The following is a 72,089-nucleotide window of genomic DNA, read 5'->3' as shown; positions in this document are numbered from 1 at the left end:
ACTGGTCTTTAAGATTCCGAATTGAAGATTGTTGTGTGTTTTTGTGGTAGCAGGTATAGACAGCTGTGTATCAGTTCAACGGCTTCTGAAAACAAAGATTCTTGTAATATTTTTTTCAGGTGCTCACCTGGACCTGAAGATTTTCTTTCCTGTATAAATCTTAAAAGTGATCATCAGCTATTTCAGATAGTGTTGATAGCTGATTTAATGTAGCTTGGTCCTGATAAGAATATTATACCTATCAAGGAACCTTTCCTCCAACATATATGGTGTGATAAAATCTAATTTCCCTAACTTTTCATGGGCACCCCACCTTGAATTTGAGTGCAGAATCTATAAATCCAGTTCACTTGAGGCATATTATCAAAGTAATCTCAACACTTTAGTGACACAGGCTGCCATAAGGTCTGTGGGATTGTTTCTCTCTCATTTCTCAGGGATACCCGTGATAATCAGTTCTATTCTCTAGATAAATGTTTTCCAAATTATTGCTGTTCCTGCATAGTGGTGCCAACATTGATAACTTGTCATTACTGTATGACACTAAATGTTCAGGTAGTAGCACGGTTTCCAGAGCCTACACCAAATTTCAAACTAAATGGCTGTGATTATTTTCACGTGTTCTGCTTCCGTTTTTATTTCCAGATCACTTCAATATTTATTGCTGGGGTACTTGTTAGTATTCCTTTACAGCCTACTCTTATTTCTTCAGCTTCTTCTACTGGGCTCATATCTTTTATATTATTTAGGCTGGACATTGTTTTTTTTATTCATGTGTAATTTGCAATTAGACCACATATTGTGTATTTGTTTCTAAACATATTAAGCAAATGTAAAAACTCCATCCATCCATCCATCCATTATCCAGTCCGCTATATCCTAACTACATGGTCACGGGGGTCTGCTGGAGCCAATCCCTGCCAACACAGCGAACAATGCAGGAACCAATCCTGGGCAGGGAGCCAACCCACCACAGGACACACACAAACACACCCACACACCAAGCACACGCCAGGGCCAATTTAGAATCGCCAATCCACCTAACCGGCATGTCTTTGGACTGTGGGAGGAAACCGGAGCGCCCGGAGGAAACCCAGGCAGACACGGGGAGAACATGCAAACTCCACGCAGGGAGGACCCGGGAAGTGAACCGGGTCTCCTAGCTACCACTGCGCCACCGTGCCGCCCATGTAATAACTCCCTAAACTGTAATGTAGTACATTATAGCCAACCTCCTTTACTCTAAGTCTGAATGGCATTTAAATCAAAGTGTCTTATTAATTCCTTTGGTACAAAAAATACTTTTGAAGAAAAAAAACAGAAGTTTTTGGGGTGTATTACCAAACTGTAAACACAAGATACTACAAAAATACAGTATGCTGTTAGGTAAAAAGACCTTACTAAAGGTGTCTTCTGAAATTAATAACACTTACAAAGCATCAGTAAATTGCTTATTTGTTTCTGTGTAATGTAGCATATTAAGAGCTTGTGATCCACTGGCAAAATTACTTGTGAATGTTAAAGATTCACAGGGTGTATACTGAATTATGTATTAGAAGAAAAAAAGTCTGTCTCACTTTAACCACTTCTGGCTGTTCCAAGGTGGCTATTTTAATATGCCACCTTGTGTAGTAGAACTTACTTAACTGTATGGCTTGCTAGTGTTTAACTTCTGCTTTATCAAGTCATTCTTCTATTGTATATTTTTTCTTTCCACGTATATCAACCAAATGATTTTGTGTCCTAGAGCAGACTAGTATTTCTTCTGTTTCACTTTTTACCTTCCATTCCTTTCCAGATACGTAATTAAAACAGGGTGGTCTGTGATGAACGTGCAGAGGTGTAAATGAGACAGTGTTAGATGGTGAACTGCTGTTTTCATTTGCAGCTAGTTAGGAAAATGAAGAGGACTTAAATATGTGCTGGACTAAAAGACGCTAGTAAGGGTTAAGCCAATGGAGGAGATGTCAGACTTGATGACTGCAGTTGGCCAATTTTGTTACCTGAGAATGTCGGACTACATGAGTAGAAATCACTGGGGATGCCTTATTGGAATTCTATGAGGAGGCAACCAAAGGATACGATCAAAGTGGAGCTTATGATATTATTTATCTGGACTTTCAGAAAGCATTTGATAAGGTGCCACATGAGAGGTTGGGCATCAAATTAAAAGAAGTGGGAGTTCAGGGTGATGTTTTTAGATGGGTGTAGAATTGGCTCATACACAGGAAGCAGAGGGTGATGGTGCGAGGAACCTCATCAGAACTGGCCGATGTTAAGAGTGGTGCTCCACAGGGGGCAGTGCTAGGGCTGCTTCTAGTTTTAATATATATAAATAATTTAGATAGGAATATAAGTAACAAGCTGGTTAAGTTTGCAGATGATACCAAGATAGGTGGATTAGCAGATAATTTTGATTCCATTATATCATTACAGAAGGAGTTGGATAGCATACAGGCTTGGGCAGATTTGTAGCAGATGAAATTTAATGTCAGTAAATGTAAAGTATTACACATAGGAAGTAAAAATATTAGGTTTGAATACACAATGGGCGGTCGAAAAATCGAGAGTACACCTTATGAGAAGGATTTAGGAGTCATAGTGGACTCTAAGCTATCGACTTCCCAACAGTGTTCAGAAGACATTAAGAAGGCTAACAGAATGTTAGGTTATATAGCACGATCTGTGGAGTACAAGTCCAAGGAGGTTATGCTCAACCTTTATAATGCACTGGTGAGGCCTCATCTTGAGTACTGTGTGCAGTTTTGGTCTCCAGGCTACAAAAAGAACATAGCAGTGGTAGAAAAGGTCCAGAGAAGAGCGACTAGGCTGATTCAGGGTTAGAGGGGATTTGTTATAAGGAAAGATTAAAAGAGCTGAGCCTTTACAGTTTAAGCAAAAGAAGGTTAAGAGGTGACATGATTGAAGTGTTTAAAAATGAAGGGAATTAGTACAGTGGATCGAGACTTGTATTTTAAAATGAGTTCATCAAGAACACGGGGACACAGTTGGAAACTTGTTAAGAGTAAATTTCGCACAAACATTAGGAAGTTTTTCTTTACACAAAGAACAATAGACACTTGGAATAAGCTACCAAGTAGTGTGGTAGACAGTAAGACGTTAGGGACTTTCAAAACTCGACTTGGATGTTTTTTTGGAAGAAATAAGCGGATAGAACTGGTGAGCTTTGTTGGGCTGACTGGCCTGTTCTCGTCTAGAGTGTTCTAATGTTTTTATGACATATCTCTGTGATGACTTTTCTGTACAATTTCTCATTTTCAAAGTATTTTTTGTTCTCCCCTTTTTCTGACCGCTAAATTCATACTGTCAGTTGGAACTGATGCCCATGCAAAGGGTTTAGAGTTGTAGTGAGTTCTTTTATTTTATTTTTCCCTTTCTATTGTGATAAATACAAAATGAGACATCAGACAGCCTCTGCTCTGTTTGTGAAGTTCAAAACCTCCCCGTAGCTCATTTGCCATCGCTGCGTTGTACTTCCAGGTAAGCGCTTATTGGTTGTCAACTCATACATACGCAGAGCCCACCACTATGATCTGTTTGATTGTGTTGGGGTGAATTGTTGGGTATGTAAGACTACACAACTGCCTCTGATTTACTAACATTATTAAAATAAAGAATGTATCTGAACATCAAAGGAAAGACAAATCAGATAATGTGACAGGCCTTTAAGAAGTGGACAAAGCAAGTTACCTGAAGTGAAGAAAATGAATCTTACAACAAATGTCATCACTCTATTATAAAATAAAATCTTGGAAGGAGACAAGATGTGATTTTCTCGGACAGACACTTGTACGTGCCGCGAGACAAGTCCATGCCCGGGGCCAGAAATAAAGGACAAAGAGTAGATAACAAAGTAGAATGTCATAAAGAATTCAGAAATGTTGGCGCGGTACACATGCACAGCAGGTTAGAGAAAATGGAAGTACGAAAATTCGAAAGTCTCAAAAAAAGATAGGAAAGATTGCATTAGCGCAACCAAGTGGAAATTAATACTCGGTGAAATAACGTTCAGCGAAAACATATGAAATATATTGTTCGGATTTAAACTTTTAAGTCAGAGACATGTAGATTGTCTAATTTGTGTTGCCAGCGAGAATGAAAAGATTCCAAAAATGTTGGTGCAGTATGAAGTCACGTGAGACAGACTTTTAACATGAGATTCTTTCAAGTCACGCCCTACTTACAACTATTTTCAAACAAAACCACGGTCATCTAACCTCAGTTGTGTAAATGCTTTTGTCAGACACACTTCCTGCGCTCTAAACTCTTATAAATTTTATCAGGACAATAATTTTATACATTCTAAATGACACGTCAACAATGAAGCGAAGAAGAAAGAGCATGGACAAATATTCGTAAAAGTAATTTTATTTATTAGAGAGAAAGAAACGATATTCACTCACAGGCAGTTATACGTTGCGTTATCACAAAGTCCAAACACGGAATGAATATTCAATGCGATCTTGAAGAAAAGTTAATTGCAGATATTGTTTTTACTAAAGTTAAAGTAAAAGTGAGAATAATGCATATGTAACAATTCCCATGAAAAAAACAATCTCTTAAAATTGTATATTCAGTTAACCAAACCTGGGGGGTGGGCGAGCAAAACAAGCAGGGGGCAGAGCCCTCTAGTCTAATTAAGAAATTGAGTCGTGTTGTGGCAAATATCTGCAGGCCTCCAGGACTCAACTTGAGTAACTCCAAATATGTATAAACAGCGTTTCAAAGATGATGTTTGTTCAGCCGTTAACCTCCTTTTTCTTAGAGCACAGACAGATAAAGTGGAACTTCTATTTTACCTTTCTCTGTCACTCCAACCCTATTCCTCCACTATCTTATGTTACTAGAGCTTTTTATGGGGCAGGTATATCACTCTATTAAAAATAAATCAAATAAACCCTTGTAACTAAACAGAAAATTAATTACCTCTATAAGTCAACACTGCATCCTCTGTAATTCATATACTTCATACAAGGTTTAAATTACATGTTCATTATTGAATCTGAAGGTTAGTACCACTGTACCTGATACAGTTCATTCAATGATTATTTTGGGGATGGGAGTTATACATTTTATGATTACTTTTAATTTACCATACTGAACATTAAAGCTGTAAGAGCTGTCCTTTTTTTTTTTTTTGCTTTTCCAACTATGACTCATTCTGCTAACACCCTTATATAAAACACTTTTAAACAAACCCATTATTTTTTTTAATACTAGCTTTTAGGACTTAATAAGATGTCCCACATAAAGACGATTCAGTGAATTGTGGAATGAGGAGCCACTACCTTTTTCATTGATGTGCACTCGATTGCTTTTACTCAAAGGACAGCAAGTGAGCGCCAGTGAGGGCTTTGCTTGCTTTGTGTATTGATAAGGTGGCACGTTTGCCACCGTATGTGCTGATGAGGCATCAAAACACAACCACTAGAATGCCAAAAAGACAGAAACAGTACCAGAACCACTTCAGTTTCTTTCTGCTAATCATACTTCCACCTAAAATTTTGCATTTTATACTGTAATTCTAAATGCAATATAAGTAAAGGAAATGCACCATTAACATAAAGAATACTGTTGAAATGTAAACAGGAAAATATCATGCAACGTATATAAAAATATAATTATACACATAGTGATTTTACATCCTAGGTTAAGTGTATTCTGAAATAAATGCTTCTTTTGTTAGAAAAGGAGTATGTTTTTAGATACAAGTTAAAAATGAAGTCGATTATATGTCTTAGGGCAGGTAAGTGGCACCATGGACATGCAGAAGAGAAGAATGATGGAAATAACCTAATGACATATTCAAAGCAAATGCTGTGATCGTCAATAATTATCTTAAACACCAATAATTAAAACACAGTTCAAGAGAACAATATCACAAAACCTCTGCTAACATAATCAGTCTTCAGCCTTAATTTAAGTCCGGAGACCAGAGGGGCTTTCCTACTATTGGTAAGTAGGTCTTTTGGGAGTTTGGGTGAGAATGTAGTTAACAGTTGTACCTCCTCCTGTAGGCTTACCCTTGAAACCTTAGGCAGATCTCCACCTTGAGATCACAATGTACACTCTGAAATATGAGTACAAATATATCCTGCAGGCTACCTGGAGAAGTAAAATGGATGGCTAGAAGAAGGAGTTGGGGAGGTGCTAAACCATTTATGACCTTATACCTGGGGTGGGCAAAGTCATTCCTGAAGGGCCGCAGTGGCTGCAGGTTTTTGTTCCATCCTTGTTGCTTAATTAGAAAACAATCCTCACCAATAATTTAATTTCATGGCTTGTTAGTACTTTAACTCTGCCATATCAGGTCATTTTCATATCTTAGATTTTTTTTGTCCTTTCTAAGGATATCATCCAAATGATTTGAAGTCTAAAACGGATGAGTAATTCTCAGTCCTTCACTTTTTTTCTCTTCACTTTCCTCCCTAATATTTAGTGAAATCAAATAGTGCACAATATGCACAGGTGTACAAGGAAACAAGCTAAATTGAAAAATGTTGTTTCTTTTGTCATTTGCTTCTTATTGCTAATAAGGAGCAATTAAAAAATGACAATACAGCTGTTTAAGGCTAAAATAAGCAATAAGGGTTCGAAATCTTAACAAGCAAGGCAACTAAAATGAAGTAGAAGTGCTTCTTATTAAGCAATTTTGGGTTGGAACAAAAACTTGCAGCCACCGTGGTCCTCCAGGAACGACTTTGCCCACCCCTGCCTTATACTGTATGTGAGAAGCAGGATTTTAAAATTGCTTTAAACTAAGAAAATACAAAGCAAAAAGTGGCATTCCTAAAACAGTCCTGTGGGAGGCACTTTAGCTTGAGTTGCAAACACCCATTCACCTCCACAATGAGGCATCCAGTTGCTACTGGAAGGCTGGAGTTGCTAATTATTTTCTAGACTGTTTTCATGTGCGTTGGGATTTACTCTTTCCTACACCACATCAGTGTGAACTGCTATTTTTATTTTTAAACATCTGATAGGAAAACGAGCATTGGACTTACACATCCTGAACAGATCTGCTAATGATACCTCTTTGAAACAAATGGTATACTGTATCTGAATTCAGCAACAGTTTTATCCTGTCATCAATTTGCCGTCAATTGTGGTCAACCTGTACCTCTTTCTTGTTCCTCATTGCCCCTGCTAGGATCAGTTGCCATTTTAATGTGTAAAAGTCTTTACCTGCCAGGTCATGCTATGCTTTGTTTTAGGCTCCATAGCATACAGCAAGTGTGCTTCCATTACTTCATGTCCTTGGTCACTGCATTACTCCACATGTTCCAATGACTTTTTCTGATGTCTTTGACTAAATCTATACATTATATTTCCTTTATCAACTCTGGAAGTTGTCTTTCAAGTGGTACAAGTGCAAAATTATCTCTACTGCCCTTCATAGTATAGCTTAAGTCTCTACCAGAACACTTAACCATTGATGCCTACTGATGTAGACTATGCATGTTTTTAATTTAAAATGAGCCATAAATGGAAGTTCAGCTCCTTTCTTTCTAAAAAAATTTGCTATGACTGGACCAGTCTTTAAAAGGAATTTGTTGAAGCAGAGCATCAAAAAACATAAGGTGGGCAACACTGGCAAAAGGACTAGCAAGATAAAAGCAAATGCCATTATGGAGGTGTGCCTAATGCCAGGGAATGGAGGCTTCACAGATCTGATCTGATTGGGTTTAATTTAAGTCCTGCAAGGAGCTGGAGAATGTGTAGCTATGGCCTACACCCTTACAAATATTGGTTCTTTAATGAGTTGTGTGGTTCATCATAGAACCATTAGTTGATGAACCATTTCATTCTGGGAAATGTCCTTTATGCTTTGAAAACGTACCTAATATGATGTCAAAGTAGAAATCTTTAATGTATAGTAAGCTTCCTAGCAGGAACAAACCAAGAAAACATGAACTAAGCCTGTGTTACTGTAGGCCGTGAAAGTTCTTTCAATATCAGGAACCCATTGATATTATACAAATCTGTTATCATCTATTCATGGCTACTTATGGAAACTGTTACAGATCCAGACATACTGTATAATGATTCCTTCTGCAAGCTTCAAATGCATGGCATCACTCTGAAGAACCACTTTGGCACCTTAAGAGTGTTGGATGTCACCTCTTTGAGGATCCTGTATTTTAAAGAGGCCAGAATATGTGAGGATTGGGAATGTAAAACCCTCAGGAGCCACCAGGTAACAGTCATGGGAGTTTTAGGGTCACCAATTGACCCAGAAAAAAGAAAACGAACAGTACAAATGTCAGCATTCTGAGGACGGGACACAGCAGCAACATTTACAGTATCTGCTGGAATGTAGAATGGTCAAGTTGTGAAAATAAATGGCAGTGCGAGAGCTGGTTTGGGAAGGATTGTTATCTACATACCCTTGTATGTTAGCATTCAGTTCAGCAACGTCAAATCAGAATCCTTTTTCTGTGAGAAGCAAAACCCTTAGGTAAAATTCAGTTCTCATATTACTTGACCACCAGACATCGGAAAACCTTTCACTTATTGCAGTTTTCCCTCTGCGGTTTTCTAGCTTGTGCATCTTGCTTCTGCTGTTGCCTCAGTTTACTTGGCAGTGCTTCAAATGGATTCTCGAGGCCTTTATCATCTAAAGTATTTGCCCTCCATCCCAAATTTAAGCTAATAAATGATACTGGTACTTTTTTCGCAGAAGCTCTTAACAGGATACACTTGACCCACCATGCCACATTCTTGAGTCATCAGCTAAAGCTGAATGCTTATGATTGGATGTAAGAGAAAACCACATTACGTGGAGCATGTGCATACTTTACGTAGTGATGGAGCATAATCCCATCTCCCAACAGGTAAACACTTTGATACGCCACTCACTAACTACTGTGGTATAGCGGGTCCACAGCTCATGTCAAAGGCCACTTTTTAAAATAAATAATCACTGCACTCGCGGTTTAGCGAGGGGGCGTGGTGGTGTGTGGCTGAAGCGGTTCCTGGGGAATTTGTGATGCGGGAGTTTCTCAGTGCGCAGGTGAGAAACCGTCCACATCTGGAATTGTTCCTGGGAGCTGCTGATTGTCACAGCTGCCATTTCCCCCCCGTTATAAATAGACGCGCGAGGCGGCTTGTAGAGGGGGATGAAAAAAGAAAAGAGAGAACAGGAAAGAACGGCAGGTTGCAGGAGGAGAAAGCCGGTGTGGGAGATCGACTGAGTGCAGTCTTGCGTGCAGCTGAGCAGGGAGACTGGGTGTTTGGCCCTGAGGTGCAGTCGTAGTGGTCGTTCCCACGGAGTATATTGTGAAGAGTGGGAGTGACCAGAAGAAGGACGGCTCGCCGCATAAGGCCGAGAAGGCAGCGAGAGTCGGGACTTGGGACATGAAAGCCCCAGAGTGAGCGTCCTGGTCACTGGAGAGCCCAAATCACTGTTTGGTGGAGCTTACCAAAGCCAGGGGTCGGTGAGGTGAACTGATCAGCTGAAGCATGGCAGAGCAGGTCAGCTGCAGGTAGGGTGACTCCCCTGTTGCGGGGCCTGTTTGGGAGAAGCAGGGGAGCCGCCAGTAGTAGAAGGAGGATGCACCGGATTTTTAAAAGGACAACTTCCAGCTGTTGTTTTATCCTCATTGTTTTTAAAAGATTTTTTTTTTCTAGTGTGTTTTTTTAACCTCCACCAATCAATTGTTTTTATGGATTATTTATTTGAAGACTTTCGAGATACACTGCACTATTTATTTGGACTCTGTGTTGATTTGTTGATTTTTAAATAACTGCGGTGGGTTGGCACCCTGCCCAGGATTGGTTCCTGCCTTGTGCCCTGTGTTGGCTGGGATTGGCTCCAGCAGACCCCCGCAACCCAGTGTTCGGATTCAGCGGGTTGGAAAATGGATGGATGGATGGATTTTTAAATAAAAGCACTTTGCACTTTTTGCACCATCCCCTTGCTTCATTGTTGTGCCTCACTGCCTAGCTCATCCGTGACATTACCGATGGTGTCGGGTTCGAGGGATCCCAGAAGCAAGACGGCAGCGGGAAGCGAACCCACATCGTCACACTTACCCAAAATGTTTTATTATAAAGTTTACAACAGTGATAATAGGACCAGAAAGTAAGTAAGATGACTGAAAAGTGCAGGATGACCTTCCATGGTCTGTGTTGGAATGTAGCTCCATTTATGCAACTCATTTTGCTCACCTCAGAGCCATGGAGGCAAGAGCTGGTATTATTGAACACATTGTGCCCCTCGCTCAGATGGGGTAAGTTCTAAATGACAAGTTAATCTAACCCACACGTCCTTTGAGATGAAGGATTAAAATCGACACAAGTATGAGGTCAAGCATAAAAACTCCACAGTGCAGGGTGGGACTTGAATTCAATACAATGGAGCTGTGGAGCTGTGACCACTGCACCACCTCTGTCATACAGAGCAACATTTCAAATATTGTTTGTTGTATAAGTGTAAAAGCTGTCATTTGCTGAGCACCATACAAGCACACAGAAGAAGGTGACGGGCCAGTCCTCTAACAGAATGTAGCTGACAATGAAGGAAATAACAAAATCAAACAAATACTAACATTCACTTAATATTTGTATTTCTTCTTTCCTATTTTTTTAAGTGGCCTAATGGGTAAGGTCTTTGAGAGTAACAGCGTTTATTTTTATAGCACAATTTCACATACAGAATGTAGCTCAAAGTGCTTTACTGATCTCAAAGAAAATGTTGCAAGAAAAAAATAGAATATTAATGAATAAATAGCAAACAAATAAACCAATGTGGACTTACATAAAATAGATATAATGAGTTGAAAGGTAGAGTCCTCATATACTGTATAGATTCATTTTCAAGTGTCTAAAGATGAGTCTGATAATAAGATCAGATGGTTGGGAGGACAGAAAAAAAAAGCAGACAAGCTGGAGTGAAAATAAATTCAGGGGCTCCAAAGCCAAAAACTCACCAAGTGCCCACTGGGCATTCTACATAAGATAAATGTACTTGGGTCATTTTGTGGTGTTTTATCGATGCTGTGTGCCTCATGGACACCTGGGGCTGCCACTTCATTCAAACATGACAGGTGACTACTGCCCAGTGCCTCGGTCAGATGGTGCCAGAAAATGAAGCAGTGAAAAGTACAGGTTAGCAAGGATTGTAAATTTATAAAAAATATATGTATATGTGGATATAACCTATTAGAAGCAAAACTAAAATGTAGCTATGAAAACGGCAAACTAAAAAGGTTGAATTTTAGGAGTTAGCTGTTAGCCTGGTACATTTCTGTTGGTAAAGCATTCCAGATTTATGGAGCATAACAGCAAAACGCTGCCTCACCCCTTCTTTTATACTTAGCACTTTGAATAAAAAGCAGCCCACTATTAGAGAATCTAAAGTTACGATTTGAAATGTAATGGGATATGCATTCCAAAATATAAGAAGAAGAACGATTATTTATAGGTTTATATGCCTTCAGTATCATTTTACAGTGTATCATAAAAGGCATGGGTAACCAGTGTAATGACGCCATGACTGGTGAGTGTGCTCAGATTTAATTTTTTTTTTGGTTAATATTCTTGCTGCTGCATTCTGTCTTTCTGAGGTAGTCCTGTTAGGGGTGCCTTACAGTAATCCAGAAACAAAAGCTTGAAATAACTTCTCGACATCCTGCATTGTTACAAGACATATGACTTTTGCAATGTCCCGTAAGATAGAAAAATGATTTAAAGTTTAGGTCAGAGTCCATGATTGCACAATGATTAGAAAAACAAAAGTTCCTGGATTTCGATGTATTTAAGGATGGGTATAAAAAGGAAGAGAAATTTTATTTTCAGGCCATTACATTGGATACATGTAAAATATTTTTCCATGTAAAAACACAAGTGAGTGCATCTCTTTTGGTTAACTGGGCTGTGCTTGAGAGGCCAAGAAACATCCACTGTTCCTACAGTCATGAAATACGGAAAACAAGATGGCACCCTACAGCACATGCAGAAGGCAGACAAAGCCTGGACAGGCCCAAGGTATATGAAGTGCAACTAAACCTCTCTGACTGCTATGAGCTTGAATTGCAATAAGGAGGGATAGTCGGGTCCAGGAAACTTTCGTCATCTTCTATGTTCAGTACTAAATATCATAGCACCCTCTGTCTGGCTTTGGATATTTTTGTGGCTTCTTTTGATGGTATCGATCCACTTGGCGCACTAAGGAACTCATTTTCAACTATCAGCTCGCACCTTTCTGTTTGTGTGTGAGATTTACACAAAAATGGTAGAAACGATTTTCACAAGCTTTTGCATGTAGGTTGCTGCTGGTCCAACTTAAAATACAGACTATATGACCATGATTCATTTGTCAGAGACTGTAATGGGGTGGGGGCAAAAACTGTTCCTTATTCTAAAACATCTGAGTCAACCTCAATGAAAGTTTGCATGTATAATAAGCCTTTCAAAGGCCTTGAAATAGGGTTATAATGGTTGGACGAACAAAACTAAAACCCCTTTATCATGCCAAAATGGTCAGGACTTTAGCATACTGTACAGGTCTGTCCCCACTTGCAGTGAAGGCTGCATTCCACGTCAGTCTTTCAAGAGAAATGACATTGTGGCAGTGCAGGAGTGGTACAATGAGTGACCAACACAAAAATCGTGCATCCCTTGAAAACATTCATGGCAGCTTTCATAAACTTTTGTTTTTACATTATTGTTCATGTAATTTATAAGCTTCATGGAGTTTCAAGAATTTCACTGGCGAGTCGTAATGGGAGGACCAACATTGCAAAAACCACACATTACTCCATGACAGCTGTGTGGATGTTCATATACTGATACAGCGCATTGCCACACCCACCGCATGACAAACAAGCTCAGGATCCAGATTCGGACCCAAGTGCAGCCATGCAACGGGTGACACCTCAGCACCACACTAGTTCAGATGGAGTGGAACAGTGGGAGGTTTTTTATGGTGGCTGGAGTGCCAATCCTGCCACCAACCCCCAGGTTTTTTCCCTGCAGGTTGGAGGGCCTACATGCAGGGATGGATGCAGATTAACGTCATTCCCAGGACGGAGCAATTCATGAAATTAAAAATATATTACAGTAAATTCAGCCTAATATATACTTGTGGAGTTTACGGGGTTTCAAAAGTTTCATCATGAATAAAGGTTCAGCAGAGGGAACAACACAAAAAATGGTAGCTTTTCCCAGGTTATCTTCCTTTGCTAGTGTGTGCTTGGTGTGTGGGTGTGTTTGTGTGTGTCCTGCGGTGGGTTGGCACCCTGCCCAGGACTGGTTCCTGCCTTGTGCCCTGTGTTGGCTGGGATTGGCTCCGGCAGACCCCCGTGACCCTGTGTTCGGATTCAGCGGGTTAGAAAATGGATGGATGGATGTTTCAATTATTCAACTGTCCTTCCAGTTTATTAATGTAGGATCGAACATCTATTTGTGAAACCTGGAAACAGAAAGAAGCAGTGTTCATGGATCCAACCCAGTAAGGAGTTAAGGACAATCAAGGAATCCAATCAAACACAAAAGGCACAAATTCTAGATGTAAATTGATAGAGAGGTAGTGTAGATGACAAATGGACCACAAGCATGTGTGCCAATAATAATAAGGGACAACATTTACAAAACACATATACAGTATTTTGTTTCCTTATTCCTTACCTTAACCCACTGAACATATCTGAGCAACGCTGGGTGCTTTGGTCGATTGACATATACAGTATGCACTGCATATACTGTACTGTATTTTGATCGGCTCACCTGTTTAAGGACACCGCTGGGCCGATTCCTCTCCTCTCTGGCTCTGCAGCTTGCTTGGAGCGGTTCTCATCAGCGGGGGCGAGCAGGTGATGTCGCATGACTTCATCACTTTTTTTTCATTGGATTGTTTAGCGTGGAAAAATCGGTAAGTAGTAACACTTTAAACTGTCAAATAGAAAGTACAAAAATCATTTAACACGTCTATAATTTTCATACATTTAATGGAATTATAGCTTCAAGATGGAGGAATGGGGAAAATGAGAGATAAAAAGAAAACACACTGCAGAAAATGAAATAATTCAGGAGTTCCCCTGCATTTTAGACATCCGTTTATGCAATATCACGGAAGCATCAGGGTCAAGACAAAAATAAACAATGGACTAGGCGCCAGTTCATCGCTCCCACCGGGACAATTTGGAGTCCTCAATTAACCAAACATTTTATGTTCACAACAAGAAAGTGTCAATAAGAGACGGTTAGGCTCGTTTCATTAACATCCGGGGAACGCCACGCACCTCAATGAGAACCACGTGTTTGGGGAGCCAATTCCGGAACCCCATTGCCTCAACATGCCAGTATCACTTCGGTTTTCTGATTTCAGAAAGTCTGCAGAGTTATAGGAGTCAATATCGCAAAACACGGCAAGTGCAATAATCCCTGTTTAGGAAACGTTGCTGAAGGCTGCATGTATTTAATTCTTTGTAAAATAATTACAAAACGATATCTTCTCTCGTCCCATTTTAAATTATTGGGGACAGAGTTTTGTTACTGCAGGCTGTTATATGCAACGTGCTTCGTTTCTCGGCTGCGTCACGGAGCCCTTAAGCCTCACTCCATTCGTAAACAATGCACACAAAAAAAGTCGTTAAATATTTAAAGAGCACCTGTTAATTCAGATGCTGAAAGGGAATTACACCTCTTCAGGGAAGGAGATGGAGACGGGGCTGAAAACAAAACGATGACAGCGCTGTGAGGAATCTTTAAGGTCACAACATAAAGAAAAGCAGCGGAGTACGAATTATTGAACGCTTAATGGTGTGAATGCTAGGATCGCAATTCTTTAATGAACAACAACAATAATAATAATAATAATAATAATAATAATAATAATAATAATAATAATAATAATAATAATGATAATAATGCGATTTGCCAGAAAGGATCATTTATAAAATCATTCCGACTGAAAAGAATTCAATTTACAAATAAAGCAATGACAGAAACAGCAGATTAAATAACATTGTCAGGTTTCGTGGGAGTCGAAGAGTATCCTTGGAACAGGATCGAGAGCAGGTTAGAAACCATGTCTGGACTGGGCGCCGGTCCATTGTAGAACAAATTATTATTGTTACTATTATTGCCAAGTTTAGCCCAAGCGCATCGTTACTATTTGCAGACAGTAGTCTTAACTCCCCATGTGATTTTTTTCGTGCAATGTTACTCCTATAAAAAAAAAATCGAAGAGGGGAAAATTTGAGGATATTGAGGTTGTCCCTTGAAGTTGCCCCGTTGGCCTTTTGCCCTATGATCAGGGGCTGAATCAAATATTATAGATAAAAAGAGCAAAGGCTTAACGATAGTATTCTTATATTCCCGAACATTTCTAAATAAAAGATCAGGGACAAAAACCTCTAATGCACAGGACGCCCCCCAAGAAGACGTCGCTGGTTCAGTATAGCGGATAGCATGGGCCAGTCCCGGAGCAGTAATAGATAGTAGGGGGTGAAGTATACACTGAATAGAACACCAGCTCAGCACACTCCCTCAAAACAGATCAGTTTGTAATTGTTAGCACAATGCTGCCAAACTGAAAAATACTAACTATACTCAGAAAGAAACTGAATGGGATCGAGCCACTGTGAAGTGGCACTACTACTACTTATGATGATGATTACAACAGTGAGGCAGTGATTAAGACTTCCACTTGACTGTTTGCACCCGAGTCTGTGTGTCTTTCCTTCCAAAAGACGAACACTCTTTTACAAATGTTGATTCTTTAATGACAATTTACCTTATTGGGTGGTTCGTCGACGATTTCTTGAGAAAGAACCATTTTATTCCGGTAAGAGCTCTATGCATAAGAAATTGTTTTGGGCGTTGCAAGGTTCCTGATAACAACACAGAAATATCTAATGTATAGGCTACCTGAAAGGTTACAAGAGATAACGAAAAAATGACCTTAGCCGGTGTTACTTTACATAGCAGGAGTCCATTCAAAATCAGGAACCCATTGGTATTTCACAACTCTCTTACCATCTATTAATGGTTATTTGGGGAACCTGTCACCAAATCTAAAAAATATAACGTTTTTTCTGGGACGATCATGTAGTTGGTTCTTTTGTGTATCACAATTGGATCCCTTATAGCATCGCTCTGAAGAATAATTTTAACACCTTGATTTTAAGCGTGGTAGTTGGGGTTATTGGCACCTGTAAATTGGCCCCTGTGTGTGTTTGTCTGTGTGTGTGTGTGTGTGTGTGTGGGCCCAATTATGGGCTGGACTATGCAGGGTTGGTTTTTTGTCTTGAGCCAAGTGTTGGTGGGCTAAACCTCGGCAACCCTGAATTGCTTTAATTTACTTTGAGAAGGTTTTTATGTTAAGTCACAATTCAGACAGCATGTTCGGGTAATTGTCCCCAGATTCATACCCCAGTCACTGTTTCCGTGCGCCGAGATGCATAACGACTTGAGCCAATGCCACCAGGACAAGCTTTGACTGCCTGCAACTTCACGATGAAGGAAGCTTTCTGGGAGAAGGTATGTAGATAACATTTAATCAAGGATATAGTGGGTTGAATAATGGATGGATGGATGGATGGATATTGATACTTCCAATCCCAATCATTTTTAACGACCTCTAATGTGTCAGATTATGAGGGCCCCGTATTTAATTTAAAAACAATCACTAAAAAACATCAGGTCCTGAAGTATCGCGGACTTTGCAAGTTTAGCTGTATCTGTGAATCAAAATAATAAACTGTTTCTGTCACACATTTCTAAAAATGGTCAAAGATTATTTTCATAACATATTACGCCAAATAATTTTTTAATCTTCGCCCACTTTATAAAGCTACGGTAGCTATACTTAATAAAGCTACAACGTTTGGATAAAGCAGATTTTTTTTTAGCTTTTCGACATTAAACCTGTTAGTGATTCGTTGGTCAAAGTTAGCACTGCACACTGTGAAATCTTAATATAAACCAAAATCTAGTTTAATAATTGTCTATGAAAAAGATTAAACGGTCGGATAAAGCGTTTCACAATTTCATTTGTGCTACTACGCAAATATTTTCACTCGCAGAATAGTAGGAAAATTATGATGAGGGTAAATGTGAAAATCGGGTTTAAGCATTTAATATATGCTATTAGAGATTTAGTAAACTTTGGAATTACATTGTTTTCTAACCACTTGTTGGGATTGCTGCTAATAATTGAAGAGCCTGTACATCTGAAAGATCTGTTTTACATTTTATTGTAGACCTGAAGCCAACCGAGCGCTAACTTAATTTTGTATCGTTTAAATCTGCATAATTTTTCTCGTTTCTATTCCACCGTAAAGAAAATAAACTACGAACTAAACAATTTATTTTCTAATACAGTAACCATTATTTGTGTTTTTTTTGTTTTCGATATCGACTTGATATCGACTGTTCAGAGACGAAGAAGCCTGACTTTGTGGTGTTTTCTCGAATGCATTGTAACACCTTCATTAAAATGTGCGTATTTCAGATAGAAGCGAATGACGAACGGGATTTTCATTTCAAGTTATGAGTAAAAAACTAAATCTCGATTTCATGTTTGCAATTAAATATTTTTCAGCGTATTTTTCCTTTCTTTTTCCTTCCTTTCTGGAAGCTTAAATCACAGAATGTAGACAACAAACTGCAAACACATTTACGTCTGTCTGTACGATTCTCAGCAGTACTTAACGAATATAGCGTTAAAATCAGTGTTTTGAATTGTATGGGGACTTATTATGATTTCACTTAGGTTCGATTAGTTTAGCAATACTAGACCCGTCATAATGCACAAATTATTCATTGTACTACAGAATATCATAATTCGATTAAGGTTTTTTTTTTAATTGGGAGAAATTTTAACTTTTTATAGCAAATATTTTTGAAAATGTGACAATTTTCTTTGCCTGATGAAGCGCTCCAATTTCGTTAGGAATGATACATAATTGAAAAAAATAAGAATACATTTTAAAAATTATCAAGGCTTCTCACAAAACAAACAAAATCTATACAGATTCATTCCAGCTACTACCTGTTGCTGTTGTAAAATATCTGCAAATATTCATTTCAGTAAAATAAATAAATAAAAGGGAACGTCCTCATTCTATATCCCATTAGTTTGATATTGAAATATTTCCTGTTTTCGTGTATTTGCATAAACGTGTCAGGTAACATCCTACAATTTATCTTTTTCAAGAACTATCTATCTATCTATCTATCTATCTATCTATCTATCTATCTATCTATCTATCTATCTATCTATCTATCTATCTATCTATCTATCTATCTGTATTATTTGCTGAAATACTTCATCAGGCCCAATAGATACATTTTTTGCAGCTGCCGGATTTTTCCATCTATGCCACCACTCCCCTTAGCAATTAAGTAGCAGGCGCCGATCAAAGGGACCGCAACTATGACTTTCTAAACGACGCTGATGAGGTAAAGAATGTTGGATAACCGGGAAGATTCTGCAGAGTGCTCGCAGGGCGCATGCGCGGTCTCAGAGAGTACTGAGCCTCAGGTGAGTCGCTGCACAGGTGAGAGTCAGCAGCGGCAGCGCAAGAACAACTTAGCTTGTCTCTCACTTAGATAAGAGTGACCGAATAGAAATCATGGCTTTACTGGAGAGAATAGACTGGCAGGTAACGTGTTTTCCCCTTTCTTTTTTAACACCGTTGAGTAAATAAATCTATGCTGAAATGTGAAAACGTATTTTCAAAAAAGAAACCAGTCACTTTTATTCAATGTATATTTTAGTTGTTAGCCGACTATTAAGATATTACTTCGTGAAATATTTCAACAGATGTTTATTTTTGGCGAAATTGTAATCTATTGAGTACAACTACTCGTAAATGTATGTTAAGGTATTTCTTCAAATGTGAAACTTGTCGAAGATCTTTCAAGATTTGGAGTATTTAAACAAATGATATAGTTTTTAGTTTAAATGTTTGGTTCTTTTTGTGAAATTTTAAAAAGTAATTATTGTGTTTCCCATATAGGATTTAATATTAAAGCTTGCGTTTATACTATACGTTTTGACATACTGAAATATTATAAAAAAGAAAGCTGTGTATGTCTAAGAGCAAAATGTGCCTTGTTTTTTAAATACATAGTGTACTTTTGAGATTAAATAAGTAGGTTTGAACCTGATATGGGAATTGATAGCGTGTGGTGGGCATCACTGAGTACTTTATATAAGACGAGCGGAAATAAATGCATCAGTAAAGAAAACAGACTCATATACACACAGATGTTTCATTAGGTGTATATATGTAGGTCTTATAAGTATGTACTAAAAGTCAAATGTCGCCCTGCAGGCTTGAATTCAACCTGCTTTTTAAATGATAGGTTTCAAAGGGCAGACGTCAGTAAGGTTGCATGTAGCAACTCGCAGAGAAACAAAACGAAAAAGCAAGCTTGAGATTTTTTTAAATATCCCACGGGAAAAGAAACCCAAAATTAACAAAAGGATGTATTTTATTTAAGCATTTTCACCCCTTAAATATTTTACAGCATTTGTCTAATGTGCAATTTCGCTTACATTAGCCTTTAATATCGAATGAAACTGAAAAAGCAAAATAGGAACATGACATTGGGTTACTAAATAGTGCAGCTTTTAAAATTCTCAACATTAAAAGTCTTAGACTCATATTGACTTTGTCTTTGGTGTTTATAAATTGAATGTGTTGGTAATGATAATCGCATCTTTAAAAATGAAAAAGTGCAAATACACAATTCAGATTGTATTGCTGAGGAAGTGAAGCGCAGCATTTAAAATACCTGAGGCTTATGTAAATTTGACAATAACGTTTTAACGTTCCAGTTATAAAATTTCCACATGTTACTTATTCGACCGGTAATGGTGCCGATATTTGCAGCAATCTTTACAGGACGGGACGCCAAAGTCATCTTCTGAAACACTTGGTACAAACATGTAAATTAAGTATAATTTCGTTTGAGTGTGTTAGTATGTTGCTCTTGCAATAACTATTTTTTGTGTGAGTGATGAAAGGTCGATAACGCAGACTAAGATACTTCAAAAAAATTCACCAAAATTTAAAAACTAAAAAAATAATAATAATAATCCTGAAGAAGCAACTTATATGGGAATTAAGATGAATTCGGTTTTACATTTTGAAGAATTTGTAACTCTGGCTAAACTTTTGTTTTATATATATATATATATATATATATATATATATATATATATATATATATATATATATATATATATATATATATATATGGAAACATATTACTATAGTTATAATATAAGTGAATGTTTGCAAAGTAATATGTTTCCATATATATATATGTTTGTGTGTGTGTTTGTGTTTTTTGGTTCGTGCTGGGAATATTACCTGTTTTTATTTATTTATTATTCATTTTGATTTACCTTTTTAAGTAAAAAACATAATAATTAGTATAAAGTACAGAAGTCAGATGCTAATCAGTTTAAAATTAAAGTCTCACTTAATGTATTAATGCGATTCTTTATTACTATTCGTCACTGTTTAATTGCCCAGTCACTATTTGGATTGTTGCAGCTCACGAGTTGCACAAACGAGTCTGATTAACTTGAACCAGCGGTAATTAAATGTGATTGTGGTTACGTTCCTTCTTCTCAATCGCGGATGTAAGGGCGCTTTTTTATTGTTTCATTCCAATAATAATATTCAGATAGGCTGTCAGCCGGCACACGCACATTCCATTCCACAACCGTAAAGGCGATAGGACTGATATTAAAAAACCTCAAAATGGTTAAAGCTTAGTTAAAAGTACCATTACAATGTTCTGAATGATTGCAGAGTATGAGCCATTTAATTGTAAGAAAACAAAGAACATGAGAATCCTTAATCATATTACAGGATGTAAATGACAGATTCCGTTTATATAGTGCCAAAAAACCATCGGGCTGAAACACAGTTTATTTTTGCAGTTTACGCAAAGTAACCAAGAATTTTCCCTGCTCACAATCGTACAGTTGTAGCAGTTTTGTATCAACAGTTTTGGTAATTTTGCAGCTGCTAATAAGATGGGAAACCAAACCAGGACGGGACGCCTGGGCACATGCCTTCGCCAGTTTTTACATTTTCTTGTGCACTAACTGATTATGTCAGGTATTAAGTGCTGTATTTTTTTTTTTTTACGAAGTAGCGATTCTAACCTTTTATACAAAGTGTAAAATGCTGTAGACATTACTTCAGTTATATTAAACATTTTACATTTGTACAGAAAAGTTCTCACACGGGAAAAAATTCACAGTGCTTGAATGCCGACGGCATGTATACATATTTTAGTAATATGTATTTTAAATCAACAATTATAATAATTTGACAATATTTATTTTCTTTCTCTGAACAATGATAGAGGCCTGGTACTTCCGTGAATATCTTTTTAAAATGTCCAGACCTGAAATGTAACATAAAATAGCATTATTCCACATTCAGCTTCTAAAAAGAAATGTACTTTCTCTCGAATTATTACTCAAATACATATTCTAAGAACTAATACATACAGTAGTTATAAAAAGCTAATAAGATAGATAGATAGATAGATAGATAGATAGATAGATAGATAGATAGATAGATAGTTTAGTCGTGTCTTCTTTTTCTTGTACAAGCCAATAAAGTATGAGATCTTCAGAGCTAATATAATTTATGATTTAAGTTGGCCACAACTTCTAAGGTAGCTGAGGAAAAGTTCTGAGTAAATCTAATTGAAAAATGATTAAATGCTTGGCTTTTATGTTTAATAAGCTGAGACAAGTTGTGTCTCGTTTGTTTTTAAGTAAAGGGTAAAAACTGAGTAGGCAGGTTATTTATGAATCATTTCTATACGCGTTTGCTGCGTTGTGGCTATTGATAAAGTCACCGAGTAATACGCCTCATTACTGGAAGAGGCGAGAACACCAAGTGGCAGCACCGCTTTAACTGGGGCATTTTAATAACTGAAGCTGACATGTAATTAAAAACGATCAGCGCTTGCATTATTCTCAAACATCAGTGAGGCCGCGGTATTCCGCAGTGTTTGCTACGAGGCGTTGTCGCGGTTTCATTGTTTATGAAATTCCAAACACTGGATAGAAACAACAGCTTTTCAGTCTGAAAAGACTCAGAAGATTCACTGATAAAAGGAGAAGGGGAAAAAAATGCTTCGATTACGCGCTTTGACATCAACCGGATTACTATTCGCTCCCTTGGTATTCCTTTATTAACCCTTGGTCTATTTTAGACTAAAATAAACATCAATCCCCAACATTCAGCGTATAAAGGCTACTTTTGCATTTCAAAGAGCACTTGTTTCTTTAAGAGCAACAGCGTTTGTTTTTATTGAGCAAGGTGAGCTCCGCCAAAAATGGTAATGATGATTGAGGGAATCCTTGGAGATTATCGGGTTTAAATCTATCAAGCTAAACGGCAAAATGCCCTTCTAACGACTAATAATAATAATAATAATAATAATAATAATAATAATAATAATAGGCCCACTCACTCACACACGCACACACACACATAAGTATCCGGAAGCAAGGAAAATCCGACTAAAATTAGTAAAAACATGAAGACGCCATATACAGATTACCATCGGGCACGGCATTTGAACCCAGTTTGCTAAACTGCTAAGGATTACTTAGCTGACGCCTTTTCCAAAACGACTTATAACATTTCACATACAATTGGGTTCATTTATTTTGTTTTTTCAATATAAGAACAGGCAGGTGAAGTGACTTGCTCGTGGCCACACAGTGTCAGTAGTAGGATCTGAACCCACTGGTTTTGAAATCCAAAGCCTTAACCACTCACTTAATTAAATAAAAAGTAAAAGTATGTTATTTTATTACTGAATATAAATTAATAGTTTGACAAAATAATTCTCTTTTTGCCGTTTTATTCACCAATCTTTATGGAACTATTTATTTTTGTTATGGGGGTTTAACGGAAATGCATAATGCAATGTTCCTAGAAAGCACTAGGTGGTGCTCAAGGACATACATTTCTACGCTTTCTCCATGTAGGTTATATACCGACGGTTCAACTCAGGCCTGCCTAAATCGGTCGAGTTTTCATTTGACTATAAATGTGAATTATGAACATGTTGTGCATTTCTTTATTATCGTCATCATTAATTCATTTTTCGAAAACACACACAGTGGCAATCTTAAGAACAAGGGGCACAAGGAAGAATCCTCGCCTAGACGCCACTTTAATTCAAACACAGACCATCGCTCCGTTATTTTGGAAGTCTAACCTTGTTTGTTTCATGGATGTGACAGGTAATATCAGAACCAGTGAATACCCGACGCAAAAATAATGAGAACACATAATATCTGCAAACACACTTAATCCAGCTGATGGTCGCAAGGGGCTAAGCGCATCCCGGTAGCATCAGGCACAGGGAACAACCAGGGACAGGGCACCAGTTCATTTCACGGCCAATTCACCTAAGACAAGTGTCTTCTTTGGTGACGTACGCACGGGAAGAACGTGCAGATTCCACACAGTCCAGGAGCGAGCAAGAAGGCGACGTCAACTGCTACGCCACAGTGCTGCTCAGGGTCAGTAACACTTTCTGAGATTTTCACAAGCTAATTTCCAAGTGGCTTAGAATACTAAGTTGACATTCACGTTAAAATCTATTAGCACGGACTTACGAGTATAGAGTAAAAATGAATTGTATCAAAGATCTACATATTAGTGACAAAAATAAATACCGTCTCACCAAAACGACACGAAAAACGAACGAATAGCATTGTCTTGTTATTTCTGTATTTAATTAAAATAAATAAACTTCATTCAGTTTTTAACAGATTAAAGTAAACGCTCCAGGTGGCCTGAATTTTCTGTAAAGGGCATTGTCGATTAATTGTTTTTTTAAATACTTTCTCAATATATGTACACATTAAAAAAACGTAAAACAAAAAATCAATAGTAATTTAAGTTTTAATTGGAAATTCGCTCGAGGTTATGTTTTTGTGTGATTTTTTTTTTTTAATTCACGAAGAGAAGAATCAAACTGGTCAAAGAACAATTACTAACAAAGTTAAGGAACACAAAACTGGTGCATCATTACTGTTGCTTGGTGAATGAAAATGCTTTCTTATATGAAAATGATGTTTTATGTGTATTTATTTCTCAAGGACATAGATGTGAATTCATAAATGATTTGACGTTTAATAGGCTTAGTTTTATTAATTAATATTCTCACTTTTTAAGCATTCTCGGAGTAGTTTATTTGAAGTGTGTGATATTTAAAAGAAAGATATGCTGTCACACAGATGATCACTGAAAAATGATGGGCCTTTTATTTATCAACGCAGGCAGAAGGTGGGAATGCTTGGTGCAAAACAGATGTTTCGTCAGATGTTAACATGACTTTACAACAGCAAATAATAAAAGCACTGTGTCTAACAGCCGCGTGGACGAAAAATTCTCAGGAGTTCTGGTCTGCTTCATCCTAATCATTCAATAATTTAACAATGAGTCCCCTTCCACCCCCGTCACAGGCTCCCTGGGTGTCAGCGTCAGCCGTATTGTGCGCTAAAGAGGTCTGAACGCTCTGAAAGCCCTCCTGGGTCCTCACCAATCGACTGTGTTGGTTTATAGCTCCATTACGAGACCAAGTGCCTAACTATCTGCAGAAAAGATGCAAATTTGCTCGCCGTACCTGCTGGGCCCCTGGCACCAGCCTGCCGGGTCGAATGGTGGGCTGGGGGTGGGGTTGTATTCCCAGCCTTTCTGACAATGGCGCATTCAGGTTGTCACTTAAAAACACCCCTGTGCCTTCTAAACGGCGTGAAACCTGACCAGAAAATGGGACGTCAAGAGGGAGGTGTCCAGGTCATCCCTCGACCCTCCAAGTGCCTTATCAAAAGGCAGACCTCGCATTTGTGTCCCTTCCGTTTCAGCATCATGACATAATGATAAATAACGAAGACTACACCGTTAACAAAGTGTGTACAATTAAGGAAAATGCTTTGCCTTCCATACGGTTTTTTTTTTTTTTAAAATGAAATTGTATATAACTTCTTGCGCACATCCTGATCTGTCACTCTGTGTCTGTCTCGCTCCCACTCTCAAGGATGCTAAGAAACCTGCGCTTTGTTCTTATTGTGTAAGAGCAGGATTTGTTTTCAATGTTGATATAGTTGGCGATTACACTGAAACTTTAAGCGTGTTGAAATTATTTGACGGAGACACAAATGTGCGGCTGCACTTCTACTTTACACGTATATAGAAAATGGCAGTTGGGAGTGAATTAGATGGACATTTTGACATCGAGTGTTAGGCTATCTATAGCTGAGCACATAAGTTTTTCCGTTTCTTTTTTTCAATGTATCTTGCAATTTTAAGCAAAAAAAAAAAAAACTCATTAGAAGACAGACTTTACACACACACACCAACACACACACACACACACACACATATATATATATATATATATAGGTGTGTGATTACCTCTTCTGTGTATGTCGATTACATAAGTTATAATTGAAGAGTCACCAAAACCGGAGTCAAATTCCTTTTATGCGTGCATACATGGCCAATAAATCTGATTCTGACATATATATATCCATCCATTATCCAACCCGCTGTATCCTAACTACAGGGTCACGGGGGTCTGCTGAAACCAATCCCAGCCAACTCACGGCGCAAGGAAGGAAACAAAGCTCGGGCGTCATATATATATATATATATATATATATATATATATATATATATATATATATATATATATATATATATATATATATATATAATAAAACATAGTTTACTGTCAAATAATGCAAAGAGTACGCGACACGTCTTTCGCCCTTATTTGGTCTCATCAGGCGTACACACTCCATTGCGTTACCTGGTAGGTAACCACCCATACAATCAGATATATAATATATTAATATAATAATATTAAATTATTGTTTAACGTCAAATTTAGATTCTTGAATGGGATTCAGCAATTGTTAATTTTATAGAATTGCACAAGGTAATGTTCCTATAATGAATTACCAACAATAACCCTGCAGAGCCAGTTAATTTAACACGGCTTGTATTTCATCACTGACTGCCCGCAGTTTTTAAATAATAATAATAATAATAATTCCTCTTATGGAAAATTATGTAGTGTTTACACCATATTTTAGAAATGTAAATTAAACCCGACCAAACCACATTTAATATTTTAAAGATGCATCATACGCCTTAAGTTTCGATTGTCTTCAAAATAAATGAAAGAACGAACAAACCAAAACGTACTTTAAAAATGTGTCTTCAAAGGGCTAAAAGAATGAAGAATGTTCACTGTATTTGTAGAATTTATTTAATAAAGTCGTGCAGTGAATTCTTTTTAGTGGGCTCAAGACCCTGGAGCTTTTTGTCCCCATTAACAGAATTTCACAGTTTGACACGTCGCACCGGACAAGTCACAAGCTAACATTTTTAACGATAGACACCCATAACCCTAAACTGGGCAATGCATTGAAAATAAAAGAATGAATGGATGGATAGCTCGATAGATCATTTCGAGGGGAGGATGGCAACGTCTGTTGTGTCTAACATTCATGTGCGAATTATAATTACTGGAACCTCTGTTGTTGCTTGTTGATATGACAACAAACAGTATATGAGGTTATTATAATTATTTTGCCAACTATGCAATAAGATTAGCGATGCTAATATTAAATGCAGGTATTATATAAGTGCAAATTAACATATTCTTACAAACGATCCACATTATCGGATGTCTATAGTTAGGCTATAGCCTTGTACTAATTTATATTTACCCTTTTAGTCCTGAGTATATGCGGAACATGTTTTATTAAACACATCCCGTTGTTTCATTCCTAAAACGTTTTCGTTTTTACCAGACTACTGTTAAATACGACCCGATTGTTCATATTTTATGTAGAAAAATATCTATCTATCTATCTATCTATCTATCTATCTATCTATCTATCTATCTATCTATCTATCTGTCCTACCATCTTTATTAATTTCAAATTAATGTTTGAAAGTTTCTGCACATCTATTTTTAAATGCTATGCAAGGTCTGGAGTGAAGATTTGAGGTGATGGCACCGAATATGCAATGCCCACTTTTAGTACATTGTTTACACAAAGGAGAGAGAGAAAAAAAAGAAGATTTCCCAGGCACATTGATTGTTTGCCTATAGGAGCTGCCTAAATAGCTGAATGTACGCGGCGGTGCCCCCCGTTTATTCCCACCTAGAGAGACGCCCATAGTTTTCAATATGACTCCAAGCATCTATCAGGTGATCTTGGCCAACCGTGGCAAACTCCGGTGTGAAAGTAAGAAAATCAAAAATAAATTTGTTCCAAAATGATGGAAAGTATTTCAGATCATTTCCGCTGAATTAGCAGACGGCTACGCTTCTCACTAATTTACTGTGGAAAAAATACTTTTAAATAACCTTCAACCTGCCTTCAGGCGTCTGTAACATTCGGCTTAATAGCTAATGGGTTTGTTACTCTAATTCAATAAACAAAAGTCTCTTATTGGGAAAATGCTATCTAAGATCAATCATTCTAAAATATATAGACAATGACAATATATATATATATATATATATATATATATATATATATATATATATATATATATATATATATATATATATATATATATATTTTAATTAAGAGATGGCGTTTGCGCACTAATCTTTATCTGGGTTACTATTTCAAATGTACATTATGACCCACGGGAAGTTTTGTCAAACTTATTATGCAATGCTCTTTTTGTGATTTCTTTATTTGTACATCTTATTTTAAAAGCAAACTTTCATATGCAATTGTTGCCATTCTTGAATATTGCTATATGGCTTTCATTCTGTTTTGTAAGGCAGAGTTAAACTAATGCTATTGTGTACTATGTCAGCCAGATAAAACTGAACGGTTCTTAAGTATTAGTGTTGTGAAATTAAAAGTACATGTATTTCAATATAAACTATTAAAAATCGTGAAACTTCTGTGGAAGCATAAACTAATAGCACTATACGTGAGAAATCCCGTGACAGAGATTCAAGCGATAACGATCATACCATTAACATGTATTTTAGATTTTAAAAAGATGCAGCATATGTATTTGGGCAGAACTTAGCTGGACTGGTTTGATTTATTGTTGCCTTCCTGAGTTCTGCCAAATCAACAAAGTGAGGAAGTGGAAAGCAGAACTGCTCTGTTCCGTCTTAACGCAATGGGCTTGTTCGAGACGGCTACGGCCGAGAACTTCGCGCAGATGTGAACATTTATTACGTACAGTGAAGCCTCCGTCCAGCACATCCACACAGCCGACTCAAACTTTACAACACGCGGTTTCGTCGAAGTTGTTCTTCGGCACGGCATCTCTTCAGCGCCTGCTACTAACGGTTTATACGCGAATATCCCACACAACTTCTCGGGCGTATTTCGTGCGGTCTCCACTATCCAGTTGACTGACATATTATCTTGTAAGGTAACTGAATGGGAAATAATCCAGTTGGAGTTAAATCCTCACTGGAAAAAAAAAAAAAGAATAAAATGCCGGCTGGTGGAAGTATATCGCTGTGCTACGTCCACTTTTTTAGAAACCTTTTGTTGGCCGAAAACTTGTTGTTACGTTTAGTAATGCTTAGTATTTGATCGAGGCTTTTTTCCTTTCAGCACATAATTTACATTTATCCATCTATCGATCCATCTGTCCATTAATCTCCAGATTTACACATCTCTAATTCGGCAGAATGACGCAGACCCAAACAGACTTGCTATAATGCGCCGACTTTACGTGCTGCTAGTGTTTGGACTGCTAAACCACCGTACAGTATGCGACCTTCCACTTGTCATTCGTGCATTGTTTTGTGCATCGCAGAGGGACAGAACGTGGCAATCCCGTGGATTCCTGGTTATTTTATTAAATCTGAATATTCCAACATCAATTTACCGAAGGGACAGAAATGTGCGGACGCATTGTTTAAAAAGCACAACGTACAGAAACAAAGTGGTGTCCGGTCTCACTGGCATCAAAACGCAGCCTTTCTTTTGTGTTTTAACCACACACCAATGCCTGTAGTTTTTTTTTGTTTAAGTATGTTAATTAATATTACAGGCACTGCTGCCGCACCTTACATTTTCCTTGTAATTTGTTTGGCTTTTACTATTAAATGGCACCTGGCTATAATTTTTATTGTTAATGATTAATGTCACTGTTACGATATAATTAACTCTTAATTAAGTCTGTTATTGTATTTACCAGATTATAGATACTAAGGGGTGTCTAATTTCATAATTAGTAACATAGAGGATTGTTCTTTATATTAGATTATTTCATTTTAGCCGTGTTCATTTCTGATATTCACCTTTAATCAATTTGCAGACTGCTTTTATTAAGCAAGGTGTAATGAATATTGCTATAATAACATTAAAACGTAGTTTTTAGACGAATTTGTAAGTTATCGTATTAACAATAGTTGTGATAATATCGTTTATTTCCTGCCTTTTTTAAGAGTAATCATTTCCAAGTATTTTGCTAGTATTTTAGAAGATTTGGTTATTTCAGTTCTAGTAACAGCTGAAACATTATGCATACAGCAAAAGCTGTAACAGCCGTCACAAATGGATTAGTTAATATTAGGAAAGGTGTCTACAGATCGTAATACAAATGAACAGCTATTTTTAATGGAATTTACATAACTTCGGATGAACATTTATTCAGTTGATTTTTATAAATGAACTATTATAAAGTTAAGTTTTTAAGAAAATAATGTGTATATAACTATAAAGTTTGCTGGTTCAAGCATCTGAACGTCTCTCTAAATTCAAAATTTATGCATGTTTCCATTTTCATATAAGCGACTCAATTTATACTTTGAAAACGTTCTAAATATTTCTTTCTAATACGAAATATTGCCTCAATTTCCATTACTATATATTTATCCAAAATGTACAACCAGTAGCAGGACAGTTTTAAGGTCAGACATTTAACAACAACGTCCAATGGCAAATTAGACTGCAGAGAGTCCCTTCGTTCTGATTGGTCAATTTCTTTCGTTAGCCTCCCTATTCGCTTAGTTTAGCCCAAAGGAGAGTGTATGAGTTAAGTAAACGCCTCTTCGCCACACCCAGGAGGCGAGGCTATGCAAAATAAAGCGGTAACCCCTCCTACTCCGAACCCTGCTTAGATTACAATGAGATGAGAGAAAGGACTTCAGAGAAGTACAGATCTCCTGAGAGAGTCGAGTTCATCCACTTTCCATGCGGGCTCTCTGAGACGTGAACCTGGTGGATATATACACACATCTGGCGGACCTGAAATTAGGGATAGTCATTTTGCGACCATGTTGTGGAAACTAGCCGATAATGTCAAGTACGAGGATGACTGCGAGGTAAGCAGCCAGCATCAACCGTCCGAAAAGTCTGTTGTAGAAATGAATTGTATATAGAGTTCACTAGAGATGTAGTCAGAACTCATTATATTCGAGCCGTTTTGTGATGAAGATTTTGTATTTGTGATATTGAGTTTATACATTTGAGTGATCATTTTAATAGGCTCACATCTTTCTATGCGGCATATATATATATATATATATATATATATATATATATATATATATATATAGTTGTGACTTGTAAGATAGGGCACTAAAAGTATATCAGTGATTTATATCATTAAAAAAAAATATATTTTAATTGTCAATCGTATATTAATATAATTCGACGACGTGCAAAACAGTGTGAATAATTCACATAGAATACTTTATTTATAACATATCGAGATTAATAATTTTTGCCAGAAGCAATTTGGTGATGCATTGGACTTAAACATAAACAGACTTTAGCCGAGTCTTGTCGCATTAATCTATTAATGCACGATAACTGTGATATCAGAGTTTTAGTTTTAATTGTGTTTATTCACGACCAACCTCGTTAGTCACTCGATACCCTCCATTCATCGCGGCTGTCCATCTTGTACAATCCGTTTGAAACAGTTTGTAGTTTGTATTTGTCTGAAATACGGTCAGGTAGGCAAGCAGATAAAATCTTCTCCACGGTATCTGGGAACATGAAAATGATAAAGGAGTGAGAAGAAAACTGAAAAATCGTCAATTTTGATTTCACTCGTGGTTTACCGAAATAAAACAATGCGCCTTTTCTCATTCTGGCCTAAAGCAAGAAAGACGCATCTTGTTGAAGCTTTATTGGTAAAATATCGACAGCTATTTTCAAACACATGTGCAGCAGCTGCTGAACTTGAATTAGGAGAGGATGACCATTTCAAGGCCATTTTAAGACCATTCGTATGCGTAATATCAGTGGACATTTTTCTATATTGGCTTTGCGACTTTTTCTATTACACATCTATTGTATCTGCCGCACTACAGCCCATATCATCGACCGTTAAAGCGTTTATTTTTAAAAGATTCCGTTCAAAATGATCTCAATCGGCTTCATTCAGTGAACAAACAGCAAAGGGTGCTAAGGATCATTGGGCTAACTGGACAGCCTAAACTCTGTGACAACATAGTAAAGGGCCGGAATGAGTCTCAGAAGTTAACGAGCCAGTCAAACTAGTTTGGGCAATTCCCTCCCCCTCATACCCTACAATTTCTTGTTTCTTAAATGAAAGACAGTCGTTTCTGGAGAGGGAAAACAAAAATGGCAACACGCTATCAATGTGTGTGACTTCTGAAGAAATTAAACGATCGTTTATAGTCTCACGCCCTACCTAGAAGCGCATACCCACGTAGGATATTTAAATAAAAAAATTATACAAAGCAGAAAAGTCTCATTGAGCCAACCTGGGCATAAGGAATGCGTTACTGTCACGCTTACACAAAGCAATGCAAATCTTTCAATACAAGGAAGGGCCTCACCATTCGCGTGTTTAACGTTGTCAATAAGTTAAGAAATTCATTCTGAATATCATCTTCTTCTGCAAGCCTCGGAGAGTTTCATACAGGGCTGATTAATTGGAGTTTCTATCCAACGTCATCGTTACCTCACAATTGTTAGAAACGTGTTTTGCACAACTCACGAAATCGCAATAGTTTTATTTTTATTCCCGGGATAATCTTTTAAAAAAAATTCAACCATATTAGCTTTGTACGTATTTGAGGAATGCCGAGCAGTTATTGTTCACAACGTTTATCAAACCTGAAACGGTAAAGACTACACTCCAAAACACGAGCGTCTTTTTAAAATATTGGCAGAGCTAAAATAATCAAGTCGTTGCAATAAGCAATCCTCCAGCATGTCTGCGGTTATAAAACTACATTTGGCCCTTCCTTGCTCGTTTGCGATGAACCAGACAGCATATTGAACAGTGGATGAAAGCTGTCTCCATTTAGCCGGCACGATGACTCAGTGTGCTGTTTTCGAGCACATTTCCGGTGTCGCATTTATCTGTCAATCCGCATGGCTTCGAGAACACCTGATCCGCAGTCTTGTTTAAATATAAACAAGAAACTTTAAAGCGATAATGTGCTGAAAATGTTGGAGCGTTAGAACGATTCGTTACTCGGTCGTATTTTATGAGTCATTCATCCTGCTTGCCTGTGCCATTACCAGTGTAAAATTGATGTTTGCGGCGCGCTCAAACACTAGCATTCCCTACCTTTAACAAACGGTGTATAGTTAAGGTAGTACTGGATTCACCGGGGGCTGGGACAGTGTGTTTTAAGTTTACACAGCAGGCAGGGCAAATTGCAAATCAACTGATGAAGTTTTAGCAGTTACAATTTTTCCCGTCTATATTTTTATGTCATGAAACGTTGCGTGCATTATAACCCCCTCAATTAATTTTCTCTCCCACAGGAGCGACACGATGGCAGCAACAACCCGAGGCTCCCCCACCTGTCGGCAGTCAACCAGCACCTGTACAGCCCGGCACCCCCTCTGTCTCATAGCAGTTCGGATTTTCAACCCCCGTACTTCCCACCTCCGTACCAGCCTCTGTCGTACCCCCAGTCCAGCGACCACTATTCCCACCTGGGTGACCCTTTTTCCATCAACACACTGCATCAGCCTCCCCCCACCTCAAACCAGCAGCAGTCCTGGCCCAACCGGCAAAACCAGGAGCACACCGGTCTAGGCCACCATGCCCGATCCGGACTGGCCGGACAAATTCTAGGCCTGGATTCTGGATCGGCCGGGGGTCGCAGAGAGGCCTTCCGCCGACCTGAACTATTGCTACCACATGGACACTCCATCGAATCTGCTGTCATTGGGGATAACATGGGCCTACATGACCTGGGCCACAGCATAGAAGACATCCAGGTAAGGAGCAGACACGTCAATTGAGCATGTGAAAGAAATGATTCGGATCGAAAACAGCATTATAGCAGATAAAGAAGTAACATTTAACTGTGTATGGTCTAAACCCGGCATTCATTTGGTCCGGGTTATAAATGTATCCACCTAGCAAGCCAAGACTTAAAATGGAGAGTGGTCACTAGGTTCTCCCCAGCAGAAACTGTCAATTTTAATATGCCACTAAAAAACAAATTCTACAGTGCAAAGCACAAACCGTAAAGTTACGTGGTGTGCTGTCGTGGTGCTTGTCTTCTGTGTGGTTTTTCCAGGTTAGTCCCGTGTTGGTTTCCCTCCACAGTCCAAAGTATACTTTGATGCTAATGTGTCAATCCAAAATGGTCTGGCATGAGTGGTACAGCTGTAAGGACTGCCCACCACATGCCTACCAAAAGCGACTTGGGAAAATGGCATATTTTTTATAAATACTGTAATTTAGGAAGTAGACAATATATAACGACGCAAAATCAAAATCGTAAAGCTTTAAAATTGTATGATTGATTTGCCTTTGATGGTAAATATTACAGTGAAGTGAATGTTTAATATAATAAAAATTTCACGGCTTTCCCGGATGTCATCCACAACGAATGAGTTAACCATTTGAACCATACGCGGCTCATTTCTTTGTTTCGTTTAAGTTTATTTTGGTTACTTTTTGTACTTTTATTACATTGCTGTGCACTTCGTAAAGTCGGGGCTCCAGGCTGGTGCGCGCAGTCATAGTCTGTTCTTTCTATTGGGGTTGTGACTCATTTGTATTTTTTAATTTTTGTCCCCGCAGCATGTGGAGGATCCCAACCTTATGGCGGACACCACGGTGATTAAAAAAGGTAAGCCTTCTGGCTCCGACTATTATTTTACCGATTGATGTGTTTCGTTGTCGACTTTTCAAATGTTCTCTCTGGTGTAACCTACTTTTGGCAGCGTGCAGTTTCTGCCAGGGCGCGTGAGATCCTTTTCTTTGTGTTCGTCCAGTGTTTTCTGGGTTTGAAGCGGCTCCTATTCCCCAAGGACTATCGCTTTTAGATACATTTGAACTTTTTGTTAGCAGACTCCGTTTTTCAGGTCGGCTCGGTTGAACGATTGGACCAGGCATTTGCAGTTAAGGTGCAGTCGATGCGTGAACAATGTCCATTCATTTAATAAGAAATGGAGTAACACAAAATGCGACTGTGTAGAAAGTAATCAAACCTCGCTGAGTTTTTTTTCCAAGTTAAGGCGATAATTATGTTTAAGGGGGATGTATTGTATTGGAATAGAGAGTGATTTCTTTAATTCCTTGATTTAAACTAAGCCACATTTTGCTCAAAGTATTCAACGTGAATTGACATTTTTAACAGAGCAAAGCTGAGGAGGACCACCATATGGTACAGTTAGAATGAAAAGTAGAGCGGACTCGAGTCTCACTGGCCACAGGTATCAGTTACTGACAAATCTAAATTTTTGGTGCAATACATTTTGGTATTTCATTATTGCTTCCCATGTGTGCTCATAGTTGATATTTAAATGTTAATAGTAATAATAATAGGACAAAAATCTGAATGTAGTGCTTTGAAAGTAAACTGAACCCATGGACCCTTATCTCTTAACATGAAATAACCGGTTCTTTGTTGTTTCACATTCCTGTGCTGTGGATGCATCTTTGTGTATATGAACACATTCCCTTAACATATTTACTGGAAATGCACATCTGCCTACACACGGACATTCCCGGCAACCTCACTTTCAACAAACAGAAATGTCATCAGGTCTCTTAAATTTGTACTTTTCAGAGTATTCTGGACTACAATGAAGCGGCTTTGCACAATTTTCAGTTAGAAAATGTAAAGTCACACCTTGAAAACAGTACTTGTATATCCTAAAGAGTTTATTATTTGGGGGTTTATTGTGTCTTAGTTCTGGGGTGCTTGTCATTTTTTAAGATGTTATTTTTATGTGCAAGCAATTACAGAGTATCATAAAGTGCAGGCACATGTGTTTTATCTGGTTGTAGTTTTGTGCAAACTCCCATTTTGTTTCACATTTCTTCAGGATTTATAAAGCCACAAAAGTGGTTGTGGGCTGGCTAATGCGTTGCTTGTGTTGCTACAGGCTGTCGCCTTCCGCTGTAATGAACTCCGATTAAGTTGTTTCAGAATGATCACCAGAGTAGGAAAAGAAGGGAAAGTGCTCACCGAGGAAGGCCTGAGCGGCCCTTACTTAACCAGCATATGGCGTTCCAAGGCGAGGAGCAATCGACCTTCTGCTTTGCACATTCAGCTTGTCACATTTTTATGTTCGCTCAAATGCTGCCCATGCAGTATGTAACACATCTTGAATTTACCGTGGCTTAGCACGAACATGTAAGGAAGCGGCACGACAGGGCTTTGACAGATGTACATGCACTTTCAGTTTTTCCAGCTCGATGCGTGTTTGTTTTCTTTTCTATTACGCAGACATGTTCTCGGGATGAATTTAATTGCTGGGAATATTTCTTGATTCCACCATTGGTCTTTACAGGTAGTGTTCTGAACCAGTGGCCTCTTGGGCATTTATTAAGTAATGTAAGGTGGACTCGTTTATCAGCATATCAGCCTTGGTGTATTAAGACAAATTTAAAGGCACTCAAATCAATCCATCTTTATTTTTATTTGGTGTCACGTAAGGCACTGTGGTCTGGCACCGTAGCCATGCTAGTGACATTGCCTGACAGATCAAATGACCTAATTTGTGTTGCTCAATGAGTCTACATTCAGATACAAATTTGTGGTATTTGGATCATAAGTGGCTCTTTTGACACTTGGGGCATGTGTAAATATAATGCATCAAATGTATTTAAATGGGGGTATGATTTTGCGAAATCAAAAATGCTATGGTCTTTATTAATCTTTCTTAATATAATCAACAAGCTTAATAGGAAATTTCTATGTTCTCCTTCAGTTTTCTTCCCACCGTAGAAAAGGGATGCACACAGGCTAACACATGCATGCATACAGATTAGTTGCGCAAAAATGGACAGGTGGCTGTTGTGTTTCTCAGTGTCTGGCCTTTCAAATTAGAAGGTTATTTCTTTTGGTGTCAGATGGGAGTAGTGCGCCTTTGTGTCTCTCCTCATTGTTCTCACACAAGTTTTCTTTTGCGGCTATTCTGCACCCACCTGACTCTTAACAGTGGCTGAACTATCGCCATCGCCTCCATATGCGCTCCGTTTAATTCAAATAAATATCATTCTGTAACCAGGGAATGGGGTGATTTCTGCATGACACTGATACTTCCCTCAGTGGTCTTAAGAGTCCAAACTTGGGAGTGAGTGTGGCTGTGTGTTGGTGTGTGCTCAGATAATTTGGCATCCCAAAAGAAACTGAGGACCGCCTTGTGGCAGGAGCAACTTAGATGAATACTTAAATTCGAAATAGAAGTCGATATTTAACTCTCTCGATCCATCAGGAATCTTAAAGCATTTTGAACTATTTGTATAGTTCAATATCTAAGTTGTTTTACTCCTTTTCAAAGAGCTACTATCTTCCCGGTTATTTGTCTGTTACCTTTTGTTTTAATATGTGTGCGGTACTTTGTTTTAAGTTCCTTCCTCAGTGTCGTCTCCTTTTTCTGATTTTTTTTTTTAACGTCTTCCCTTTTTTTGCCTGTCCTTCTCTTTTTTACACTCTTAAATGCTTTCCATTTACCTGGTGAATGGCGTGCCTGGTGACTTTTCATTCTTGTTTCTCAATTCATTTTCTTTCTACTCCCTGTATATATTTTTTCATATTTTTTTCTTTTTGAAAGTATTTTCACACATTTCTATGCTACCAAAAAGAGTTTCCCTCATTCTTCAGCATGAATTATTTCTTGACTGAAGCATTTCATGTCTGGTTGTGGTTTTGCATGTCTTCGAAGGAGAGACTGTGTGCATCGCTGAGCCTCCCTGGTATGGCGTCTACGGCTCTGCTGACTTCTCTTGGACGTTTACTCTGAGAATTCTGCCTTTTGTGTTGATGCTGAAATGATTGTGTCAGACTCTCTGCAGGCACACATGATTGCTTAGTTGTTAAGTCATGCCCCGCTCTAGTATTTGAATGTTATTCGACTGTTTCATTTCTAGAAAGAAAATTTGCATCCCTTGCATGAAAATGTTGGAGAATGTAATGGAGGTGACTGCATATTTATGCCTGAAATAAGTCTGGTCAAATATATTGATAGCCCCCTAACGTGTGTGTTTCAAGCTGAACAGCCACATGCAGGTATGAAGGCGTGCCATCTGGAGTCGTCTCCCATTAAAAGGCTCAGGGCTCATTATGCAAGCCCCTTTAGAAACAACACAAGCGCCTCTTGCTACTACAAGCCAGGCCCTGCATTACAAAAGGGCTGTTTTTTTTTTTTGTAAGATGGACCCCACCAAAAATGATAATGAAAGGTACATTCCAGCAGTAGCAGCCTATAATTGCAGTTCATTGATAATGAAGGGGGGTAATGGAAAACTGAGTGCCGGCGTTACACTTTGACATCTTGTAGTTATGCATTAACACTTTACAGTGCCATTAAGGCCATTGTTGCCGAGCTGGAGTGTAATCACAGACGTAGCATTTTGGGATTCTCTGGCCTCCTGCAGGGTTGCAGCAGCAGCAGCATGGCTCATTAGTGAGACACTAGTTAGTCTGCCTCAGGAGCTCACATCATGGGACTTCTTTTATTAGTTAGCTCTGCTGTGTGCTTGACTCTTCCCTGACTTCCAGTTGGCCGAAGCAGCACTGACGCCAGTAGTCACAGACCACAAGCCTGATTTGGATTTCAAGCTGCACTTCCTTTACATTCCTAGTGTCTCTTTTTTTCTGTGACCTTTCTTTCCCGGTTCCGTCTGATAAAGTGTTGTCTTCAGTCTTAGGAATAAGAAATGGCAGAAGTCAGGACCGTATGCAGTGGAAATTTTTGGGAAATGAGGTTCTAGCTGTTGCAGATGAAGGTATATATTGCACATTTCATTCAAATCATATATTTTGGGTTTTGTATTCATTGTGGGGTGTTCCACAGAAGCTCTGCTTTTCATCTTAATTGTATTTTTTATTTTAGAAAAGATAATGAATATAGTGAGGGAGTGAATGACTGTCTTATGCATGCTGTATTTTTATGTAATATAGGCAAACTAAAAAAGAGCAAAATGAAACTTTTAAAAGTCTCAACTGTTCAATTCCCTTTTACTTTGTACAGCACCTTATATCGTAACTGGTAAAAGAAAACCTCAGTTAGTTAATTAAAAGCTTCTTTCAACAAGTCAAGCACACACATATATATATATATATATATATATATATATATATTATTATACGTACATACATACATTCATGTATTCTCAAACCTAGTTAATCCAAATAAGGGTTCTGGGGTGGCCAGCGCCTATCCTGACAGCCCTGGGATCAAGGCAGGAGACGGCCCTGAAAAGTTCATCACAGGTGAACACGTTAGCAAAAAACAGCAAAGCTGGAGTGAAATGTTGCATAGCCTGGTTCAGTGTTTCTTTGTATATTTATTTCTTAGTATGATGTGCCCAAGTTTGAAACTAAAGTTTATGTTTTGTTAGTTCTTATTTCCATGTTTGGTTGATGATGTTGCTCTTCTGTAAGAATTTTGGCAAACAATTGTTTCATTGGTTAGTTCTTTCTACCATTCTCTTAGTCACACTTCTAGATTCTCTGCTTTTCTATTTTATTTCTCATATTGTGAAAAAGACATTTGCATTATTTTTTTTAGCTAATTTTGGCATATGACTGAGAACTTCCAATTACTGTTACAGTTGGGTATTTTCATGCGACTTTCCCCATTGTTATAAAATAACCATTAATTGCCTCACTTTTGATGGTGCGTCACCAATAGTATTGCTCAGGTGTTGTCTTTGTTCTGCCAATGAGTGCCCATATTAGGGTTAGGGAATTAAAAACAGACTGAACATCAGCCACTTTTGGTGCCAGTCACCATTGGCTTCTATCACTTAAATCTGTACTGCCAGATTGTATGTCCTGTGAAACTGAGCCTACTGCCACCCTGGGTGTGTGTTGCCATTAAAGTGTATAATCTGTTGTGTCCTGAAATATTTAATTGGCTTACTGTACATAGTAATTACAAAAATTTGAATGGGGGCTGTGCTCCACACGTTAACCAGCTAATGCATAGAATATTAATTCAGCACGAGGTCTTGTGTAGAGTGCATACTGTCCTGTAGTTCTGATATTTTTTGGACTACCATCCTTAATTGTTCTATAGAGCAATGGACACTGGGTTCATTTTTTTTATTCCATGAAATAACTGAATTCAAAGTTTTGAGCTAAGCTGGTAATATATTTCAGCTGGTTGGAGGTGATACCGTAGGTTATGGAATAGCTAGTTAACCCATACTAGGGGTGGTTTCCACCTTAATGCCAGATAACTGTAAACATGTAGTAGGAAACCTGAATTAAAAAAACAGAAGAATAGTTGTAATATGTAAGCAATTCAAATGTTACATTTTATACATTTATGCTCTTGCTAAAATACTCAATGTTCCTATCAGGGCCCGCTCTAGACACCAGTCTAAGAATGCTATGACTTGGAGGGGGTGCCATTCAAGTCACGCTCGGCTGTTCTGTCGACTTGTAACTGTAGCACACCACGCAGGTAACATATGTATCTCAATGCACTCTGACCGTTTTAAAAAGTCAAGCACTGTAGATACAGTATATGAAGGCATTCCGATCTCAAAGGGGCACATCCACACACCATTACCCAGGGGCACCATGTACCCTTGGGCCGGCCCTGGTTCCTACATTTTCAAAGATATATATGGTATTACAAGCTTTAATATTGAATGATAGCACACACATAAAACTTCAGATTTTCAAATCCCGGTAATCCAATTCATCCCAGCATTACTTTCACAGGGCCCAGTCACAGACACCCTCACCCACACTCACAAGGAGGTAACTTGGAGTTAACAAACTCGGAGCCCGCATGTCTTTTTGAATGTATATGAATGTTGTGGCTTTTTAAACATACTTCAGGATAAACCTTTGAAATATCACCAGTCGAACCAGTAGCTTTTTTTTTTTTTTTACACAACCAGAAGAATTAGTATGTTGCATCAAAGACTAACATCTGTGCAATTAAAAAATTGACCAAAATAATCATAATAATAAAAAAAAAACAAAGTGGTGCTGAAGTCCTACTGCAGAGGATGTGCATGTCGTGTTTAGAGTCTCTTGTGACATGAAAGCCCTTGGCTCTTCTTAAATTCCTTGGTAATTTCTTCCCTTTTCACAGGTCCCGTCGCTTTGCCAAAAGGCAACCTGGGAATTCCTTACCAGAAAGAGGGCCTGCTTGGAATGGTCTCCAACCCTACAGAGGTCTTCTGCTCTGTGCCTGGACGACTTTCACTTCTCAGCTCAACTTCCAAGTACAAAGTGACCGTTGCCGAGGTGCAGCGACGTCTTTCTCCACCTGAATGTCTAAACGCTTCACTACTAGGAGGAGTTCTCCGCAGGTACTTTTACTATTAGGATATGGGATTAAATTGTCATAGTGGCACTAATGCATCGTTCGGCTCATTTCAGTTTAAAAGAGTCCAAGATGACAAATGTTTGTTTGGAGAGACACAGGGCAGATTTATCCCTTCTATGATTTAATTATCAGATAACAGTAAAATGGCTCTTTTTCCTGTACATTCTTCCCCTCTTAAATTTTTTTCATTATTTCTCATTCTCCCATTGAGGATATTATGTCTGGTCCAGTTTATTTTGTTATATCATTATTATATTGGCATCCATTCACAGTTCAACAGATCAATAGTTTGTGTCTGACAGCTGATGCTTTCATGGCTCAGTCCCTTGTTTGATGAAATGGCTCGTTTTTATGTTTGACAATGGAGCAAGTATGATTTTTTTTCTCCCCCAAATTTGCCTTCAACTTCTCCTGTGTGCCAGCCAGGTCTCTGAGGTTCGTACAGACTTGACGTTTTGCATGGCAGTCCTGTAATGGCTCTTCCGATGTGCCTGATCACATCCCCCTCCAACTCTGCCTCATGGCATTGCTGCTCAGCTGTTGCACTCCCTTTTATGTTAACAAGGTTAACAGTTCCAAATTGATTATTCTGCTTGTTTGTGCTCCCCTTCACTATGATTTTTTTTTTTTTATTTGTAGTAGCTTCAATTTAATTTGTTCATTTTCTACTAGAGTTTAATTGGGATTGGAGGAGCGGAGGTAAGAGTCACCTGTTTGAAGTCAGAGGGGGATTAAAGGATGAACACATTTTCACTTCCCATGTATAAAGAACAGTCTGACAGACGCCAAGCGTGAGATGTGGGGTAAAGTAGGTCAGGCAGATACGGACATGACCCTCCTCCTTTGCAGCAATGTCTGCACTTTCCCAGCTCATTTTTGAATCCCACTTTGGCCATTATAGCCAAAGAGGAATCAGATGTTTTGTAGGTTTGTGTCTTTGACCTTCTGTGCCTAATGCCACAGCCAACAAAGACTTTGATTAGTGAGAGGGAAGGTGGGGTCAGGGGTTCACAACAGGGTATGACCCTATCCAAATCTCTGTGTTTTAAATATGCTATGAATTGCCTTGAAATCTGATTATGACCGGACACTTATTACTGTGATGAACAGAGAGATTCTTCTCTCCTTTGTAGTCCAGTTTTGAATGAAATTGCAAGTGAGCAAATAAATCTTTACAGATTAAACAGAGAAACAATATACAGCAATCCATTCCGTCATCAATATTTGTAGCTTCTTGTATAATATAATGTTGGTATTTTATCATTTAGGCAGATTAGCAACTCTGAATTAACCCCATGGGAATGAGTAGCGGGGTGTGTGTGAACTGGCACTGCTGCTTTGTGTCCTGTGCGGCTATAATATGCGTAGACGAGTTCAGTAAATAAATGGATGGATGGATGGAATTAGTAAAATCTTATTCTGAAAATATTCATGTGAAATCCACAGACTTTTTCAGAATTCTTAATAATGAAAACTTGGCAATTATTTTTTCTAGAGCAAAATCCAAAAATGGAGGACGGTCTCTACGAGAGAAACTGGATAAAATTGGCTTGAACCTTCCCGCTGGCAGAAGGAAGGCAGCTAACGTAACTCTGCTCACTGCATTGGTGGAAGGTAAGCTGCAGTTCTCCTTTTTAGCTCTGCCTGGGGTAGGGCTGTCAGTATGGCCAGAAATAGCTGCTGCTGCTGCTGCTGCTCAGTTTGAAATCCCATGTTTGCACTTTTGCCTGAAATGGTTAGGCAGAAAGTGACATTATTCAGATGGACTTTTTTCTTTTGGCATTTAAGGTTGCTAGGAAACCAATGGTGGAATGGAGGTCTCTCTTTCCTTATTTTTCAAGCTGCTTACAAAAGGCTGGCTGCTAAGGTTTTAAAGGTGCAAGAGCATCACTTCAGATTATTACTCAAACAGGTTCATTTGATTATCTTTAGCACCTTACAAGTCCAACAATGTCAAAAATCACTTTGCAAGCCAGTAGAGACTATTATTATGATGATTACATTTTCAGCTGCACGGATAGGCTCTGGTCCCATCGAGGTTGAATTGCATTAAGTAGGTTTGTTTAAATCGAATGAATTTGGTTCAGGGCGCTGGTAAATGTGATAAGATGCTGAATATTGTTTTCCAGATATGGGCTTTAGGTTTCTTTTATATTTTTAGTAAATTATCAAATTAACTACATGATTGTTAGATGGCAAATGTCAGTTTTACTTTTATTTTATATAATTTGGGTGGCTTCTGTCAAGTTTATTTGATCAAACGATGTACACTTTGACAACTAAGATTTGAATCAAAGTCAGGGTCACTGAGATGTAAGCCCACCTGGCAGCATTGACAAGCACCCACGCCTTATTGGTGTGCTAGTCGCTGAATACAGTCACAGTTGCATTTTTGTTCTTCTTGAATTACTTCTATTGGAGTGATGCCTACCATACTTAAACATCTAACTATCATCATACAAGGTGTTTCACAAAGAACATACACTTTCAAAAATGGTTATTCTTTAACAATATCGCACATTTGTGTTGTGTAAATCTCTTTTTCCCTCGTATCTTAAAGCACACATCAATCCAGTAGTCTTAACTCATCGTAGACACTATGTAATCTAACATATTACTGTGATATCTTTTTACCTTTTTTTCTCTATTTCACTGATCACTTCTACCACTTTCTGTTATGTGGAATCGCTCCCTGGACACTTTTTATTACTCTTTAAATTAATATTGTTTTTTGTATCAGTATACTGCTGCTGGATTGTGTGAATTTCCCCTTGGGATTAATCAAGTATATCTATCTATCTATCTGTCTGTCTATCTATCTATCTATCTATCTATCTATCTATCTATCTATCTATCTATCTATCTATCTATCTATCTATCTGTCTGTCTGTCTGTCTGTCTGTCTGTCTGTCTGTCTGTCTGTCTGTCTGTCTGTCTGTGCTTCAAGTGGCTGCCATGATGCATTTCCTCAGGCATCAAAAACTGGAAAATAAACTAATGACGACTCTGCAATTTGGTGCAAATTGTATGTGTATAACACATCTATGCACAAAGTGTAATACATTTTTTTAAATATGTATAACAATAAAGCAAAATTAGAGTCAAAACTGTAATGCTGAACACCACTTCATACCATAATATCAATCGTTATTACAAACAAACTCAAAAATGCTCATACATGCTTATTTAAAATCTAAATATGAGTAAAAGAAAACTATGAAGCATGTTGTTAAAATATTAGGTTGTGTTAAAGTCATGAATGTCACAAGATAAAAGTTAATGAGAGAATTAAGTAAATATATATGGTTATAACTTAAATTGAAATGAATGGAAAGCTTGCAGTATTGATTCTTGCACTTATGTCCTATGGCACTAGTTACCTGGAGAGTTTTAAGGCCATGGCTCACAACGTTGGGGTGTAGTTAGTAAAGATCAAGAATGCTCCCCAGATTTTTCTTTTTCTAAGAAATGAAACAGTGCGTATGTGGTATGGACCCACTGGTATGATTGGAATGATGAGTTTATTCTGCGGTATATAAAAGAGAATCGCAAAGGGCATGGCAAATTTAAAAATCAAAAAATGGTTCTTTCTTTTCTCAGACTGCTTAACATTTTCTGATCCTGGGTGTTCTAGTTACTCGTTCTTCGGCCATTTCAATTGATAAAAGGCCAATGAGGTTTCCTTTACCATTTTGTGAATCTTTAATTTGGATGAGCGCTCTCAGCTCTGTTTGTTACCGTGCCAGAACTGCTAGCGTGACTGTTTTTTGGCCGTCTTCCGATTACAATTTTTCCGGAAAGGAAGCGCCTGCATGCCACAATGTTAGAAGCGTCCCCTGTGTGTCCCAGCGAAGTAGCAAATAGCTTTGGGCGAGGAAAATGGTTACAGTTCAGACAACCTGTTTATGGAGCCACATCTAAATGGGGACCCAACTCGTAACATTGTGCTGTAGAAGAGTTATCTGTGATTGTCCACAGTTTCTTTTCCGAGTTCGCCAAGATGGGCTCCTAATTATCTCCCAAATCCAGGACCACTATGTGTTTTTCGTCTCTTTAATGAAAAGGTTTGCAGTGTTACATTTTTTCCTGTTAATGTATATCCAGTGTTTTGAAGATCAGTTTGCAGTTTGCTTATGAGCATGTGAAGCAGCTGGAATTTGATCTTGCATATGCTCTTTTTCTAAATTTATACCAATGCTTCTGGGCGAATCTGCCAACATTTTGTCTCCAGTGCAACACTTACTGAAATTGTATATCTCTTTTTATGTAATATACATAAAAGAAGCGCATCGAATGAACAAGTCTTAGAAATATCCTGTTGCTTAGCCCATGTGATATATTGCCAGAAGGATTGAGTGACCTCCGCGATCCTCAGCTGAATGAACACATTTTAAGAGGGAAAAAAAATCAAGTCCCTGTTGTGGGACTTTAATGCAAACATTCAAGTGTTCAAATGGCATTCATTAAGGGGAGCTGCGAATAAACAGCAGCAATCATGGACCGGTTTTGGATCACAATAATGTTCGTGTGAAGGGCACTTTAGGGGTGGGGGTGGGGTGATATACTTGGGCTTCCGAAGGAATTCACCTCATTGCCAGGACATGCCCACTGGAGGGGGTTGGAGGGTGGAGGGATCTCCCTTGTTTGCTTGGCCGCAGTGGTCAGCATGTGTTCCCCTGAGGGTGAATACCAGAGCACCCGTGAAAACGGGTGTTTGGTGTAATTAAGTGATAAGTGGCGAGGACAGGCCTCGCTAAGAGAAGAGCTCAGGTCAGAAGTGGTGATCCCCTCGTAAAAATGTTGTCAGCGGGTGAAGAAGAAAGACCAGCTCTTGTGCTGCTCTGTATAAGAGCCTGTAAGAAAGAAAATGGAGTGAGCGGGTGGTGATAATAGACAGATGGTAAAGTCGAGGGTGACACGCTGCTACCCTGGAGATCTAAGGTCCTGTGTCCAAAAATCCTAGCCTCGCCACTGTTCTGTCTGGAGTTTACATGGCCGCTCTGATGTGGAGCCCTGTCTGGTGTTGCATCCTAGCAGGGTAGGTTCCATGACCTGGATTAAACTGGTAGGAGGAAAGGCCAGGGCCAGTCTGTGTTTCATTGAGCACCTTTCAAGTGTTGGCGTTTTTTGATGTTCGCTCTTTCCTAAGCTCCTTGTATTGTATCCCTAACTCTTCTTATACTCATTTCCATCATGCTGAAGTGCTGATCAGTTGGGTTCTGTATCTAATGTTTACTTTGTAAAGAGCCTTGTGCTGGTGCTATATAAAGTAGAGATAAAGTAGCAAAAGATTCAAAGGTACACAGGATAACAAGTGAGATTACAAGATAAGGCAATCCCAAAGTAAATAGGCAGTATGTTATGAAATGCAAATAGTGAATGTTCCCTTCATTTGGGTTTGTTGTTAAGCAGGTAAAGCCAGTAGAACATGTATGTGTTTTAAAGTACCTGTCATCTTTTTTGACAGTGATTGCTGCCCAGAGTTTCTTTGTTTGATTGTATTGTTAAACCACTGTCTTAATGTTTCATTTCTAGGAGAGGCTGTTCATCTTGCTCGAGATTTCGGCTACGTCTGCGAGACTGAATTCCCAGCCAAAGCCATGGCCGAATACTTGAGCCGGCCGCACGTTGAGCGAAATGAAATCAGCAGTCGCAAGAACATGCTGCTTGCTGCCAAGTGAGTCCCTAAAACCCTGTCTTTTACCTATTGGGGTTGGGGTGGAAAAGGGGACGATCAACGTGTTCATTTTGGTGTGTCCACTTGGCCACCATTTACTTTCCAGATGAGTCAGTGTTAAAAAAAAAATATATATATGTGGCTTTTATCGGTATTATTTTTTTCAGAATTTTTCTTTTAATATGGAATTTGGCAATGTTACCTAAATATGTATGAATTATTTATTTAATGCTCATTTATAAAAAAAAAAAACAAAACAGGAAGACATTTACTTCCACCTGGAGGAGCAGGGCAGCAGGGTGAAGATATTGTTTGACTTCTCTAGTACATACAACACCACACAGCCCAAACTGCTGGGGGAGAAGCTCTGGTCAGTGAGGGCTGATGCTACCACTGTGTTCTAGATAATGGACTGCTTTACTGGTAGACCACAGTTGGTGTGGCCTAAGACCTGTGTATTGGACATGGTCATGAGTACAGCATGGGTTCCACAGGGAATTGTATTGTCTCCCTTCCTGTTTATCTTATACACCTAAGGCTTTGGATACAATACTGAATTACATCATCTGCAGAAATTAATCATAATTGGGTGTATCAATGGTGGGCAGGAGAGCAATTACACAAAACTAGTGAAGGACGTTGTTGAAGGGTGCAAACTGAACTACCTGCACCTCAACATAAGACAAAGGAGATAATCGTAGACTTCACAACGTTTAAGCTTATCCTGGCCCTGATTCTCCTTGATGGTGAAGATGTGGAGGTGGTGAGAACATAAAAATATCTTGAGGTGCAGCAGAACAATAGACTTAACTGGAGTACCAACACAGAGGCTGTACACAAGAAAGGTCTCCTGAGGAAGCTGAGGTGGTTTGGTGTATGCAGGTCACTCTTACATGCTTTCTGCCTGTCTGTAGTGGCCAGTGTATATTAGTTTGTGGTCGGGTTCTGGGGAAGTGGCATTAGTGCAGATGATGTTGACAAGACTAAAGTGATTTAAAGGGCTGGGTCAATCCAGGGAGTCAGGCCAACCTCTGTAGCGGAAGTGGTAGGGCAGAGGTCACTCAGGAAGCTGCTTACTGGCCGGCACAATTTCTCTTTTTGGCTAAACAGCAAACCACCTTTAGTAACAGACTGATGCAATTGTGTTGCTCCAAGGAGCACCATGTGAGGTTATTTCTACTGTCAGTCATCAGGCTTTAAAATGAGTCACCCCTTGGCAGAAGCTGTCTTTGTGTTCTGAATGGTACTGAGCTCATCTAGCAGACATGTTAAGACAATGATGCCAAATGCAGTAAACAATATATTGTATTCTATATGTGTATGTGTACCCTTTTAATCTGCTGCTGTAATCCTGTAGTTTCCTTTGGGATTATGGGACTAATAGAGTATCTATCTATCTATCTATCTGTCACATAACACAGTCTTGAAATATCTAACAGTCAGATGGAAGGATGTCTTGTAAAGTTGGCTATTTTTAATGTCTGGGGAGAGGTGAAGTTTTAGTTTGCTTATTGGTTTGGTGTTGAAGGGTGCAAACTGAACTACCTGTACCTCAACATAAGACAAAGGATATGCACAGATATGCACTCCCTGTTTACTTGCTGAATGGCTTGCTTGTACTCTCATTTCAAACGTGCATCATATTTTTATGTGTTACTTTTAAATTCCCAGATGTTAGTCAGATGGAAGTGGTACATGTCTGAAGGTCAGCTAAGCCCTCATCACAACCACAAAAGCCATGCACCACGGCACCCTGTGGAGCTTATAAAACTGGTGAAGTTTTATGTGGATGCAAATCTTTGTACTACGAGTTACAGATTTCTGACTCATGTACTGTTTCACCATTTGTCACTTGCTCATGGAATGGCAGCGGGTACAAGTAGCCTGAGATGAGAGGCCATTGTACTGACTGTCTTCAACACTGTAGCTGAGCTCGGATGTGGGATTTTACTAGTTTCCACATCCCGACCAATTACATTTCAAATTAAGCACATTTTGTTCTTCTTACTGACCAGCCTGCAATCATGAACATCTGGCAGTAGGATTCAGATGACCACCAGCCATTTCAGGGAGTGGGGACAGGAGTCCTATTGAGCCTGGTTTTCAACTTGTGACAGGAAACGCATGATATGATCTCCATAGTGTTTTAAGGGGAACCAAATCAGCAAATTATTGTTTGAATCATTTTCTGTGTAAAAAAAAAAACAATTCTTTGCTCTTTAAGTTCTCTTGGAAGGGAGAGATTTATAGCACACTACTTGTCTTCTCACTTACATTATTTTTTCATATTTTATTTATATTATTATAACTTAGATAATGGTTTTAAAAATATGAGAGAAGTGTGATGATCAAACCATAAATGCACTGAACTGCTGACATCTCTTCATCCTTTAAAATCCTATACAAACTATGGGAGGCATTGACAGGCCTTAAACCCAATGGACACCTAACTAGCATCTTGACATGCTTGTTTCTGAGGCCACAAAGTCCATTAGTTAGTGGTTGGCCAAGAGCCTACCCTAAAGTATTAACGCAAGTAATCCTGGGGAGAATCCCACACACAACAGACAATTCACACTTTCATGTTATCGAATGTGCACATCTTCGAGATGTGAGAAGAAAGCCGCTTAGTAGGTACATAAATAGGTACTTAGAGAAACCTCACACGGTTATTGAAGGAACATGTAAACTGTGCATAGTCAGTGACCAGGTTCAGATTCAAACCTAGATCTCTGGAGTACATTGACATGTTTAAATGGCTGGACGGATCTCAACTGTACAAAAGTGTTTTTGCTATGACCTTGATGCCCCATGGCCACCACTAACCTACTTGTGTTTGTGTCCTTGTCCCAGGCAAATATGCAAAGAGTTTACAGACTTGTTGACACAGGACCGCTCACCTTTGGGGAACTCACGGCCAACACCAATCCTTGAACCAGGAATCCAAGGGTGCCTAACCCACTTTAGCCTCATCACACATGGATTTGGCAGCCCGGCAATCTGTGCTGCAATGACCTCCCTGCAAAATTACTTAAATGAAGCCCTCAAGCAAGTAGACAAAATGTACCTCAGCTCGGGCAGCGAGCAGCAGGGCTCCTCAGAAAGCAGCAAGTCCGCGGACAAGATGGACAAACATCGGAAGTGAGCAGTGGCCAAGAGCAAAGACAGCAACGGGAACTCCTGCAGCTCTTGATATTCATTTTTTTATTACAGTTTTAGGTTTTATGCCACATAAGCTGCAAAATTTACTTCATAGACCTCCTTTTTGCTTGTTTTTTGGAAACCCTACGGGCAACATCTTGATGAGGATGAATTGCTTTATTTTGTTACTTGCTGGATTAGAGGCGCTTGCAGATACAGCTTCAGTGATAAGTTCTCTGCAGGATGGGATTTATCCTTTACTGGAAAGAAGATGAGACTGTCTTGACGGCTGTTCTGCTCCATTTTGAAACACTTAAGCATTGAGGTGTTGCTGCCCATTTTCCCTCTGAATCGAATGCACAACAGGACTTTCTTGGATTTTCAATGCCAGTTGCACTGCAGAAGGAAACCATACAAGGTTTTAGGCCAAGAATTCATCTTCCTGGAAGCCTCCCAAATGTAACGCCTTATACCCCGTGGGTTCAGTTGGTATGGGGAGGGTAGGTGGAGAGGAGACTATCAACAGAAATGCCACCAGAACCATACTGATGTGGGCCTTTGATGGCTCACTGGGCTTTACCAGCGAGCTTTCAGAGGTGTGTTCCAGAAGCAGCATAAAGTGTATTCTCTTTGATATGCTTTATTTAACACGGTAATTCTTGTGGGAACTCGCACAACTCCATGAAAGTTATACTTCCACAAACGATGATAAAAATCAATTGGCTAAACCTTGCAAGGTGCCATCTATGTGTTTAAAAAAGAAGAAGAATTAAAAAGAATGCAAGCGCTGTGTCTGCTACAAGAAGTTGGTGCAATCAAACTGCCAAATGCTGAAATGCTTTTTTTTTTTTTTTTTACCGGACACATAACCAAATGTACAAAACACCATCTTTCAGTTATTTTTTAAAACTGGGATCAGGCAAAACAAATAGACCTGAAATAATACCTTGCAGGAGAGCATTCTGCCATACATGTAGGTTTTTCAATGAGGGAAATAGTTTTGTTTCTTGAATGTAAATATATCTTATTTATGTTGTAATTTAATGGGATTTGTAAATACTGGTGAACCACTTAACTTTTTAAAATGTTTTAAAAACTTTTTGTAAATGGGTTTCACTTTTTTTTTTTAATGGGTACAAGGGCGTTGAAATATATGTTATGTTCTGTGTAAAGGTGTTCCTTATGTTTCTTTTACAATAAAAAAAAACAGGCATTTAAAATTAAAAGATGTTTGGGAAGCATTTTATCACTGGTTTGTTCCTCCCATTGTCTTTGTAAGGTTGTTCCAAATTTGACCTGTAATATCAAGAAGCTCCCTGGTTTTTAAAAATATTTAAAAAAAAAAAGTATTGAGGATTGTTTTAGTAGGAATGAAAGGTATTGTGTAAAAGTATCATTTGTTCCATTTGTTAAAAAATACAAATAAAAACGCACAAAAAAGTTTTTCTTCTGTTTACTCGGTCTCTGTTTGCTATCGCTGATTGGGTTTTTGCTGACCTGAGATGTCCAATGCCATGCTAAGCTAAGCGAGTGTTGTAATCCTGTTTATGAAGTTTACATTATAACACTTAAAAGCTTTCGGTCTTAGGTATTGTGTTTTTCTTAATGGGTATAAAACCAAATAAGCAACTTGCTTTCTGAGAGCTTGTTCAGAAAATATCCCAGAGAGTATATAAAGTACTTGTCATTGTATTCTGTACTAAGATGTCTTCACCCTGTTGTTCATAAACACATTTTTTTACAGTTGCAGTGAAGACAAAGGCAATAAAGGCAGTGGAACATTATTTGCCTGTTATTTGGAGGGGATGTCAAGCTTGACAACTGCGGTTGTTTATCTTATCGCCTGGAAATGTCGTATTTACTTGACTAGATTTGCAGGGCATGACTGATTAGACTATTCTCAAATTTCTCCTCAGCACACTTTCACGTTTTTACAGTATCGCCCAATTTATTTCATAGCCATTAACATTCTGCCAGTGTTGTAGGAATTCTTAACAGGTAGAGTGAGGTCAGCTATAATCTTATTTCTTTTTACTATCATGCTGTGGTATGTAAAACGCAACATCAGACAGATGATTTTTCTGTTAGCGAGGTGTAAAACACTAGCAGCCTTCCTTGTTTCTCGTAGCCATATTAAGTGTTCATCTGGCTGAGCCCTCATTCGTTCTCAACTCTTGAATACTGTGGAAGAGTAAACATTATGAAGGGTAACATATTTTCAAGAAATTTTATTCCCCTTAAGACCTCTTTTAGAATAAAGCCAGTAATCAGGCAGGTGAAAGCTTGGCCATTACATCTTTTCGTTTCTCTGCGTGAAAAGGGAGTACCACATCACAGCAGTCTGTTAAGAGATCGCCCCAGAGCAGAAGTTGCCACAGAATGGTCACAAAGCAATGGCAGTGAGACACATTTATAGACAATTGAATTTTTATAGCAGAGCTGAATTAATGCTTACACAACATCCATCATTTACTCTGATTGGTTCATTAACTTGTACACCTAAATAAAAGTCTCATTTTACTACATTCTAGACTTTTTAAATTCAATTGTTATGCTTTTATGGAGTATCTGTGTACCTGACAACTGTAGTTTTTACTGGGTAAATGACCATTAGCCACCTAGTTCTATCTTGTTCCTTGTTCCTGATATGCTTGAAGTTTAGATTACATGTATTCACACTTTATGCTACTTCTAAGATAGATACTATATTTTCTATATGGAAAACATACCAAAACATTTCATACACAAGAATTATATTACCCCTAAATGATTATGTGACCCCTACGTCTGTTTTTTCTTTCTAGGCAAAATCAAAAGTTCCAGTGTGAGTTGACTGGTTGAAATGAGTTGCCGGGTATACAGTATCTCACTACATGACTGTAGTCACATCGCAACTGCCTCCAAATTGCTAAGATTGTATAAATAGATGATGCAACTAAAACATACAATGTGCAGCTCAGGGTCTTACAGTGAGTCCAAGGTGGGCTCTGAACAAGTAGTATGCTGGTTTTAAGTTTAATGCTACATCACAAAATTAGTTGGGTAGATACAGTTGTGCTTGAAAGTTTGTAAACCTTTTAGAATTTTCTATATTTCTGCATAAATATGACCCAAAACATCAGATTTTCACTCAAGTGAAACCAGTTAAACAAATGAGACAAAAATATTATACTTGGTCATTTATTTATTGAGGAAAATGATCGAATATTACATATTTGTGAGTGGCAAAAGTATGTGAACCTTTGCTTTCAGTATCTGGTGTGACCCCCCCTTTGCAGCAATAACTGCAACTAAACGTTTCCAATAACTAACATTTGATTATTCCTGCACACCGGCTTGGAGGAATTTTAGCCCATTCCTCCGTACAGAACAGCTTCAACTCTGGGATGTTGGTGGGTTTCCTCACATTAACTGCTCGCTTCAGGTCCTTCCACAACATTTCAATTGGATTAAGGTCAGGACTTTGACTTGGCCATTCCAAAACATTAACTTTATTCTTTTTTAACCATTCTTTGGTAGAACGACTTGTGCGCTTAGGGTCGTTGTCTTGCTGCAAGACCCACCTTCTCTTGAGATTCAGTTCATGGACAGATGTCCCAACAACAACAACAACATTTATTTATATAGCACATTTTCATACAAACAGTAGCTCAAAGTGCTTTACATATTAAAGAATAGAAAAATGAAAGACATAATTATAAAACAAAATAAATCAACCTTAACATCGATTAAGAGTAAGGTTCAATGGCCAGGGGGGACAGAAAAAACAAAAAAAACTCCAGACGGCTGGAGAAAAAATAAAATCTGTAGGGACATTTTCCTTTAGAATTCTCTGATATAATTCAGAATTTGATTGTTCCATCAATGAAGGCAAGCCGTTCTGGCACAGTTGCAGCAAAACAGGCCCAAATCATGATACTACCACCACCATGTTTCACAGATGAGATAAGGTTCTTATGCTGGAATGCAGTGTTCTCCTTTTTCCAAACATAACGATTTTCATTTAAACCAAAAAGTTCTATTTCGGTCCTGTCCACAAAATATTCTTCCAATAGCCTTCTGGTTTGTCCACATGATCTTTAGCAAACTGCAGACGAGCAGCAATGTTTTTTTTTGGAGAGCAGTGGCTTTCTCCTTGCAACCCTGCCATGCACGCCATTGTTATTCAGTGTTCTCCTGATGGTGGACTCATGAACATGAACATTAGCCAATGTGTTTGTACACAATCTGTCTGACTGTGAATTGGTGGAGTCCAAACTCTTTAGAGATGGTTTTGTAACCTATTCCAGCCTGATGAGCATCAACAACTCTTTTTCTGAGGTCCTCAGAAATCTCCTTTGTTCGTGCCATGATACACTTCCACAAGCATGTGTTGTGAAGAGGAGACTTTGATAGATCCCTGTACTTTAAATAACACAGGGTGCCCACTCACACCTTATTGTCATCCCATTGATTGAGAACACCTGACTCTAATTTCACCTTCAAACTAACTGCTAATCCTAGAGGTTCACATACTTTTGCCACTCACAAATATGTAATATTCGATCATTTTCCTCAATAAATAAATGACCAAGTATAATATTTTTGTCTCATTTGTTTAACTGGTTTCTCTTTATCTAATTTTAGGACTTGAGTGAAAATCTGATGATGTTTTAGGTCATATTTATGCAGAAATATAGAAAATTGTAAAGGGTTCACAAACTTTCAAGCACAACTGTAGCTGGTATAAAAGGAAAAATGTGCCCCTTAGCATATCAGATCAGTCAAACTCCTGCTTTACTGGGGGTGAACGTTTGGCCTGAGGGGCAACATCTTGTGAAACTTAGCTGAAAGTGGGTGAATCTTTTTTGTGCTTTTCTCTATCTTCTATTTAATTTAGAATTGTTGATCCCTTTGCTGTGCAATAGGATGATGCAGTTATGAAAATTGCTACCTCACAGCTCCAGAATCCCATCCTGGTGTCTGTCTCTATAGAGTGTCCACATGGGATTTTCTCACACTTGGGACTAGACTCTCTCTATGGAGTACCATATAGGATTTTATTCCTCTTTTCTTTCCACGTCCCACCTAAAGCTGTGTGCCTTAGATTAGACTGCAAATCTGAACTGGCTCCAGTTGAATGAAGGAACGGGCCCCATGTTCATTCCTAGTTAACGTCTTGTGTCCGATGCTGCTGGGGTAGATGCAGGCTTCTATAATTCTGATCTGCATTAAGCATATTGGTTTCCATAGAAAATCTTTTTGCTTCTGTTTCGATGCTGGTCTCTGCAAATGTGTATCACAAAAGCATGGAACTTCTTTGAAATGTGAATGTCCTTGTCTTGAAGAGGAACTCACATTTCTTAGAGGTACTAGGGTGGATACTAATGTTAAAAAAAATAAATAAACAGTCCTGGTTTCTGCAGGTCTTGGAGAGAACAGTGAAGTAGGATATAATCACGTCACTAAGGGAATTAACAGCAAGGGGATTACTGTCCCCTATCTGTGAAGGATGTGTTGGCATTTCACTCATTCTGGAAAGCTGAGTGAAAACTCAAAAGCGGTTTATTTTCGGAACCCACTTTCTCCATCTTACGGTAGTGAAAAATTGGTCCTTATTCCAAGAGCTTTATTCTAGCAGCATTAGGAGCAAAGCAACAATCAATCCATGATGGTGTGCCAAGCCATGACAAGATACATAATTAAATACCCACACTTATCAATTCATAGTTCATGGTAATTACTTTTAAGACTTTGTGAGGTGAATTTTAAGTTCTAATGGATACAAATAAATGCAGTCATGGGGAGAAAGTGCAAACTGGACATATACAGTGTCAGGCCAAGATCTGAGCCCCAGCTTCTGAGCAATGGGGATAGCAGGGCTATTATGGTGGTCTTTACTGAGACATATTCATTCAATATACTGTAGTAAATAACTTAAAGAAAATCAATGATGACTCCGATCAGGGGTAAGACTATAACTTAGAAAATCCAATTTTTGAAGTAGTGATGAAAAGAACTTTGTGAATGTGTCTTGTTCTGTACTGTCACTCCATCAAGGGCTGATTACTGTCAGGTTATGCTCCAGTCATTCATCCATCATTGGATGCTCCATTTTCTTGCGTTTACAGGGTCACAATTTATTGGGATTCTTATATCCACTTATATCCACCGTTAAACAAAAAAATATTGTGAGTATCTCACAGGTCTTAGTGAAAGGAAACCCCTCTTCCAGTTTGACTGCTATATAAACGCATAATCTCTAAAAGCCTCATTAATTTTGGGAAAAGAAAAGAGATCCATATTTGGAATAAGGAAGATTATTCATGCCAAAAGTAAATGCAATACGTTTTAACTACCATACATTGAAAAGCAATACATACACAAGGAGTCCATTTAACGTTTTTATTGTGTCATAATTGAAAACATATCAACCAAACGATCATTTGCATGCAATTTTTGTGTCAGTTTAAAATGCAATACAAAACTCATTACATTTTAACTCATGTCCATAGATGATCGCATGTCATTACTAAAATTTTAATTTTTGCCAGTTTGGAGCTCTTTTATACCTCGGAGAGTACTTTGAGGCACAAAGGAGCTCCAAACTGGCAAGATGGCAGAATGATTTTTCTTTCTGCTTTTCCTTTTTGTTTCCAACCTTACTTTAAACAGGCTGTCTTTTGGAACCCCACCCCTTTACCTGTTCTCTGTGTTACATTTTACACCAGCTACAATTAAGAAAGGTTTTTTTGAAATATTGCAAACAAGATTAAAAGGAGGCATCAGCCTTGCAAATAACAAATGAAATTTGCATTCTGTTTTAACAGCCTTGTAGAGCCTGGCAATTCTTTCCAAAGTAGGGTAACACTTCATCCAGCCTCTTTTTTCCATCATGAATGTAGTTGGAGACTCTTAAGGCCTGTCACATTAGACAGCTTTCCCAGCGATTTTCATCCATAGCCTTCATTTACATAATCTCATCAATTCAGAGGCAGGCATGTAATGTGATTTACCCAGCAACTCAGTCCAACTACTGTAGTCTGTGACTCCAACCTACAAAATGATTTTGTCTTTAGTCGTAGGGTTGGGCTCTGTGTGCATTAGAACTGCCAACAAATGAATGCTCATCTGGAAGTACAATACATTCACAATGATTAGAAATATGGAGGTTTTGAACCTCACAAAGAGAAAAGAAGGTTGTCTGTCTGATGTCTCAAGTTGGAAATGGAACCAGATGGAAAAAAGCGAAAAAGGGCCAAGATTGTGGCTGAATTTACCATACCTGTTAACCCTTCCTACAGCACAGGCTCCATCACACAACATGCTGTTGGCCGTCAGGAAATGGGGCGAGGAAGATTACGCTGGAAAGTTGTCACTCACAGAGTAAATTAGACATGCTCAGTATTTTTCAGTATTGTAAACTAGTAAAAATTCAAGCAAACTGACACCTTTTATTGGCTAACTAAAAAGGTTACAATATGCAAGCAAGAAGGGGCCTGAGCTGCCTCGAAAGCTTGCATATTGTAATCTTTTTAGTTAGCCAATAAAAGGTGTCATTTTGCTTGAGTTTCACTGCATTCATAATGGCTATCACGGCACAACACCTTAGTACTACAGTATTGTAAACTTACAGGGTCCGATGACAAGATCAATAACTTTAGTGGGCAAATGTGACATACCCTATGACTGGAAGTTATGTAATGTGATAGAAGCGTTAATAGCACTGGACACCAAGATGTCAGTCCATTGCAGTGTTACTTTAGTTTTACAAATCATACTAACACACAGAGCTTTAGAATGTGGCAGACACTGGAGCATCCAGTGGGGAAAGTCATGTAGACCTGGGCAGAATGTACGGACTTCACACACATCGCAAAGGGGTTAGGGATGAAAGCCAGGCCACCCACGTGAGGCAGCAGCACAAGCTACTGTGCCACTAGGGTAACCCAGCATCTTTTCAATCTAATTCCATTTACACTGACCTAGCATCTTCGTAGAATGTTTTAGAGTGCTGCACAGATTAACAAATATAACACCCAACACACACTAAACAATGCACAGCTACAAACAGACATTAACAGATAAATGCATTTACAATTCTATAGTCATTCTCCTCCTAATGATGATTAAGTAGTGCAAAATAAAGTAAAGATAAGCAAATGGCAGCATCTCTGTTAAGAAAAAAAGAAAAACATCTTGTCCAGGAAACCACTGACACAGACTTCTGGATGGGACCCCCTGCCAGCTCCACGCTGCTGCAGCCTCTGCCCGAGGGCACATAGACTAGCTGCAATTTGCAAAATATTGAAATGCACTGACCTGTCAGCATGGCATTTAACATGCTAATCACGCAGGGCCAAAGGTTACTAGGCATGAGGAGATTCTTGAGATCGGAGGAGACATGATCCTGTGTGCAACCCCGATTTTATGAAAGTGGCTTTGTTCTGCCATCTTTCACCTCTGAACTATTTCGGACAGGTATCAACTGTTGTTTGTTGAGATGGCAACAACCTGAAGAGACCATGGTTGGTGCACTACAAAACTGTTTTAAGCAGAATTTGATAAACCACATTTCAAAATATCTAATCTGCCTCTTCTAAAGGGTGCTCCTCAGAGACATAAATGCTGTTTAGAAAATGGCACACTCATCTCTTTCTGTGCATTCAGCTGTCCACCATTTTTTCTTCAAAAAAAACCAAAAAAAAAAACACAGTAAATATTAAGGTTAAAATGACCAAATCTGAAAGAATATTGCCAGTCTTACAACTGGCACAAAACTATATAAGGAGAGCACTGCAAAAATATAAGGAAACTTTCTGAAGAATGTGGCCTTCATGAGTGACATGCAGTTAACTTTAAGACATCCACTTGGGTTTAACCCGATGAGTAGTACCATGCTCATCTTCAAAACAGCCAGCAGAGACATGCAATGCAGCTATCTCACTCCTTAGCTCAAAGAGAAATAAAAAAAAAGAAATAAGATAAATAAAGGACATTAGCGATTGCTGGAAACAAATCGAATATGACAAGTATGAGTAATGGAAATGCAAAGAGGAAATCATGACAGAAGAGTCATAGAAAATGCTCTATTAAGGGAAGCACAACGTGATGATTCATTCTTGGAATCTACATGGACGAACAACAGTTCCTGACATCCTGACATTCCATGTCACCCCAATATGCTATACTTCTGAAACATTTTGGGCAGTGGTCATTACAAAGCTATCGATGAAACAGATGGAGTGCAGATTCTCGTCTAGATGTCACAACCTGTTCTGTAGAGCTATAAAGGTGAAGTGTCATAGCAGAGTGAATGACTGTCTCAAGGTTAAGTATCTTTTGAGCAGTGAGAGGTTAGTTCTGCCACTGAGACCAGTCCAGAAAAAGATATAGGAGTTCTTTAAATGAGACTGGAAGGGTATTATATGGTAGACTTCAGGCAGGATTATGCCCCCAGGATTCCTCTAATTCCATAGTCCAGCATTTAGAAAAAGAGTCAGCAATCCTCCAACTGCTGTTGCTGCATTTCAATGGCTCGGAGGGCGTGCTGGCTTTGTAGACAGAAATCAAAGCAGAGGGAAATAAGATTGAGATGAGGAAATAGTGTCTGAGCTGAAAGATGTTAAGAGTTGCGTGAAGAATGTGTTAAGACTGGCATCACTGTGGGACTCAGAATGAGGTAGAAGGCGAGTTGGTTTGCTATGTGTCACACAGAGACTTAATGGCTTAACTGGGAGTTTTGGAGATACACTGAGTGACTTTGGCTGTCACTAGGATAAAAGAATGTAGGAAGACCTCAATATGCTTATAAAGGGAGTCAATGAGAACAGTGAGGAGACCTGCTTGTATTACACATTCATTCAGGTAATAAACTGTGAAGAGAAGTGACTTATTAATATTTCAGTGTTGATGTAGTGAATGGAGAGTTAGGTGAGATCATGAAAAGGGCCACTAGAAGAACGGGGAGCTGAGGAAACTCAGTTAAGGTGAATAGACACTTATTCAGAATGACAGTGAACTTACAGAATGAAGTGGGAGGTGAGAAGTCCAGTAAAGAGTAACACTGAGAAATAGTGGCTGAACTAGAAGCGGAGGAAACATACCAGGTGATAACTGGGCATAAGCAGATCTATATGAATGTAAACACTTATACATGGATTTAGTAAAGGCAAGGAGTGGTCCAAGAGACCTGCTTGGACTAAAGTGAGAAGAGACATGACTTTGTAAGCATAGCAGTGGGACTCAGAGAATGACATGGACGGCGAGATGTTCTGAAAATGATTATAGTGAGAGTCAATGGTTCTGTGATATGAGATGACCAGCTAATGGTCACACACAGAAGTGAATACAAAAGTGAAAAGACTGGAGACTTATTAAGCACCACAGAGGGGTTATATGAGAGAACTGTGCATTGAGATGCTATGCTTGGGTTGCGGTTTGATTCATTGGGTAGTGAGGAGACATGCTTATAACTGTGCTACTCATTAGGCCCATCAGCTACTGATTCACAAAGTGGTACTGCTATGATTTATTTATTTTAAAGTGAGGGATGCCAGACAGGTCTATTTCACAAATGTTTCTTCACAGACACAAGCAAATGCTTGTTAAAAGTAAGTTTAATATAATAAGCAAACATGAATGAATATAAGCACCAATTACTAAGCCACCCGTGTACTTGACCTTGGCTGCAAAAAGGTAAAGTTTCAGTACAGTAGTATAGAGTTGAGTCCAAACAGAACTGATCAACGGAAGGTCGGGCGGTCAAAGGAAGTGACGTCATCCACAGGGCTGGGACTGGAAGTGACGTCATCCACGGGGCTGGGACTGGAAGTGACGTCCTCAGAGCATAACTGGAAGTGGCGTCTTCGGAGTCAGTTAGGATTTTCTATGTCTAGTCTGCGGAGACAAAATACCCCACCCCACGGCCTGGCATGGAATTCCCTTTTTTGGTCCCTGCAGCTGGCTCCCATGCGCACATGTGTAACTATATATATATGAGAATGTTGAGATGGATGTGTGGAGTTACAGAAAAGAACAGAATTAAGATCAGGGGAACAACAAAAGTGACAGAGATTTCTAAAAAAAGTACAGGAAAGTAGACTGAACTGGTATGGACATGTGATGAGGAAAGGCAATGAATACATTGGTAAAAGAAAAATGGGAATGGAAGTATAGGGGGGAGAAAGCAATGGGGGCCAAAGCGTGTGTGGATAAAGTAAAATGATATCTAAAGGAAAAGGGTCTGACTGTGGAGGAGGTACAGGACCAAGCTGTTTGGAGAAAGATGATCAAGGACTTCAACCCCACATAGAAATGGGAAAAGATGAAGTAGAAGAAGAAGAACAAGAAGAACGAGGAAGAAAAGGAAAAGCAATGTATTCATCAATACATGACAACAAAAACAAGAACTTGAATAAGGGTCTGGTAAGAACCAATGAATGAGTAAACCAGATTGGGATGAACACTTAGCTATGTAGATAGACAGACAGACAGATAGACAGACAGACACTGGGTGGAAGGATGTTTTGAATCCTGATGCAAAACAGCAAATGAAGAGCCAACAGAAAACAAATGGGTAAAATGTAACTCAAAAATGGATGTATGTGAAGTGAACATTGATGTTGGCAAACAAAAACTCCTCTCTGTCCTTCCATGCTCCTTTTTAACTAAAAGCTCTCCCTGTGTCAAGTCCCAGAAACATCCTAGGAAGCCACCTCTGTGTCTGCTGGGTAAAGAAGATGCATGGCAGGCCAGTTGCACTATACTGTGGGTGACAGACTAGAAATATGTTGACTTATTAAATATGACAGGAAAACACAGGTAATGACAAGGACGATATGATAACCTTCAAAGGTAACACTGGGATATACTGGCTGAACTGTAAGCTGAAGAGACAGAAGAAGTTAAATGTATTACTGGAAATAAGTAAACACTTCTTAAGCATCATAATGGAACTCTTAACAGAAATTGAACTGAGTGGGGAAATATCTTCTGAATAAGGGTCACCATGGGAGTCAGTGCCGTAAGAGGTAGAGGGTGTGAAAAGAGACAAGGAGACAACATAAAGGGTTTGGGGATTCCACCCTGTGTGCTTGGCAAACAAGTAAAAAGATTTGAGTTCAGTACAGTACTAAGGATCTTTACAAAATGGCCAGCAAATATATAAACCTACAGAAAGAGACAGGATTAAGGAAGTGATGATGTTTGAAGGGTGGAATCCCGATGACCAGAAGAGGAAGTGATTTCATCGAAAGGCGGTTTCTGGGTGACTGAAAGAGGAAGTGATGTCATTGGAAGGCAGGTTTTGGATGACTGGATGAGGAAGTGTTATCAAACTCCTGAGGATTTGGAAGGCAGCGCCAACCCCTGGTCCAGCAGAGAAACACATTTACTTGAGCCCTAAAGTGTCTTCCACATGCATGCATGTGACAAGGGGAACCTGTGTAAAATTAGCGAGAAAAATGAATAGTACACTGGGAAGATAGGAAGCATATTAAGCATCGCAGTGGAATTTTGTGAATGTGTAACAGGCAAGTTGTCTGCAAAACTTTACACTGGCATAAACAGACAAGTTTCCCTCACATATGGTTCCTGACAATAAAATTTATTTTGCAGATGATTTTGCAATTGTTAAATATGATGCTTGCTGAAGAGTTTTTTAAGTATTAATTTTTCTTTTTTCTTTTCTTTTCAGAGAAAAAATGAATTCTGTTTATGCTTCTCGTTCACATTGCTGTGGAGAAATGCAGTACATTTTTTTTTTAAAATTTGACATGCTGGATATTTTCCAAGCGAAGGCACACCATTGTTCACATTACTTTGTTAGCTTCATAGGAAAACTAAGAACACAGAAAGTCGCTGTTGCCAAAACCTACCTAGCGCCCCATTACCTAGGAACCTCCTTATCCTAGATGAGGATATGCATAGTTCTGGTGATTTTTTTCCACTAGAAATCTTTATTTAAATACTAAACGCAGAATTAATGTAGAATACTACACATGCAGAATTAATGCACGAAAAACCTTCCAGAGAGGAACTAAATGCCTTCTTCTTGTGTGAATGAGCACACATGGAAATTCTCATAAAGGAACTCATTAGTTGAAAAGGAAGATGAGAGGAGACGTATTACAATATGCAAAGCTGAGACAAACTAAGAATTATGAGGGAGCTCAAAAAATGAAGTGTGAGATGAGATGTTTTTGAAGTCTGTTGCCTAATTGGAAATTGTCAAGACTGACTTGGAGATTTATGGAGAGCCAGAAGCTGAAATGGGTGATTGAGAGTCATGAACAGGGTCACACTGTGAGTCAGTGACTGAATTGGGAGGTGAAGAATCCTGAATCGGCGGTGAATTATCCTGCTTAGTGACCAAAAAAGAGTCAATTGCCATAACAGGTGGTGTCAAGACTTCCTCATTGTTACACTGGGACTCAGTGGAAGAAATGGAAGGAGAAGAGACCTACTTGACTCAGGGTTACAGAAGAAAGTCTATATAAACGTGTGAAATCCATTTATTTTTATTTGGAACACTTCACTGAGTACAGCTCAGAGTGCTGTAACAAGTTTACAAGTAAAATGCATAATAAATGCTACAGATTTGGTTAAAACTCAACGTAAAAGCAATTTTAAACTGTATAACATGAGAGGATCACATGTTCAAGGGCTCCAGCAAGTTAAGTATTTTGTTGTTCTCTGTGACTCTGTAATGATCATATAAATGGATTCTACCAATTTACATTCATGTGAAAAATTAAGTACACCCCGTGGAAGCTGTCGACTTTTTCAAAGTATAGGAACAAGCAAACATTAGATCTTCATGCAAATGGTGCCTACAGTTTAAAGTGGTATACTTGAACCAATGCGATATAAAATTGACAAAAATGCAGATTTGTCATATGGAAAAAAACAAGTACAGTACACCCTTATATTTATCACTTCTTTAAATCCATTAAGTATCACTCAGGTCTTCCAGATTAGGAGCCAATGATTGGAACCTTCTTATGGAGTATGCAGATGGAGCCTGTCTTACTTAAATAGCTGATATCTAGGGTCTGGTGTTCACTTTGTTATTGATGTGTGTGGCGTCTTCGTGTGAAAATTAAAAGAACTATCTAAGACCTTCAGAAAGAATGTTGTGAATAACTATGACAAGGTATTAAAAATATTTGAAATTAATCATTCCACTGTGAGTAAAATTGTCTACAAGTGGCATAGATTTCAAATAAGTTGCTAATTTATCCAGGACTGGCTGACCCAGTAAATTTAGCCCCAGAGCTTACAATCTGATACTAAGACTTGTCTCCAAGGAACCCTAACATTTCATTGTAGGATCTGCAGCTAACTCTTGAATCAGTCAACAATCAGAACAATCAGAAACAAATTTCATCTGCATGTGAGGTGTGCCGGGAAAAGCCTTTGCTGTCCAAAAAGAACATTGGAGCAAGTCTTCAGTTTGCCAGTAAACATCTAGGCAAAGACGGAGCCTTCTGGAATTATGTGCTTTCGACAGACAAATCAAAGATGTACTTGTTTGGCCACAGTAACAGCAGACATATTTGCTGAAGACAGCATTTTGAGAGAAGAAAACTCATACAAACTGTGAGGCATGGAGGTGGAAATGTTTTGGTGTGAGGTTGCTTTGCTGCTTAAAACCCTGGGCAACCTGCAGTCATTATGTCAACTGTGAAGTCTGCATCACATCAAAGATCTGTCTGAAAGTTGAAGTTGAACCAGACATGGACTTTTCAACATAATAATGATCTGAAGCATGCTAGCAAGTACACCAAGGAATGGTTGTAAAGGAAGAAATGGAGGGTCATGGACTGGCTTGGTCAAAGCCCTAATTTGAATCCAATTGAAATGTTGTGGGGAGTTTAAAACTGGCAGTATATGCAAGGAAACTACAAACATCTCATAACTGAAAGAAATTTATATGCAGGAGACGTCACAAATTACATTTGATGTAAAAAACTTTTGGGCAGCTATACAAAATACCAACAAGAATTCATTTCTGCTAAAGGGGGAAATACAGTACCAGCTTCTTAGGATAAGGGTGTACATACCTTTTCCCCAGTAGACCTTTACATCTATTGATATCTTTGTTGAATAAAAAAAAACTGTAAGGGCAATGTTTTCTTTGGCTTTTATTTAACTATATCACCTTTATCTTGTGGCGGTGCTACATGATTAACGTCATCATAAGTGTATTTTGTGCCGAGTCACATCTTTAATTGTCCTGTTTACATGATTTGTGTGTCTATGTAAATATGCTCTCCTGGGAAACAAAGGGGGAAGGATAACACTGTTGAACCATGATCCCTCATGATAATTTGTCCTGTCAATCCCATCTCAATACCATCACCTGCATCCGGGACATTCACTATTTAAACAGGAGGTCAAAAAGAAAAAAAAAAAAAGAAATCCTGTTCTACTATAAACACCCATCCATTTCAGAGCCAAGAGAAAGTAGCGATCAAGATCATTACACCTTTTTCTACTTGCCACTTTCAATGCCTGACAACTTCTGGGGTTCTGGACTACGCCAATGTACCGAGGATAAACACTTTGAGACTGTTTCTTGTTGTTTGGGGAGAGGAGTAAACCATCATTTTCATTCGTATATAATTGCAGTAGCACACTTTTTCCAGCACAACAAGGTTCACAAATGTTATTCATTTCCTGTTTAATCTTCTGGACTTTTATGTGTGTTTCGTGTTTTCTGTGTGTCTCATTTATTTTATGTTTAGTGTGGGGACAAGGGAGGATTCGGGTTGTATATTAACTTTTTTGCTGCACCTTTTTATTATTACATTTCGCCAGTCACTTTTGGGGTTGAGTGTTATGTCGGGGCTAGTTGGGGTGTTATATTCAGTATATATTGCCTGGAGTTTTTTTCATCTCTTTTTCTATTAATATAGGCTCACTTTATTATTTTACATATTGTTTGTTTTTAGGCTTATCTTTGATCGTTGATTGGGGAAGTTTATTTGGAAGAAGTACAGCTTGTTAGATCTAACGTCCTCAGCTTGCCTGGCCATGGGTCTTGGTGGTGTAGCTGCTGTTACAATCTGAAGGCACTGCTTGCCTATTCAAATATGTCGAAAAAGTCAAAGGTTTCCATAGGGTGTACTTACTTTTTCACATGACTGGATGTCCATTAATATTATCATCGAGATAAGGCCAGCTGATAACAGAAGAGAGGGAAATTAAAACTCCAGTCAGCAGCATCACTGAAGAAAATAACTGAGAGCTCCATGATCTGTCAATTGTAAAGTTCCTGTAGTTAAATGGGAAGGACAAGCTTGTTGGGCTCAATGGCCTGTTCTTGCCACAAATGTTCTAATGTTGCAAAACAAAATTATCCACAAATTAAAGCTGAAAAGACATTTTGAGAGTCAGTAGGAGGTTGGTTGAGTTGTCCCAGGATAGGCAATGAAGGATCTTCTTTTAGTACCACACTGAAATGTGGGTAACACATTCCTCACTGAGCTTCTCCGACTCATCCTCTGCAAGGGCAGTCATGTTGATTTGACACCATATTCCACAAACTAGAATTATCAAGAGCCATCACATTTGGGAATGAAGTACAAGGCACCAGTCAAAGAAAAGCCTTCCCAGTTGTGTTTTTTTTTTTTTTGCACATGCTAAGTATATAGATGCACATAACTAGAGGGTACTTTTGGATGAATGAAGCCTAGGCTTGCAAGATACATATGGGAGCCTAATTTTCAGTGGGCCTTTTATGGCAATGGGCAACAAAGTATGAAAAAAATTAGACATTTGACTGGAAGCAGATCATTTCCCCTATCAGGGAATCCCTTTGCATTAAACAGAACAGTTTAGGGTCAGCCACGGACCAGAGTGGAAAAACAACAACAACAACAACAAGAGAAGTGCACTGTGGGGGGCGATGTACAAATCCCCTGAGAAAATGTGGTAAAAATTAATCCAAATTACAGACATCGGATGTTTGGGGGGGTGGGGGGTGATTGCATAAAGTGACTCTTCCTTTTGTTCTGCGTGAGTCATTCTGTGGGAATGTTCCGGCCTGTGCCACTGCTAGCTCCCCCCATCCCCTCCCCACCCCTCTTCTTCTAAGCTACCCTGCATGGCCGTGTGAGTGTTCCTGTAAAGCCATTTGATCTGGCTCTCCTATCAAGCTCCTTTGTCCCAGTTAGCTCTCTTCTCAGCCAGACAGCAGATGTTACTTTTTCTGATGGGGAATAAGACCCAGTAACTCCGGTGTGTCCATTTGTGCATCAGAGAAAAAATTAAAGAAATACATAAATAAGCCCAATGCCACGTTACAGTTTCAACATAAGGCACTTCATGGACAGCCCACTTCACCCCCACCAATAAATGAAGTAGTCGTCACACTGGATTTGAAAGAATTTCTGCTTTATCTCAAAATAATTTATTGAACTGATCTCTTGATTTTCATGTTTTCGGTTGCAGTAAGTGTAATTTCACTCCAGCCCTCAATAAGGAAGGAAGAATGAGGTCGTCAAGAACCTGGCCAGGTCACAAGGTCACATGCCTGGCAGGTAAGTAAATACCTTCCCCTATACAACTCAGGAGCTCTTGTGGAGTTTAGACTTCACCCTCCTCCACTTCCAAAAAGCCTCTTTGCTTAGGAAAACGAAAAACAGTGGCACAGCAGTTAGCAGTGCTGCTTCGCTATTCTGGTGAGCTGGATTCAATCCTCAAAGGGTAGAACTCGATGAAACATAGTAGCTGTGATGACTCCAGTGATCTGGGCTAAAAACATCTCTTCTCAAACAACTTCACTGAATTTTTCTAATCTTCTGAAACATCCTGGGACTGACTGTTCATTTTACTCCCAAATAGACCCAATGTTCTACTGAAACAAAAAGTTGTGACAGTGATCAGCATTGCATTCTCCTACCTCAAGGGATCTGGGTTTGTTTAATTGTGTACTCCAAAAAATCTTTTTTAATTTTTTGAAATGTGTTGAATCCAAAAAGGTGGCACAGTAGTGCACTGGTTGGCACTGCTGCCTCACTGCTCACGATATCTGGATTCAACCTATCTATGCGCTTCTAAACCTGCTTATCCAGTTCTTTGTTGAAGTAATCTGGTGCTTATGCCAGGATGGGCACAAGGTGGAAATCAGAAAACTGAAGTGTGCACACACATTTACTTACTAACATGTTTAATACCAAAATGCTTTATTAGCTTGTACTCTTTAATAATAATAATCTTCTTCTTTCAGCTGCTTCCATTAGGGGTTGCCACAGCAGAACATCTTTTTCTATGTCTTCCTGTCCACTGCATTTTGCTCTTATACACCTGTATGTCCTCTCTCACCAAATAATAATAATAAAAATGATTGATTATATGTAAATTGCACACCCAACTCCTGGAGAAAGTTGAAGCTGGAAGGGATATCACTGAATGGGCAAACAGTAAATAACCTTTGCTTTGCGGAGGATATTGACCTAATTGCAGATTCACTTGAGGAACTACAGGATTTGACAGATAAAGTTAATAATAGCACTAAAAGATCTGGATTGAAAATAAACTTACCTGAAAACTAAAATAATTACAACTGGAAAACATCAAGAGGAGCTAAAAGTAAAAATTGATTGACAACACATTGAACAAGTAAATGAATTTGTGTATCTGGGAGGATTAATAACTGAAGACAGACAAACGATAAAAGAAATGAAGCACATAATAGGCTTGGCTTCAGCTGCATTTGGGAAATTGAGCAAGACTTGAAAAATGAACAATATATTTAACAAAGTAAAACTGAAGCACTTCTAATCCCAGAGTTACTATATAGATCAGAGTGCTAGTATTCTCAGAAGACAAAAGAGAAGAAAAAACTTTTTGCAAAACTGTAATGGTTGGGAAGAATAGTGGGCACATCTTTATATATATATCAGATCTTTATATATCAGATATATATCTTATATATGTGTTCTGCTCTGCAATGTTGCACATGGTTGCACATGTTTGCACATTTGTCTCACATGCACTTTATATATGCACCTTGTCATATATTACGTGTCTTTATGTTATGTGTCGTGGATTCTTTGTTGTCCTGTGTTCTATGTAGCACCATGGTCCTGGAGGAACGTTGTTTCATTTCACTATATGCTGCACTACTGTATATGGATGAAATGACAATAAATACTCTTGAATCTTGAAGGGATAAAATATGAAATGAAGTAATCAGAGAAATACTAAAAGCAGAAAAGAACAGTAGTTGATAAGATCAGTGTAGAAAGGTTTGGGCATGTAACGATGATGGAGGAGATGTGACTACCATCTCACACACACGTGCACATGGGAGGCTGCTAAAGGGTCTAAATGAGAGTAAATCCACACCAGACCTCACTTTCCTGCTGACCGTTCACATGAAATTCTGCCAGGCCCTGATGACGTCACTTCATAGAGTCCCAACCTCTATGACATTTTGGCCCACGATGGCCCAGAAAGTGCCATGTCACACTGACTGGGCGCATGGCCTCTCTCTGCTGGTTGTTTACACAGTGTGGCTGCAGCTTGAGACATTTTGCCTCAGTCTATGGCTAGGCCCAAGTTTAATGTATGAGTGGGAAGTAATTTTCGACCAGTCGCAACCCAGTATCACCGCAAATGGTGGATTTGGAAGGACTGCCATGGCTAGTTCTACTAGCGATCCTTCGTAGCTGATGGCACAGACAGCAGACCTGTACCAGCGGGTTTCCCCATGGACAAGGGTTATACTGGTCTTGAGTTTAAGCCATTGTCACAGAAGCACATATCGGTGTGCAACAATAGAATTGTTGCTACCAGAATTGAACAAGGCCTCTATTTTATATCCATTTATAGTCACCACCCCCGTATGAGGAATCGCCAGAGTGTTTATCAGAGCACAGCAACCCCTCCTCCCGTTTCACCTGCATTCCTCCTCGTCCCCAAGTAGGCTGTGCGTCCACAAATCTGGGGACATCAGCACAGCCTCCAGCTTGCAACAGAGGGGCTGAAACTTTGTGACGTAATCCACCCAGGCCACATTTAGATAAGAGCTCTGCCTTGATGGGATGGAGGGCACTCTCCTCTGAGACAGTATAATAATCCCCTTTTGCCTCCCCCAGCTGGACCAGCCCAATCCTGTTAGCCCCTCCCTTGCACTCATCGTTTTGATTATTCTGCCTGGTCAAGAGTTTTAGGAGCGGAGCCTGCACTGTGTCTTTCCAAACCATGGGACGCTTCCCCTGTTCAGAAACTCGGCCATGGTACTCTCCCACCTGGTTATGCTTTAGGTCTTGGTCCCGGTACCTCAGAGGATCCTTCATCCTGCAGACTATGCCACTGTCACAAAAAACAGAGACAGGTGTCATAAAAGGTTTGAGACAGCCACTCGCATGATGTTCCCTGGCTGCAAAAACCGTAAATTAACAGCATTGATGTGCACAGATAGGTGTCCAAAACAGAACTGATCAGGTTAGTCGAATGTGGCAGTTTTAAAGGCCAGAAAAGGAAGTGAAGTCATTAAGGGCGGAAGTCTCTTCATTCATGGGTTCTCCACTGGAAGTGACGTCATCCGAGGGTACGGAATCAGAAGTGACATCATTTTGTCCGGAACCGTCAGGGGAAGGAGGAATTTCCCGTGAAAGGCCTGCAGGAAAGTGAAAAAAAAGGTCGGCGCACTCCACCACCCCCTGGTCTGGCGTGGAATTACTCTCATTTAGACCCTTTAGCTGCCTCCCATGTGCACATGTGTGACAACAGCAATGTGGAAGGAGGTAGGCGCAAAGGAAGACAGTTAAAGGAATTGATCGATAATGTAAAAAATGATTTAAATATTACAACTTGGATTTGAGAACTGATGTTGACATGACAAACAATTGAGTAAAACTGAGACATCTTGTTAAAACCTTGAGCTGATGGATGAGAAAGAAAGAGAGAAGAAGATAGTGTTTTATTAGCTACTCACAGGACTTTACATAGACAGTGGGATTCCACTTCAATCACTACTAATGAAATCAAAGTGTATTAGTAAACCAAATGCCAATGTTTTTTCATATTTATAGGACATAAAACACTATGTATAGCGGAGCATCATTTTTGCAAAAGTATTTACAGTATTAGCATGCCTAACGTAAAGAGCTGGCAATTGAGGAAAACACAATAGTCAATACATGCTTCACATTCAGTAATAGCATAGAAATAGAGTAAAACCCCATGATAACACACCCTGTAATAACAGAAATTGGGATATCACTCAGTCTTCATTTGGCTGCCTTCCTTCCCAGTAAGTAATCACAAAAACTACAATCACAAGTTCACTCAAAATGAGAGCCCTCACTAAAGCTCAACAGATTGTTGAGTACTGGATTTTGGTGATGTGCTTTAAACATGCAGCGCTGCAGTAGGCAGTGAGGTGTATTTGACCTCTTTTGTAGATCTACAAACTATAACGTCCATTAACTGTCATCAACATTACCTCTGTTTAATATTCTAACTCAACCAACTAATATCATGTAATACTGACAAAAGGAGAAAACACAACTAGGGAAGATTTAGAGAATAATACTGTCCTACTTTACAGAGGCTTTGAGGGAGAGACATTGGGAGCATGCGCTGATATCACAAGACGAACCACCTTGATTGTGACCTGAGTGTAGCCGGTGACACCTCAACACCACACGATGTGCCAATCCTTCCGCCAACCCCTAAGTTTTCTCTGTAAGCTGGAGGACCTGCTCGCAGGGCTAGATGCAGGTTAACATCATACCCAGGATGAAGCAATCATAGATTAAGGTCCTTGCTCTAGGGCCCAATGGAGCTTTGATTGGTTTAATTTTCCTGAGGGCTCACCATGACCTTTGGGCTCAACAAGCCCATTCAGGGATCTATGTATGATTGAATATAGCAACCTTACCTCAAAATGCCTGTTTTCTTTACCTAAAAAATCTCAGAAATCAGTTTCTAATTCTAAAAATGAAGAACCAGATATCAGATGTTCAGTCTCTCTCCATTGTTCTTTCTATTCATTCATCTATTACTGGAGCTGCTTACTCAGATTAAGGATCAAGGAGTGCTGGAGTCAGTCCCAGCAGCACAGTGTGCCATTAGGCCACTCATCTGCATCATAGCACATTTCCACGCACACTGACAGGTACTCGTGCCAGTTGTCCCAACATGTCATCTTTAAAGCACACACAGAATGTTCAAGGTGAGTATAAGACTAGATATCCTGAGCTTAAAAACTAACCACTGCATCACTATACACAGCTGTTCATCCATCCATTTACTGAGCACAGTTAGCTATATTTTAGGGTTTTAGGGATATGCAGTCTGGTTTGACAGCATCATGCATAAAGCACAAGCCAAACCTGGTCTGGGTGCCAGTTCATTACAGTGCACACACCTGCACACTCAGTCATGGGGCCGGTTTAGAGTTCTTTATGTAATATAGGAAGAGAACCAAAGTACTTGAAGAAATGCACAGACTTGCAAACTCCACGTGGTACCCAAGCCCAATTT

The 72,089-nt window shown here is 38.9% G+C and overlaps 1 protein-coding gene across 3 annotated transcripts; it reads left to right on the top strand.

Moving 5' to 3' along the window:
• Positions 1 to 18,517: 18,517 nt before the first annotated feature.
• Positions 18,518 to 51,050, top strand: tfap2c (transcription factor AP-2 gamma (activating enhancer binding protein 2 gamma)). 3 transcript variants are annotated; one of them, XM_039734765.1, is made up of 8 exons: positions 18,518 to 18,632; positions 32,792 to 33,253; positions 34,068 to 34,116; positions 38,142 to 38,225; positions 40,553 to 40,772; positions 42,285 to 42,403; positions 46,325 to 46,466; positions 49,320 to 51,050. In XM_039734765.1, exons 1-8 carry the CDS (start codon positions 18,603 to 18,605, stop codon positions 49,609 to 49,611), a joined length of 1,398 nt encoding a protein of 465 aa, XP_039590699.1. In that variant the 5' UTR covers positions 18,518 to 18,602; the 3' UTR covers positions 49,612 to 51,050. The 3 variants fall into 3 exon arrangements, with proteins under 3 accessions (XP_039590699.1, XP_039590698.1, XP_039590700.1); XM_039734764.1 differs by lacking the exon at positions 18,518 to 18,632 and adding an exon at positions 30,175 to 30,363; XM_039734766.1 differs by lacking the exons at positions 18,518 to 18,632; positions 38,142 to 38,225 and adding an exon at positions 30,175 to 30,363.
• The last annotated feature ends 21,039 nt before the right edge of the window (positions 51,051 to 72,089 follow it).

This window comes from Polypterus senegalus, chromosome 14, assembly GCF_016835505.1.
Source record: "Polypterus senegalus isolate Bchr_013 chromosome 14, ASM1683550v1, whole genome shotgun sequence".
In the NCBI taxonomy this organism is placed as follows: Eukaryota; Metazoa; Chordata; class Cladistia; order Polypteriformes; family Polypteridae; genus Polypterus; species Polypterus senegalus.
The sequence above is the reverse complement of the archived record's forward strand: the minus strand, read 5'-3'. Positions and strand labels throughout refer to the sequence as shown.

Excerpts from the sequence above, each read along its gene's own strand:
- tfap2c (XM_039734764.1), top strand. The coding sequence starts at position 30,316 with ATGTTGTGGAAACTAGCCGATAATGTCAAGTACGAGGATGACTGCGAG. Across the intron at positions 38,226-40,552 it reads TCTAGCTGTTGCAGATGAAG|GTCCCGTCGCTTTGCCAAAA; the intron begins GTATATATTGCA and ends CCCTTTTCACAG. Across the intron at positions 46,467-49,319 it reads AACATGCTGCTTGCTGCCAA|GCAAATATGCAAAGAGTTTA; the intron begins GTGAGTCCCTAA and ends TCCTTGTCCCAG.